General features: G+C 33.3%; 1 protein-coding gene and 1 pseudogene across 7 annotated transcripts; both read right to left on the reverse strand.

Annotated features, from left to right (window-relative positions):
* Nucleotides 1-2,920: 2,920 nt before the first annotated feature.
* Nucleotides 2,921-46,476, reverse strand: LOC111057434 (cyclin-dependent kinase 17). Of its 7 annotated transcripts, none has more exons than XM_039443072.1 (10): nt 45,917-46,476; nt 24,691-24,806; nt 22,535-22,705; nt 18,488-18,638; nt 13,948-14,063; nt 13,412-13,522; nt 11,122-11,255; nt 10,471-10,702; nt 10,164-10,254; nt 2,921-7,367 (listed from the first exon to the last, which is right to left on the reverse strand). In XM_039443072.1, the coding sequence occupies exons 1-10, from the start codon at nt 46,044-46,046 to the stop codon at nt 7,252-7,254; spliced, it is 1,368 nt and encodes a 455-aa protein (XP_039299006.1). In that variant the 5' UTR covers nt 46,047-46,476; the 3' UTR covers nt 2,921-7,251. The 7 variants fall into 7 exon arrangements, with proteins under 7 accessions (XP_039299006.1, XP_039299005.1, XP_039299012.1 ...); XM_039443071.1 differs by having other exon boundaries at nt 22,535-22,708; nt 45,917-46,475; XM_039443078.1 differs by lacking the exon at nt 45,917-46,476 and adding an exon at nt 28,575-28,973.
* A 13,552-nt stretch (nt 46,477-60,028) lies between these two features.
* On the reverse strand, nt 60,029-62,042 carry LOC111046496 (annotated as a pseudogene).
* Nucleotides 62,043-72,089: the final 10,047 nt, after the last annotated feature.

Raw genomic sequence — 72,089 nt, forward strand, 5'->3', positions numbered from 1 at the left:
AAATGAAGTATAAAGGAATATGGTCAACACTCAACACTCCTTTGTACATCAGAAACAATGACTTGCATAGAGATCCACGCATTCCAATTGTGGCCAGTCAGATAAGTGGATTTGCCATGCGCGCGGCATCAGTCGAGACTCCATCCTGAGACTCCATCCCGAGACTGTCAACCCTGAGGCATGAGGCAAGCCAGCTACTACAGAACGAACATCTTACCAGGAGGCTGAACAAGAGCAAGCCTTTTCAACTAGTTTAAAATCAATTTGTAATAGTATATGCAGACTATAATTATAAGAGGCCCATACACAGATCGTGCATTGCACATCCTGCCATTTTTTGTATTGGCACGACCAGTTTGGCATAGCACGATGAGCATCATCCACTGCAAATTCAGTTCGCTCCGTGCCGTGCTAGAAGTCGCTTGTGAAAGTGATATTTTTTGGTTCACTGGCTATGCCAGTAGTAACGAAGAAGAAAGCTTCAGCAGTATTGTTGATTGGTGCTATTGTTGTTCAGGGAGACAGGAAAGTAAAGAAGAGAAGAAGGCAAGTATGGACGAAAAATTGGTTGAAGGAGAGAGAAAAATATTCAGACAAAATTACGTGAGAATCATGAAAATGATTATAGGAACTACTTGCGGATGGATAACGATACATTTAGTTTATAAAGGAAAAGGTTTGGCCGCGCATCGAAAGACAGGACACTAATTTCAGAAAAGCTATAAAAGCTGAACAACGGCCAAACGCTTAGTTGCCACGCTTAGATATTTAGCCACTGAGAGGTCACTATACTCCAAACTGGCATGAGCGCTGAAACATTAAGCCGACACTCGATCAAGCTCCCCCATGCGCAGGCTCACACGCCCGGCCTACCCGCGCCATTGATATATACTATGCATACTACTTAGTATATAGATAGACCGTCCCTTCACTCACACACACAAAAGGAGACTGCGCTTGTGTGTGTGAGTAGTAGGAGGGTCGGCCTAATCCTTCAGAGCTCATGCCAATTTGGACAGAGTATAGAGGACATGAAGTTCTCAACTATAATTTCACCTCAAGCTCTTGGCCACATCATACCGGAAACTTGTAGAGCTCAAAAAAAGCAGGAGTTTATAGTACAACCACAGTTTAGGCACGTGTGGTGAGTCTGTGCCAGCTTCTGATCTCTCACTGTCAATTACCTTCCTGAGTTATTCTCTGCAAAAATTACCACGAATCAAATCTATTTTCTTCATCACAAACTCAATGTTGCAGTCAGGTATGACTATTCTACACAAACAGGGTCCAAATAGGCTACGCCTTTTGTTTTAATTTTCTATTAGACTATTCTTTGCACTTGACACGCCACAAGCAGTGATGATTTTTGTACCCATCGATAATATTGGTAAAAAGTTTGGACAGAGGAACACTTGTGCATCAGCACTTATGATGGAAAAAGAGAAAAGCCAACAAACGAAATATAACCTCAAAACACTGCACTCTCGGCACGTGGCACGAAAGTGACTAACACACTAGCAGGACAGCACAACGCCGACTGGCCTGGCGCGACAATAATCAAACCTTTCCGGATTGACATCTTGCTGTGTGCAATGCACGACGTGCTTAGCACACACTGACACAATTCTTACTTTTTTGGCCTGTCCTGCAAGCACGACATGCAATGCTGCACCAGTGTATGAGCCGCTTTACTGCTCTCATAATCTCAGACTACTTGGGTAGTCTGAGTTAGTCATTAGCTTGGAGCCAGCTTAGATTTCAATCATCTTTGTTATTTGTGATTCACTCCTAAAGATCACAAATCAATTGACCTCACCTGCCAAAGAATCTTATTGAAAATATTTTCAACAACTTATGTAAGAGTGTAATCTTAAGTCCACAGTTATTATGTCCACAAATGCCGAACCGAGCCTTATGTCACCGAACCGAGGTCATCTATGTTGCATAATTATGTTGCCATTTGCCGCATGCTGAAATGTTCAGGCAATCAGAGCCCTCGTTTGCAATTCGTCGTCGTACGACGCAGCACGCTCTTCCATTTTGGCTGTCCATCAAGTGGAAAACATGCTAGCACGTTCATAAACATAAATATAGAAGTATCAGCCACTTCTTATTCAATCCAAAATTAATTAATTATTCAATTAAGAAAAATTAATTCATAAATAGTAAATTCATGGAAACTGAAAAATGAATGTTGATTCTGTAGTATGAATAGGGATCTGTTTTCAAAATGTTACGTGAATTAACCTTTGTCAACTGATTCGTTATTGAATCAACTATTTATCTTATAAGCTTGTTTGAACATACAGGATTGGTAAGACTTATGGAAACAGCTTAATACTTCTTAAACAAGGATAATTTTACAGTAAGTTTGATTGGGGATCCTAAACAAATTAAAAAAAATACTCTGTGGCTTTAAAATGTGTAACAGCCATTTTGAATCCAAATTCAGTTTTTTTTAATGGGAAGGTGATCATGTGATACATGATTTCGATACAGAATTTTAAGAGAAAATGAATGACAAAACCCCACATCAATATCTCAAACCCTTTCCGAGATATTCACTTTTAAAAATACAGTACTAATAAATCATACTAAAATGGAATGAATGAGTACATTGAAAATCTGAAAATATCTTAGCTAGTGAGCCTCCCGAGACAAAAATGTTAAAACCACGTTTTTTCTTCAATTTGAATAGGATCTTTAATCAAACATACTATCAAATTTATCCTTGTAAAAGAAATATTATGCTGTTTCCATAATTTTCACCAACCCTTCATGTGAGGATGAAAGTATGATAAAAAATTACGAACTCAAATTTGAAACTGGATAATAAAAGAAAAGAAAATGAGAGGTTGTTAGGTTTGTAAGGTTGAGTTTATAATATTCTGAATAGAATTCATTGTTACAGACAACATAATGTAGCGAAACAATTTATTCCATTTGTGAATAAATCTCGTCAAGCTAATGAGTTGTTCTGCAAATGGAACTACGTCCAGCGTTCAGCATTGCAGCCATGTCTCAATAAAAGTTCTTGCTCAATAATATTTCTTCTAAGATCAATATTTAAGTTTTAAAACAGCTGGAATAAAAAGTAAAGTAAGTAGAACTTGTTTCTGATATAATATTTGAGCTTCGTAATAAAGGTGTGGACTGAAAATATTTGCTATATATAAACACAAATATTTGCAGTATATTTATAAATGAAAAATATTCGAATTCACCTTCAACAAAAACTAAATTATCTCTATTATTTAATTTTCCGAAATGTCGTCCAATGTACATACTGTGGTACACACAATATATACAGTGTATTATACATTATACAATATATTATGCGAATGCATGATTCGGATGTACAAAAAACTATATTGAGACAAGGCAACAACAAAAAAGATCAACTCATGAATAAAATTACAGAAAAAAACTACAAACAATAATTTGAACAATACAATAAAGAACAGATATTACAATTTTCACCAGAACATTTAAATTATAATATTGGAATAATTTTCATCACTAAATATTTAATCTTATACATGGTGGGACAATATTGTCAACTAAACTATCTGTATAATGAGCAGCTACATGTTAGCTACAGTTGAAAAATTCAGTGACAAAAAATAATCACCAGCTATAAAGCGGATGTGTTGACAATATCTATAATTGTTTATTAGACTGGAACAGCTCTCCTAAATTTTACTATATAACGCATTACATCTCCCGACTTTGTGCAAAAATCATCTATTTGGCGCACATTTCTAAATGTATTCATTCATTCGTCGTCGTATTGCAATATTTGTACACATAGAACATTATCTACCAATTTGCCATTAATTGGCGCACATATTAATTTATCCTACTTGAAAGTTACTAAAAATAATTAGTGTATATGTTGAGCGATCCAAAGTATGCTTTTTCAAAAATAAATCATTTTTCAAAACATCTACTACATACAGTTCAACAAATCAATATGACAAGACACAAACGCCAACAATACGCACTAAAACCTAAATCCAAAAATGATGAATCGTATTGTCAAAATTACCAAGTTCAAGTAATTCGCAGACTATCTACACGGGTGCACAGGATATTTCTTGAACAGACGGAATGTATCCAATTTTTCTCCAAACAACAAATTTATCATCATTCATACATACAATTTGATACATCACATTCGACTTATATGGATGTTGCATGGTGTTTCACAAAATACCTCCTGTAAATTTCATTACTTGAATGAATTTTTAATGGGTATAATAATGATTTGGTAATTATTACTTTACTCGTTCAGAGCACTGTATAAAGACTATTACAACTTATTACTAAATCAGTCGCATATTTAAATAAGGTTGAATGACTTATGGCAATTACAATGGATATTCAAATTAATTAAGCTGCCTTCACACTGAGACCTTCGCTGCTTTTCTCAATTATTTCCAATGCAATCTGACTTCACATTTATCACAGATATCAGGCAAAATATTAATAGGATTCTGTACGGTGAGGATGGTTAAATATCATATCTTTGATAAATAATTATTCGTTAACATGGATTCGTATAGCTGTATACCTTTGTACATTTTTCATGCAAATGTGAGGTGGGACTTTGAACACATTTGTCTACATATTGTCAAATCTCATAATAACCTTATAACAAACATAGTCTTCTTTATAAACTATTTTGCCCTCAAAATCGGATCAGTATCATCACCCTATCTCTAAGAATAATTTTATTTTTCTCAAAATCAAATCAACCAACATCATCCTATCACTGGTGCAATATATATTATTCTGTCCTTAGAACTGAGCTTTATAATTTACAAAGAGACAATTAGATTTTACTAACAGCTGCAGCATTACCTAGTGAAACAATAAACTAACAAAATAATAGAAGCAGTAGTGGATGGATACAAATTAGTTCAATTTTTGTGAGCATAGCCTTTCATTTAAGGCATTTAGAAGTGCATTGATTCAAGGAACTAAAAAGGATATTCATTTTAGTGAATAAGAAAATGATCAGCCTCATGAAAGACTCAGGCAGTCAAGAACTGCATTTATGTAATAAAGCTTACCCAGTACGTAACGAGAAATGTAAGTAGAAAAATTGGCTTTGAGAAAAAATAACTTTTTGGTTTTTAAATACTTGGGCGCTAAAGAGAGTTTTACGATCGAGAAATTTGACGTTCAAAGGTGAAAATTCCGGTTCAAACTTTATTAATAAAAGATACTATTAGTATAAGTTGTTATTCACGATTTGGACTGGACACTGACTCGGCAGTTGAAAAAGAATTCTTTCACTGAAACTTTGTACATTGATAAGACATTAAATTCAGCAAAACTAGCAATATTTAGTTACATTTAGTAAAATTTCATATTAACCTTATTATGTTGACCTTCATGTAAGAAATATGAATTATTTCTTCAGCAGGTTAAGTTACCGTGAGCCTAAATCAGTATTAAATGGAATTAAAGAAAGTATTCTAAAGTCAGAAAAATCTAGTTACTAGGAGATATTTGAGAAGTTTCGGTCATAAAAATATATTAAAATGGAAGCTGTAATATCATATTATCAATGCATCTAAATTTTACTCGAAAAATGGTCATTAAAAATTACATTTGTATCCGAAATCATCTGATGTTGAGTATATTCAACAGAAAGTACTATCACTACATCACAGTATACATATCTGATTAAAAAAAAAACATAATTCAAGTAGAATGCCATAAAATTTTAAATGGTTCGCAAATTGAAATGTTTGTAGCTAAAATGGAATATCTACGACAAGAAACTGATTCAACCGAAGCAAAAGTAGACAAAGCTAGCGACATTTGACAAAATGTTCAACATGTATAAAAATCTTGGTAACATGTAACAAAACTCAGACAACATGTTTACTATTTGTGACACATGCGTCACCTTCAAGTTTCATTGTATACACTTTCACTTTCAAAATGAACAAGTCCAATAAAAAAAAAACAATGAAAGATACAAAAATATACTATTTCCACTTTGTAGCTTGTATCAATTAGGCTTTTAATAGCATAAATCCACATGAATAAGAAAAAAATTGAAGTTTGGCTTTGAAAAAAAGAGTCAAGAATTGAATATATATGATAAATAGATATTAACTTATAGAAAATATTACAATAAAAATACTAAAATATAATAATGTAATACAAATTTATTTGATGATACGTTTGAGTATTGTATTGAATAACTAAATTCAATCCATCCTTATGGTATCATGGTATTATGGTATCATTCAAGAAACCAAACTTCTATAAATTATCAGGCAAACCATTTCAATTAACCATAAATTGATTTAGAATGATTGAATGAAAAAAAAATTTTAAGCTGAATTTTATCTTTTTTTAATTCTTTATTTTTTATATTTCTACCTGAAATTAGAAGTTATTCACTAAATACATGTATTTAAATACATGTGGATAGTACAAGTGGAGAATACAAGTGGATAAATATTATTTTAGAAACTTTTCAAAATTTAGAATTTTTCATTAAAAAATGAAAGACAGAATTGGTTCAATTTGAATCATGATGAATATTAATATTAAATATGATAATATAACATTATATAATATACATTATATACATTAATATACATTATATTATAATATTATATTATAATATAACATGATTAATATTAATATTATATAATATTCAATGAATATTATTTTAGAGTAGAGCTAATAAGCTGATTCATGGCTAGGATAATACCAGCTCATCTTGCTACTGATTTATTAGACATTATTCCAGAATTCTACATCACTAACAGCCAAATTTATAAACGATCTATGTTCTTATTGATGAACCAATCAGAACAACTCTAGTAGTTGGTTCTAAAACTCTTATTTGTTCCATGTTATTGGGTGCAGATACCAACACATACTTCACTATCACAGTTAAAATCGCTTATATATACGGCTCTAAATTATTAAGAGACAAATTAGAATACAACAAAAAATTTTTGCTAAGTAATTGAACAGAAGTTGCTTCAGTTGAATCGTTTTCAAGTTTCGTTCTGAGCTATTAATTACTAAGCTAGAAAATTACAGCACTAATAATTTAATCACCATCCTCATAACCACTAATTCATGATATTATTTCGCATACAATTCAATATTTTCATACAAAATAATAGTACTATTTACAATTCACGGTAATAGATGAGTAATAACTTTCATCAAAAAATAATGTGTTTGTAGACCCTCAACAAATACGAGCTAGGATCATAATAACATACTCTGGCGTCTGTCTCCGTAATAGATGACCCTGTTCTTCGAATAAACCTTGCGTCGCAAATCCTTGGCTAGCTTGATGCTTGGTATTGAGAAGATGGAAGCCACTGCAAACAAATTGAAACAGACTGTACAAATTGATAGATCAAAGCATATCAACAAATTATTAAACCCCAATAATTTAATTATTATAAACTTTATACTTATTAATACTTCAACAGTTCAATAATGTAATACATTTTGTCTATGTCAAAAATGGTGTTGAAACGAACTCACTGAAAATATAACATAATATCGTCAAACAGGGAAAGTGCAAAATAATAAATATTGATTATACATTATTGTTTACAAAACCATAAAATAAAATAGTTACATTTCGTAGATCAATTAAAAGGTAACCGACAGTAGTAGCGCGCTTATTTTGCACTAAGCATTAGAGTTTAAACTAGACTAAGCTTTGAAGAGAGGTAAAATTGAACTTAGGAAGGAACTTGTTGAAAAAGATGCGATATTGTTAAAAGCTGACTGTGCTGATATGAACACAGAACTCCTAAATTTTACTGGAATGCAAGACAGATTGAGAAGGGTTAGAAATTTAAAAATACAAATGTAAACTCGAGTAATAATTATTCTCTTCTCGACCATGTCAATAATGAAGATAGTTTTCCGCAGTTATCAGCTGAGTCTAATAATAAAATAAGAGTAAGTGCTAGGGTTCATAGATCTCACTTCTCCCCAAGCTATCAGGACAAGTTCACCAGTTTCACTTAAGAATGACATAATGAATCACAGTGAATCACAAACAACTCCAATTCCAGCTAGAAAACGGAGAGTTGTAGTTCTGACTGATAGTCAAGGAAGAAACCTATCTCAGCTTCTACAAAATCTTGACCTAAAATACTACAATTTTTTGTGTGCTCGAGAGCCGGAGCTAAGCTGAAACGAATAATTGAAGAAAGTGGATCGTTTTTGACAGGTTCAACTGAAGAAAATCTTGTCATCTTTTTTTTGGCAGGTTCGAATGATATGCATAGAAACGAACCTTATCAGATCTCAAGACAAGGTCATGTTTGTCTATATAAGCAAATTTGATATTCTACACCATTCCATACAGACACAATGAAACTGATTTGAATGATGATATATTTATTGCAAACAATCTGATCGAGGAACTATTGAGTACATCTAAATACCGCGGAGAGATGACAGTGACCATGACAGAACAATGTAGATAGTATTGAAAGTAGAATATGGACTCTTAAATAATTTATGAGAACAATAGTAGTAGTGATAATTATATAAATAGCGATAGTGATAACTTTAGAAATAATTTCAACAGAATATCTCAGTTAAGAAAATCAATTGAAAGAACAGGTATGGAATTTTTATTCTTAAATATCCAGGGGTTGAATATAAAGTCTTTTTTACTATTCGAAAATTTAGTCTCGGACTAGAGCGGAGATTCAGCTGCTCCTAGCTCATTCTTATGTTTAACAGAGCATTAACTGTGTAAGGATGAGCTGGTATATTCTCATCCTGAAGGGTTTCATAGCTCTGTTCAATTCTGTACAACAGAGCACATTAGAGGTGGTGCTGCTATTTAGGCTTTGTAGGCTCCGTCCTGGGCCCTGTTATTTTTAATTTGCATTAATGTCTTGCCTTACAATGTTGTGAATAGAATAGTTTTATATAAATTTTTAAATGTTTGAAATGACATGACTGATTTTCGAATATTGTGGACACTACATTGGATAAGGCAGGAGTTTGGTTCACAGCTAACGGTTATCTTTAAAAAAAAAAAAAAACAGAAAATATTATATTTAGTGTTAAGCTTTACAATTGATCTATGGTGGGAATAAAAGTAATTGTTAACATGCAAGAAAACTATTCGCTCTTGTGGTTCTACAAAAGTAAAGTGGTAATTACTGTTCAAATACGTTCTCATTATCCTACTTTTTTCATTTATTTATTTACATTTTTTTAAACCTCTTTTGGCAAAAACAATTGAAATTATTGAAACCCGAAGATTTTATAATGTAATAATATTAATGCATGGCTTAATTGGATTTATTGATTTGATTTTATCTATTTATTCATTTATTGTATAAAACACTAAAATCATGATATAGTCGTGAAATTGGAGGAAAAACTAGGCTGAGCCTGTACTATTTTTCTCCGAAAATTTGGATAAAATGTTAATGTTGTCCAAAGGTTAAGGTTATGAATTCACACACTGCTTAGTCACTTGATTTTCGGGCCATAAATAATGATTTGAGAATTTTGAAGGTTGACGTAATATTTCAAATGAATTGCAGAATGTATCACAATAAATTAAAAACTTGAGAAATATTACATTTTTTTGAAAAATTTGAATACAAAACCACAAAACTTCTCACTATTTAATAGATTGAATAGTTATAATTTAATATATACATTTAATTTATATTTTCATTAATATAGCGTCACACATTTGATTTAGAGTGCTTCAAGAGATCATACTGGATATAATAACTTCAATGTATGGCGTGAAATTGAATATTGCTATTCCAAGGGTTCATATAAAATTTATTGAACTGCACATGTTGTAAATATTAACAAGTCATACAAGTATGTAGGCCTATGGTGTGATAGAGGCATAGAGCAACTCCATTTTACGTTGTGCTGCTATCACCAGATTGCTTTCTGTATGTATACAGCCTTAGAGTTCTCAATATACTAGAGAAATTACATTGTAGTTCAAAAAACAGAGAAATGATATTATAGTTTAAAATAATGAAAGATTGTTGCTGCCAGTATTTCAAAACGTACATTGTCAAAATATTTATCTAATCTTGTACTTGAGTTTGAATGGAAAATAACATGACTAGGTATTTTCTCTACAAAAATAAACGAAGGTTACTCACCATCAGGTAGTTTGTGAACCTCCGGACCAAGTGATTTGAAGTAAGGATGCAACATGGCATCAGCTGCTGAAATTCGTTCTTTAGCTTCGTACTGCAATAGAGACACAAATCAGAATATAAGCTGACAAACACTAGACATACCTTGTCTATACTGTTGTTGTTTTTATTGTTATAACGACGATTTATTTCAATAATTAAGCTATTATTTCTACTTACATTAATATTTTTGTTTGCAATAAAATTTGAATTTTGAATTATTCAATCAATTTCAATTAATTCATAATTTCAAGGGTTTAAATATACTTACACATAGGAACTTTTTGAACAGGTCCATAGCATCAGGATCGAGACAATGAGCTCTGGATATGAGAGGATCCGGTAAGTAGTGGGGGAAGGTGTATGGAATCGAAATATTCGGCCAAATGTCGGGAGGAGGCGAACCCAGACCCTTGAAGATCAACTGAAGCTCTTCTCTAACCGTTGAACCAGGAAAAAGAGGTCTTCCTGTCACCATTTCGAAAAATATACAGCCGACCCCCCTGAAACAACACAATATTTTACAAAAACCTAAAAACTAGAAATAATTACATTTTTTTATATTCCTAACTCTTAGATATAGTTAAAAGTTATGGTACAATGTGAGAGTGGAACTTAGAGGAACGTTTCATTTCAACAAAATTACTTTTTCAACTTACTTGTTGAGTTTGGATACGTTTCAGGGCACTGAGCGTCATCTCCAGCAGGCTTGATACTGAGAATTATTCAAGTATTAAGGTACTCCTTAAATATAGGAAGATAGGGCCCAGTGCCCTGAAACGCGGCCAAACCTGACAAGTTGAAAAATTACTGTTGTTCAAGGGTAAATAATGATTTATTATTTCATTTTCAATTCAACAGTTTAAGTTATGATGAAAGTTAGAAAAAAAGAAATAGAATGACAAAAAGCAGAAATACTGACCACATATCGATTTCAGTAGAATAGTCGGTTGATCCAAGCAATACATCAGGCGGTCGATACCATAGCGTTACCACTTCATTCGAATAGGTTTTTGTAGGGACGGATTTTGCTCTTGCAAGCCCAAAATCTGCCAGCTGAAAAAATCAATGTATTGATTTTTATATTGAAAAAACAGTAAGGTAATTAATTGTATTCAAAATATAATAATAAGTATTCCATTATAAATAATGATTAATTGTGTAATATAGAAAAAAATAGCTAATGGTTTTGGCAATGTTTTAATTGGTAGCTGTAATGAACAAATTTAAAAGAAGAAAAAACTAAGCCATTCATTTTGAGTTACGTTGCTGACAAATGAGCATATTATGATACTTATAAATTTCAAAAACAAATGTTACAAAACTTTTATTATATTTGAACTTCTTAAATAAGCTTTGTTACTTCTTAATTAGTTCAAATATAATAAAAGTCTTGTAAAATTTGTTTTTGTAAATTTATAGCTACTAATATATATATATATATATATATATATATATATATATATATATATATATTATAATGTTTAATTGGACTGTTAATTCGGCTATTGTCAGTGGTCGCTCAAGAAATCGTAATTGGAAATTGAGGTAAGCTAAAATAAATCTCATTTTCTAAAATTGTAATTATGGAGGGAGATTCTTGGTCCCTTGGTCAGCACCCAGGTCTCGAATGGTAATCAGTCCCGACGTTAAGAAAAAATAAAACTTTTCAGGACGATGTGCTTAGAAACACTAACTTCCTTTAAAAGACACCAATCCTCAAAATACAGTTATGTAGGTTAAACTGCCCGGACTCAGACAGCCTTGATTGATGTCCAAGACAAGACTCTTTCAGGTAAGTTATGCCTCAAACAATCACTTGCTAACGACAAACGGAAATGGGCCTCGAGATAAAAATTCAAAAAGTATTCATGTGATTCCAAAAAAGGCCTTGATTTGCAGTAAAAATTACCAACTCATTATAGTGTGTATGGAAGCATGGAGTAGAATCGTAACAATGCCTTTATTACTCAGTTAATAAACGTGATAAATCACACGTTCATAACTTACACATTGGAAATATGTAATTTACGAGGAGCAATAATTTATTCCACGGCTCAACTTCCAACTCACAAAAAACAGATAGATCAATGTCATGTATGACAATTGTAATCTATATAATAAGAGAGAGTAGAGTTGTGTTTGTTCGTTTGTTCGTGTGTTCGTTTGTTCGCATCAAAACATGTCAACTTGTGGATTGCATACCGGAAAAACGGGAATGATTTAGATCTCCAAATTTTGCACATAGATTCTGAAAATATCAATCTCGCACCTGGAAGCCCAAATTTCAATTTTCCTTCTAGATTTTTCAGAATTAATGTTCAAATTTCATTAATGGTACATACGATTTCATGAAAAATTGAAAAATCATCAAATCATATGGTCGAAATTAAAAAAGGAACATCTGTATCTATTATTGCTCTCTACCTGATACCACTTAACCTCAAAAATATTGTTTTGATAATTGATAAATATTTTTAATAATAATGATAATATTTTTATTATAAATAATATAATAATAGTATTGTTTTGATAAATAATATTTTCATTTTCACAAATTCTGTATAATAATATGGTGAATGTGAAACAGCTGCATAAAAGAAATTATCTCAAAAACATTTGTTTAGAAAAAACATCGTTTTGAAACTCGTATTCCTGATGCAATGTTTAGGCTTACACGTGGCATGGATTATTAATTTTTCAGCTAGAACAGTTTTTTGAGACGAAGTGCTAAATAACCGTCTACAGTTTCATCAATGCTGTATCGGCAATATGAAAACGCATGCAGTTAATATGTCTTTGAATAAAGGTGTTGATATTTACATAAATAAATTATTCTCTTTCATTTTCATTTAATTAAAATTCCAAAATTATTCGAGCCCTGATAGAATGACTGACTCACTGTACAGTCAGTCGAAAATTTTAATATTGGAATGAGGGGTATTTTGGCAAGCTGAGCAAAAAAATAAGGACATATGTACCTTTTCGTTATATCTATAAATGAAAAATGAGTTTTGTGGGTTGTCAAAACTGCCTCTGAAAGTGAAACTACTCAACTTATTCTATATTTTAGTAAAATAACAATGATCATCCATCCATCCGTCTTCTTCTATACTATAATAAAGGAAAGAACTTGATAAGATCATACGTATTACAATCTATTTTTCAACTGTTGTAGCCAAAGAATATTCAATTGATGATTAAGTGCATACCTTGAGTTCACCCTTATCGCTGATGAGTAAGTTTTGAGGTTTCAAATCTCTGTGAAGGATTTGTCGCTTGTGGCAGTAGTCCAAGCCTCTGAGGAGTTGAAAGAGGAAGAGCTGAAATTAAAAAGGCTCTAATCAATTTATGAGATATTGGTAAGAAAGGAGCAGATGGAAATCATCATTCTATTACTTTTTATGACGCCATTACTAGATTCACAAATAATACACTATTGTGTGTCAACAAAATACTTATAAGAAGGAAATAATATGTCTTAATCACCTATTCTTCTATATGAGTAAAAATATTATCTGTGATAGAAAAAACAAAAAAAAAAACATTTTTACGAGAACATTTGCTTTGGTTGAAATGATCGAAAGGCCAAATTCTTTTACTTCAAATAGATTTTAATTTTTGTTCTTAATATTATTTCATAAAACTGCATGTTGCTACAACCACATTTAATGCAACAAAGAGAAACTTTCTGTTGTTACAACATTTCAGTTACAATATTTTCTAAAAAAAATAGAAATCACTTTACCTTGACATTTTTTAAATTCGGTACCCAAAGATCCATGTACTGCTTTAAATCTTTTTCCAAATACTCGAAGACTAGAGTCAAGGATTTGTCTGTGTGCACAATATCGTGTAGGGTCACTGAAACATACAAATAAGACATTATTACTTGAGCTAACTTTTCTTATTGCTAAACCTACCAAAAAACTTACTTTATAGTAAAAAACAAATGGGGATGTGTTTACTTGAAAAAAAAATGTTATGGAGGATGAATATAATAGTGCATAAGATTATTAACATATTTATGAGCAGTATTTCACATTATTTCTCAGAAAAACCAGAAAAATGCTATATTTTCTATTTATTGAAATACATTATTTATTGAAATATGCGACTGTGATTATAAAAACCGATTGAATATTTTGATAATATTGAATACAGTAAAAAAGGTCTTAGGTGTGAGAGATGAAAGAAAGAAAGAAAAGTTATGAGAGAGAAATCTAAAATACCACATTTCAATTTTCTATGTTTCTATGCAACAAATTATTAATTAATGTTTACTTTTGTCAAGTTTCCAAAACGATTTGCGAAATTTCAAATTCAAAAATGAATGAGATGATAACAGGCGATCAATATTTTTTTTCAATATGATCTACGTGCATGTATAAGTATAAAATATTGATAATGAAGCTGAGTACTCTATTTTTTAATCGTAAGGAGGAAAAGTTCATCATTAAATTACGAATTTTCACTAATTATCACCATAAACTGAAAAAGAAACAACAATGAGATATTAGATTCCAATGTATTAGTGTTGGCCAAGTCAGGGCCAAGGTCATATTATAATTATGATTGAAATAAAAATTAATTAATCTTTCCTGTTGATAACTGGCAGGGCACTGCACTTTATGAGTGTATCATAAATGGAAAATAGAGGAATGACCAGTAGTGGAGGAGGATAAAATGAAGAGAGAGAAAAGTTTATTCATATGACATGTGACTTCACTAATTTGCATTTGACAAACATGTTGTTATTGACATAACAATGGCAATTAATGTAACTGCAATTGGAAAACATAAATACACAACAAAATAAAGAGTTTCAATCAAATTTTCCCATTTCAAATGGTATGTCTAACAAACGAAAACATTACAGTCATATAGATAAATATAATATCAATAAAATATCATGTTTCTGTTTGTAAATAAATGAATAGAAATATTCTAGAGTTACCAATATTCACTGATATATCAGTATGCTATATTTACTGACAGAAGTTATTTGGTTACTCTATAAGTTACCGCTATTTCTATACTTGAAGGATGTGCGTTGAACGGTCAGCGCTCAGAGCGGTCTTAGGAGGATATGAATATCTATTATAAACTATAGGCCCTACCCTTCTACTGGAACTCGGAACGCCTGACCACTCTCTGTGTGCACACTGCACACACCTAAACTTACCAATAGTATTCTACGAGAGTCATTTTATTAACTTCCGATTGCACATAAATAAAAGACGAATGTATATGAAAGAGTAAATTTTCCCCCCAAAAGTTACTTACACTTATGATTATTCTACAACATTCAGTAGCTGCCGTTAAAGTTGAGGAAATTTTCATATTAGTAAACCAGCCTACCAAAACCCACTTCATAAAATCATACCGCCAAATGAATTTAAGTAGGCTATGACGTTGTTTCGCTGCTCCTCATTATTATGGAAGCTCTGTTCTCAAAGTCAGGACTTGAGTTTTGGGAGAAGGTAAAACTTATTAGTGGTCAAATCACGTTTGTATAGTGGGTGATGGAAATTATTGCATTTGATTTGCTGGAGAAGCCGTTTGGTTGCTTTGGTTGGACTGGTGAGTCCGTGTTGTAATGGATGCACATGACGATTCACGCACAACATCAACACTCATAAGTAAACGTAAATCATTGCTCGTTTGACTTATACTAAGCTATTGCATTTTGCTTCCAAAGCCGAATAAAGCAACGTAACTAACACTTGGCAGGAGACTCGATTGACGAGGCTATGCTTCGAGTCTATAACTTGACAGCAATTGACGATCTGGTCGCACCGATCACAGGGCGTTTGGTGGGGATGATAAGCTGTTCAGCTCTGTGAAAGTCGCCCCCTACCGCTTGTCTGTGTCTTTATCATATGAGATTGATTGATTGATTAGCTGCCTTTATTAAAAACCTGGGAGGGCGGAGATAGGGCTCAGCCGGCCCTCTCTTACAATTAACCCTCCAATGCAATTCTAAGTTAAACTAAACAAAACATCGTACAACCAAAAACGATAAAAATTAAGAACAAAATAATAAAAAGAATAAAAATCTCAAATAGGGAATGAAAAATAAATTACAATTCAAATTTCTCAAGTTGAAAGAGAAAAGTGGAAAGTTAATACAGTAGTTCAAATCCATAGACAATTATGATAAGAGTAGGAAAGAATAAAGAAAATTAAGGAAGAAAGAAAGTCATGTCAAGAGTCATAATGTCACAGTAGATGAAGATTGGGGAAATCAGAGTCTTGGCCAGCATAACCTTTGTTGAAAAGAAAATGAAGTAGGATTCCTCTTCAATGTCATGATCCTCCTAATGACCCTGTTACAGGTCTGAGTCACGTGGCTGGTCCAGACAAGGGTTCTTGTCATAGTAAGTCCCAAATTTTTTACGTCAGAACTTTATTGTAATTGTACGTTATTCAAATTACAATAAGGACCATTTATATATAATAATAAATTTATTCTTCAGTATAGAAAGTGACCAAAAGTACAAACAAAAAAGAAAACATAGCTTCTATAAAATTAGAAAAATGATGTACTTACAAAAATATATATTCTAAATATAATCTCTAAATTTACTGAGAAAGACACTCCCGAGAAATTTCTATGTGGGAGATGCCATCAAAGAGCAATATCTTCAATTATTTTTGTTTTAAACAAAATACGTAAGATGAGTAAAAATGAGTAAACACTATGCTAGCAACAGAACTTAGGGTAGGGTTTCAATTGATTAAAAAGAGAAACAAATATCTAAAACTAAACTTCGATGCAAAAGTTCAAGAAAACTAAGAGCAAATATATTAAAATATACTCTGGAAGTGAAATTATAGTGAGAAATAATGTAATATGATGAAAGTACTTAATGATATGTCCAATGAGAAAACAAAATGCTACAATAATGAAGAGATAGATGATGAAATAATGGAGAGATGAGAAAATGCAAATAATTATGAAGTATGGATGATATGAGCTAATAACAAAACTTAACCTGAAAGAAAAGAGTTCGTTCCGTACCTTTTACGTTATCACTTTAACATTTTGATTGTGATTCTGACCGTTATGTCAGTATATGGTCCGTTAATGTCAAGTGTGTTTGAAAGTCTTGAGTAACCTATCACTATTGCTTTTGATTTAATCTCGTTTATTTTCAGTCCGTTATTCTCAGTCCATCGTACCAAACGAGTCAAGTCAGCATTGACCTCATCAACTGTGACGTCGAATTAATTTTTCTAGCAGTTTCGATATAATTGTAAATCGTCTGCATACAGGTGATGTCTGGTCGTGAGTAAAGTAGTAGTCACGTCATTTATGTAGATGCTGAACAGCACAGGACCCAATATCGAACCCTTAGTTCACTTGACGCCACCGTGAAGATGCATCCCCAACTTTCACACTCTGACACCGACCCTGAAGATAGCACCTCACCCATGCCACAGTGCAGTTGGAATAAGAGGATAAGAGGGAGGATGATTTTAATAAACTTGATTGGGATACCGTCTGCACCAACAGCATTACTTTTAACTCTATGAATAGCCAAGAAGACCTCTTGCTCCGTGACATTAGAGAAGAACAAGTCCTCATTTATTCATTCAGAATTACACAACTTACAGAAAAGTACCACAGGCTAAAACCCAAAACGGTTCCAATTCTAATTTATACAACAGTCCAAATGTAGCTAGGTTATGTGTCACTTAACATTCTTCAATTACACACTCAATTTACAATTCAAAACACACAAGAATCATTTTTAAATTAAAAAAATACTTCTAAATTGAATTAAATCAATCGCAATTAATTAGAAAATTCCAAACTTCAATAGGTTGACAATAAGGCAGGGAGTTAAAGTGGACACGAGCTTGGTCCTAACTTACACGGATATCAGTGAAGAAATCATTGAGATCATCCACCGAGTGAGCAACAGCCGGTACCTGCCTCTCCTTGCCGGCCCCAAATCTCCCTCAGAGCACGCCATAAAGATGGAGTTGATGATCGCTTGGATGAGATCAATTTCCGGTAGAATGTAGCTTTTAGCATTTCTAATCGTTTGCTTGCAAGAGTTTCTCAAACGCTTATAATGATTGAAATCATTTGGGCTTTTGGACGCTCTTGCTTTTGGACGAACGGAGGTTGAAAAAATAAACCTCGTATGAGTAACTGAAAAGCTATTCTATAAGCTACCAGAAATAGTACCTATTCTAAAAAGTACCCAATTTAATTCACAAAGAATATACAAAATAAATAAAAATCTGAACAGAAAATTAAAAAACAATTAATTTACCAATATTGGCGTGCCTGAGCTCTCTAAGAAGTGACACCTCCCTGATAGCGGTGCATGGCGCACCCTCTTCATGCTCCAAGCGGATTTCTTTCAGAGCAACCAAGCTGTCGGTCAATCGTGATTTGCCTTTGAATACTGTTGCGTATGTTCCCTGCAACAAATCATCATTTTGTCACAATTTATTGTCAAACTTTAACATAGATAAACCACAACGTTTATTTATTCGTCATAGTTATTCAACAATATCTATTTGCTCAAAGTGACACTTTCCTGCATCGAAAGAAACGTTGAAAAATAAAAAGAAACGTCATATTCTTTGAACCATTATACAGATCGAGTTTGTTGAACAATAAGATTGACCTTATACTTTTACCTTTGACCCTTTATCCTTTTATAAGGTGAGAAAGGATACGTGCTCAACATCACTATATATATATTATACATATATATATTATATATATATATATATATATATATATATATATATATATATATATATATATATATAACATATTTAAATTTGGATGGATAAATAAAAATCCCTAGTTGGAAGATTTATAGGTCTAAGTGAAATAATAGGCTAATATCGCCAAAGATGATAACGTTAAAGATTAGATAATATCAGACATCCTGCCTAAATTGTACAACAGCCTAAGAGGAATGGAAATAATTTTTGCTACTATATAATATTATATAAAATATTGAAAATTTGAGGTTAGGCATAAAACATTTACTGATCGGCGACCTAACGATCGACCGAGTCACACAACGTATAATCTGACCAAACACCTTGGCAGAAATTTATTGTGGCAAAACAGTATGCAACTTGAGGAACTAAACGTCTCACGTGGCTAATTATTGTAATATACGAAACAACTAATAATCTGTAAAAAACTACTTTGCGTGTAAAAAGCATATTTAAAAACCCCAACAAAAATAATTAAATGTATTAAGGAAGTAGGAGGTTACTAGGCGCATGAATACTGTAATAATTTTCATGCACCAATCAAATAGTGGCAATTGATAGGCGGCAATAGTGAGCCAGTTCAAATATATTTGTATATATTTCTACAAATGATAAGAATTTGTAAATTATTGTTGTATAGTTTATATTTTGTATACGGCCCGAAGGCAAAGAAATTATTAAAGATGTAACACAAGTAATAATTCAATATTTTGGTACGGTCTATTTGAGCCTTGAATGGCGGAGGAACAGAATATTCAAATTTTATGTAAATTTAGAAATCGGAAATGAAAATTGTAAGAATGAGAAACGAGAACCACACTCGCCTGCCAACTACCACCATGAGAGGTCACCAAAAATTATAGAGCGCAATACCTTACTGTAGCTTTTAATAATTTAAAGTTAAATTGAAGTACTAAATTTTCTCATAAGACTTTGTGATGCTAATATAAAGCGAAAGTCATTTTTGAATAACTTTATAACCCCTTGGAAGAGACGACTCCGGCTACAATAATCCAGGACCACCAGCAGTTGGATCGACATCAGCAGCTTATAGAAAATTCCCGCACGTAAGTGAAAAATATTGAAATAGTGATAGGGCGCCCTCAGTGCTTCGAAATTAAATAAGAATCAAAGCTAGCTCGTCGAAAGGGTTTCTTATAAATTAAGAATTTGGTAAAAATACTTGCGCAAGTAAAGATAGTATAAAAGGTATTTTATTGGATAATAACGAATCAATCCATATATCAAATGATCCATCAACCAAAGAAGACTAAGATCTAGGCTGTTAATACATTATTTATATGATCATTAATTTCTACAATGTAATTTGCAATAATTTAATATAGCTCTGATTCACTAGATGAATTGCTCTATTTATTCCTTCAGGTGCCGAATCTCGCACCCTGAGATAAAAAATATATTTATTACAAAGAAATCTATTAGAAACTATAGAATTTAATATATATATTTGGATTACTAGTTTGTCAATTTATCATGCTGACTTAAAAATTTATTCGGAATAGAATTGTCCAAGTCGACAAGTATTAGCAAGCTGATATCGCAGCTACATGCAAATAAATGCATATGATCATAAAAATGAAAGCACATGGTAGCGTTTCGTGCTATAAAATTTAAAGAATAGTATTAGCCTGTGATATTTTATTGATTTCGATTATTGTTTTGTCTTATATTATATATTTCTGTCGCTCTATATATTTTTGCTCTGATTTATTTTTTGAGATATTTGTTAATATATGTATCAAATTGTTTATGGTGTACGATTTATTTTTATTCCTCAATACTATAGGATAAGTTTTATATATATATTTTTTAATAAATTATCAATATTACTGTGGAAGCTCATATCTGGGCCTATAAAGATTTTTATGAGACTGTATCCTATTAAAAACCACGACCTGATTTTTATAATTATTAAAATATTTTCATGCTCTACCGATTGATGCCAAGCAGGAGGCTAATCGTTATTTAATTATAAAAAATAACGTGACAATATATAGCACTTGACAGAAAACCCTTTAAATTTTTATAATATAAATATAAAAAGGATACACACGACACGGATAGATTAAAAACACTTAAAAACTTACATTTACCATTGATTGACAAAGGGGGCCCAGCACCCTTGTTTTTAAGTTTTTAATTTATCCGTGTCGTGTGTATCCTGTTTATATTTATATTATAAAACGTTAAAGGGTTTTCTGTTAAGTGCTATATATATATATATATATATATATGTATATATATATATATATATATATATATAATATATATATATATATATATATATATATATATTTGTAACCGCCCCCTAAATACCCCATAATGCCCCCTGAATCTGTACCCTTTTTCTCTCCATCCATCTGCACCGCGTAATCTGTGGTCTCTGCTGCTACAATTGAGTCTCCGTGCGTACTCTGTGGTCACACGACCGTTGGATTCAAAACTGCAGTCTGCTCGGTTGAGGAAGGGAACTCAGATCCCGAAAAGTGTTTTCAATCTATATCTTGTGTCTCCTGTTTTAATATATATATATATATATATATATATATATATATATATATATATATATATATATATATATATATATAATATATCGTGCGGTGTCAATAATTACAAAAGGAAAAAATCATGTAATAGACATATGGAATATTGCAAATCGATCCAAACAGAAATTTCAATAGAACAGCTGAGAGAATAGAATAGTAGTTGGTCAGTCTTATTGTCCAACAAACTCGATCTGTATAATGGTTCAAAGGATATGTTGTGTTGAAACTTTATAGTTGATTTAACATTTGAAAATTATTGTATAATATACAAACACACCCACAATATTATTATCATTGATCATTCACACCGAATAAATAATTAATTGATTCAACAAAGTTTATGAAATGCAATACATACGAACATCCAAGTTAATGGATTTGATTATTGGCTTCGCCAATGGCCGTTTTCACACTTATCGTTTGTCGACTGACACTCAGATTGTCCTCTGATTGGCTGAGACAGCTGTTTGTGAAAATTAGTTCAATATTCCGAGTGTCGGCCGACAAACAGTAAGTGTGAAAACGGCCATTGGCGAAGCCAATAATCGAAACCATCGACTTGAATGTTTGTAGGTCCTATGTATTGTATTCCATAAACCTTGTTTAATCAATTATTTGCATATGCTGTGTGAATGTGAGCTGTTTTTCAAGTTTTTTTTCTGATGCTCTATTAACTGTGTTGAGTTTGAAGATCAATTATCAAATTGCTATTAAATGCATAACAAATTCATCAAACGAAATTATAAAAAATAGTTTTCCTTTCTAGTTATTCTCCTTGCTGTCAATATTTGTAATTACGGAAGTCTGAAACTGATTGTATATTATTAAAAATTCGTTTGGGTTTGTTGATTTTTCATTCATACTGAATCTATAAAGTCAATAGAACTGTTTTTGAAGATTTTTTGTGATCCAATCTCAAAATTTTGATTATAGTATGTAGTTTCAAAATTACAATTGTAGTAATTCCGAAGTAATTTAATTATATTTTTTATAATTTTATGTAACTTGTTTTACTTGTCCAAGTTTGTCGAGCTTTGTGTAGGTCTCAGTGCGGCCGAATCCAATCTCTGAAAGAGACTGTCTTCTCGAAGACCGTGACAAAGGACCCGAACTAAGATTCTGCTTGGCAAGAAACGATTCTGGTAAATGCAGATCAGCCGGCAGGGATAATCTCTTGGTAATATCCTGCTGCAAAAAGTACAAAAAAACATTTATTAAAAAAAACATATATTATTCGAATTATTTATGAAGTACACAATCATATTGAATATAACATTCATTGGGCTACAAACAAAACATATCATTCTAAATCTGGGCTCAAAACTAGCAACAATAACTTAAAAAACAAAAATGAAGTACCATGTTTCGACGTTATTTCATAATTCCGGTTATTCCGTAATTTCACGTTCAAAATTAAGATCACTAACTGGATAACGAAATTTACAAATGTAGCAAACTCATTCCGTTCTGCCATAGAAGTTTTTACCTTTATTTTTAATAAGATGGTGGAAGAGATTCATTGCTAATTAGTTGGTCTTCGATTAGTTCATTGAATCAAATCAAATACTGAGATTACACTGAAATATGATACCCCTTTCAGTACGATGAATAGTCAATTTCGAACAATGGAACATAGATTTTAATCGAATAAAGTTTCATGGTAAATACTTATATTCAATAGAATCGTTAATCGCAAACTGAGCAATATTTGTATCTTGAGATTTGAGATGATGCGTATATGATGACACATGTAGAGAGATCTCATTGCGAGTAATTGGATATGAAATGCAATCAGACTGCGAATTCCTCATCAGATAATGGAAATGCAAGTATATTTAGATCAGGAGTTTAGTATGATGGTTAAATGATAGAGTGGACTTGACAATCCGTACTTCGCCACGTCCACAAATTGACTTGATGATAAGACCTTCACAATATTTGAATTTTACTAATGGCCTAAGTGACCACTATATCAAGTAATTTAATTATATCTTAACAACAACATACTTAAAATTCGAACTAATTTCGTCCATGAACTTGTTGTTTAATTTGCTCTTGCATTTTGAATTCAAATTCATGCATTCATACTACTTTTGAGTAGATTCATATGATAAACATGTCATTATTTAAATGTTGAATCAGAATACTTCTACTGTATAACCAACAGAAGAAAAGAGCAAAGAAATTGGAAAAATTGACATGTCAAAATAAGATGAAGAATACAGTTGAATACGTGAACGTGAGGAATACGTAATAATTTATATGAATCACTAGTAAACGTGTGTTACTGGTGAACATGAGTTCCTAGTAAACATAAGTTACTATTAGATATGATTCACTACTATTTGATTTAAATTCCGACTTGGTGTAACTTGTATAAGACAGGAAAAAACTATGTGCTCCATGACGGAAGTTAACATCAATTAACGGACCTTAGACAACGTTGATGTAAATGATCAACTATTAGAGTATAGTAAACATGGTTTTATAGTAAATAAATAAATATTCATGAAGATTTCCATGTAATGAGTAAGTATTGAACGTAATAGTATAGTTCCAAGTGTATTAGGAAGAAAAACGTACAACTCAAACTTAACAACTATGATATGTATCTTCAGTAAATTTTATGACGAATAAGAAGACCAAGATCCGGTTTCTATTATAACACTTATTTAATATAATAGACCATAATACCTATAGATTTAATGGTTCATTAGATTTAATAAGTATCCTAGAAACCGGGCCTTAGACAACGTTGTTGTAAACTTATAAAAATAAAGACGAACTATTTTCGGTTTGACACCTTATAAAAATATCTTATAAATTGTATCCAAAGCAGATTTTTAAATTTCTCATTTCTGAACTGTGTATGATCATGTAGTAAACGGTAAGCTTAAAGATAACTGTTTTCAAAGTCGAAGTTATTACTCTAAGTAGAATAGTTGACTAGTTGACTTTGAGTAAAATAATGGCAAAAGTGAATATTGTAGGTAGATTGCCAAGTTTACACGCACACCGACATGATACCCAAAATGTTATCCGATAGGCCGATCTACCCATTTTGCTAATTCTGGTTATCGTGTAGACGAGAAATCGGTGTTTGAAGAAGGCCATTGGTACCAGTTATAAGGTTTTTTAATAGTACCTCATAGGTTGAAATATATCAGTACCTCACTGAGTCGTCTGTTTTTTGGTCTCATTTTAACAGGTGATGATGCTGTGACATCGTCAGATACTTCTTCGGACTCTCCATCCGAGCCAATGTGTCCATTTTCGGGAACAACGCCTGAAAATTGAACAAAAATCTTGGAGTTTTAAGTTTTTCAATAAGTTGAACCATAGAGAGAACATAGGTACTATCAAAAATCTATTATCAAAGATAATAGTTTGTATTATCCATCTATCTTATTCTTATCCTCTTTGGTACTAATATTAGCAGGATAAGTACCTACTTTATCCATTCATATTCGACGGTTGGACTTATTCAATGTTTTCCGTGACTAGTGAATTTATTGACTGATTCCAGACAAATAAAAATTTAATGACAAAAGTATCCGATTGAAAGTGATATCACATTGCACTCATGAATGAAAAACATCAAAATCTTATCACAATAGAAATAGGAATAGCAAAAAAATAAACAAACCATATTTAGCCTATATTGACAATGAATAAATAATTTAAACAATGGTGATTCCAGCTGGTGATAAATAATTCATGAATCTAAATATAAATGTAACATCAAAATTATTTATTTGATTTATTCCTACATTCAAATAAACACCATGCTATTAAACTTCAGTACTGTTTAACGATTTTGAAGTTAAAATTAAATAGAAGCGACGCCGCACACCAGTATATTATGAATAATATAAACTCGAGAAAGAGTTGATGATTCAAATGACATCATTGTTGAAAATTGATTGTATAATAGATAAAATATATCAAAAGATATCACATATCACTTATGTTATCTTTTCTCTATGACGGTAGGTACCATGCAATTTTCTGAACAGCTGATGTATTGAATATTAATAGCTGATTCATTCAAGAAGGTCCATCAGCATTTTTTTAATGCCATTGGAATCAATACTAAATCACTTTGTGATTATAGAATATACTATATTCTCACTAGAGGTATGAATCAGGCATGGTAGAAAATATGAGTGAATTTATATAAAAATGTGAGTCAAGTTGAAACAAATATTAATAACCATAACAGCATTGTTGATAATATTGTTGTTAAGACAAGATTGGGACTAAAATATTAATTTCTGCGATAGCTATTTGATAATTGAACATTTCTAAAATCACTTTTCACAAAGTCCTAACTAGAATTCTGGATATGGAGTGGAAAATTGCTAGCCCCAAATTCATATATCATAGATGAATTACAAATGAAAAATAGATGGAAAATATGTTTAAAAGGATTGAAAAATCACGCCCATAAACTAGAAATTTAATTGAATGTAAATGAGAAACTATAAAAGATACAACACGAAATTTCACATGCATACCTTTTACAAAACTCATGATGTTATAGGAACAAATGAATAATATATGAGAAATATTTCAATAAACTTACAAGTAAGTGGAGTATTTTCTAATAATGGCACAAGAATCATGTTGTACTGTTATTCTAAAACCGGAGTCAACGAAGTATTGCTCTGAAAGCAATATGTTCAACTGAGATAACATTCAACTTGCAGTCCATAAAACATTATCTGCGAGACATTATTCCTATCAGCTACTGGGATTAACATTCTAGCATCACATTTTCAACAGGAAAATCACCTTACACTGACAGAAGCATTCGATAAATAACGTGCACGAATAACTCTTTTCATATCAGAGGCAGATAGGACAGGAGGTGCTGCTATTTCTGGCATAATTTATACATTAGAGATACGTAAGTGCGAAAATAATTAAACCCTGTTTAAAAAACTCGAGATCAGGCCATTCAGGTCAAAGTGGCAGGCTCCAATAATGCTCTTTCACTGCACGAGTTTGATAAGATATTAGTTGCGAACGCTTCAAAGAAAATCACTGAGAAATACTAATTTTGCACCAGAATTATCTTCGGAAATGTAAAAAAGCTGACAGAAATAATAAAATAATCATTACACAAGATCATCATCGATAACTTAATTAAAACTGAAATTTTGATAGTTTAATTAGATTGATTATGTGGTTTTGTATCGATGAGGTTTAATTAATTCCCCTACTTCGATTTATATTAGACGAAGTTTACAATAATTGATACGTAAAAACGATTCTACTTTGAATTGCGTACTTATTTGGCATAACATAGATATTATTCAATTATCTCCAAGAGGTAATAGATAACAGTATTTAGTTAAGAGATGAATACAATGAATTATTGACAAAATTAACGTTTCAATATTTCAATTTCAACTTTACTGCAATATTCAAGGGAAGGAATATTTTTTTTAGTAGCTCGAACAAGGTTGACAGGAATTGGAATCAAATCGGTTCTACTAAAAAATTCAACATCGTCAGTGCAAACACACTTTTCTTCATGAAACACTATTCTTGAAAAAACATTTAGAAGAAAACAGTAATGAAATATTTATTCTATAAATTAATATCGTTATAACATGACAAATAATATTGATTTAGAATAAAAACAATATAACATAACATGTTTTTGCATATCATTCCCTTTATCATATATATTGTCCTATTGATGTTTTAATATTTTTGATTAAAAAAATCATTGACTATCAATTTAAAAATAAGTTGTGAAATTGAATTATTATCGAGCCAAAAGAAGCAAACAAGCTCTAATTGTAGAACAAAATATTAAAGGTATTAGTACTAATTCGTATTCTTCACTGATATCAGTTTTATAATTTTTAAGAAAGATTTGTAAGTTGTTATGAAACCTGTTATCTGTATTTTGACTAGACTTTAACAGTTTGATATTACAGTATCTTAGCAGAGATTTCTATAAAAACTGTTCCCATTTTTCTTTTAAACAGTCAAGTATTCCACTTATCTGAATACCATTACCAATTAGCTGAATAAATTGAATTACAAATTAAGCGAGTTAAACAAAATTGGTTTGGAACAAGAAACGTGGTGATTCAATGTTTCAAAAGATTAATTTCCTTTCAGCTGAATTGAACGTTTTCTTCTATTTTGTCACGCGGAACGCAATTTGTAGATCCATTAGAAATTCAAGTGACATTGAACCCAGCAAGATTATTTTTGCTCACTTTTCTGTCAGGATTGGGTGTTTCATCATAATGGATTTTTTTTCAATTTTACACCTTGAAATACTGAAAAAAGTGCTAAAACAGCAAACTCGTAAAATCACTATTCATTTCATTCACAGAATTTTTAAGAGTATATTTATCAACAGCCTAAATTTATGTCTACATATTTAAATTGATCAAAACTCTGTACTCAAATGAAGTTAAAAATAAAGTATTGTGACCAGTGAGTAAAGAATGTAACATACATAAATAGTACATTATACAAATGGTACATTCTATACTCACTGATTGTGACTTATAAACACGACGTGAATTCGATCAATGATTTATTAAACATTTCAGAGAGAAGAAAGTATCTTGCATAAGTCACGCAAACAATTCTAAATAGTGAAGAGATAATTGTAATCACACACTTTTTTCAACAATAGCTATAATTTAAATTGGCATTATTATTTTTTTAAAAAACTTCAATTTACAAAATGCTGACATTTGAATGTGAACCTCACTATAGCCAGTGCACAGTTGGAACAGAATTCGTACCGTATCAAGTTACAGATATGCATTTATTCAAAAATATTGATAGAATCGCACGAAGTCGGTGTCATATTATTCAGTGATACAAAAAACTGAATGCCGATTGGGTCAACATTCTACAATGCAAAATCAAATCATGAAAACAATCAAGTCTAGTAAATAGAGATATACATATATAACAGTAGAATATAGAAAGAAATTCACTAACCAGTGCATTCAATCAATTAATGGAGGCTGGTGGAAGAATAATAATAAAAAGAAACCCTAGAAGGATGACAAACCTTTGACATCAGATGCATCGGGAGTGGAAAACCAATGTTATTGTTATTGAACCGGATAAAATTATATGGATTTCATGCATAGGCGACCATGGATTGAACAATAAATTCATTTCTATGGATTGAAATAAAACTAACGACCGGAAATAGGGAAATAGCACTTTAAACAGCGAAAATTACAAGAATGTAATTTATCCTCTGTACAAAATAACTTTTGACTTGGGATGGACATGCGCAGTAGAGAAGGCATAGAGCCGTAGGGATACAACGGCGGCGATGTTCCCGTCTTGAACAGGCCAGCGTTCTCTCATTTCTAGTGAGTATTCAAGCGCTCATGTTGAACTTACGAAGTGTTCTCTCTGCGAGCACTGACTAGACTGACTCTTAAGCGACAAATTGGCAACTGCACATCCACCTATGACTCTATCCATCACTGTAATTGGCTGATCTCCCTCCATTTCTCTGCGCCGCATATTCCTCCAAGTCAGAAAGTTATTTTGTACGGAGTATAGAATGATTGAAAAAATCATTACTAAAACTGTTCATCCTTCAAGTTGAATTACTCTCAGAATAAGTTATTCTCGATTATGTTGTTAAGTTTGATTGCTTAAAATTTTGTTTGAGATTATAATAAATTCAGATCGTATACTTATCAACTATGGTTTAATATGCGATTTTAGCATAAATGCAAGAAACATATACAATGGTGTGATTTTGGGTTAGCATTTACATTAACAATACTAATATACTATCAATCATAGAGATAGCAATGACAGTGGTTATGATGATGTGTCCTTTTTAGACCATGAATAACCAGAACTATGTATAACATGGTTATCTTATGTAGATAATCATAAGAGAAAATTAATAAACGAATATTTTTCGAGTACTTTCCGATAATTTGACATTGACTTCAAACGCTTCCTCTAGCCTACTTGAGATTTGGATAAACGTCACAAAACCCTATTGAAGCTGGTCACCTATCCCACAGTGTCCAGGTCCATCTCCATGAGTTCTAATGGGACTATTCCCACTCAGTACACTGAGCGAGTAGGCCTATACATAGTCCCATTATAGCTCATGGAAAGAATTTTTTTATTGATCCGGACTCTTAAACTGATATAATTATAGGATGTCACCAATACTATCCTGCGTGAGGAAGGCTTCATTTTCTTTACATTGCATTGCCTTACATTGCCCCAGTCCGCCGCCAGAGCAAAACCCGCTGCATACAGACCAATGTGATTGTTCTGGCCAGAGAACTCGAATTGTAGCGCCAGAATGCCAGACTGTAGTTCTGCCAATAGCAGGCTTGTGTTTGCGCCGGCGCAGACCGTCCTGCTGCTTTGGCATTGTGGATGAATTTGTAAGTCTTGTCTGTCTTGTTTCATCGGCCCATTCTTTTGCAGAACAAATTGGTGTTTGTCTGTCATGTAATTTTCAATCGGAAATTTCTTGTAAATTGTTTGAGTGTTGTGTGTGTGAATTATGAATATAACAGCATAAATAGTATTGAATTGAATTAATTTGAATCGGATTTGAATTTATGAAGAATCCAGTTTGAGCTTTGTTCAAAACACAGTGCATAGCCTGCAAGTTGAACGCAAAAAAGGCAGCCCAGAAGCCAGAACCTATCTTTTCCCAGATTTCATCCCACCCTGAATCTGACCAAAACACCTAATAAAGGCTTCGAAGGGCAAGTATTCAAGATTGGAATAAATTTGGTGAGTTTTTTCTCTTTTTTATTGTTCATTAATGCAGAGTTTAACTGTACAAATAACCTGGCTCAAATTGAAGATTAAATATTGCCCCTTGTTTGTATTTGATTATTTAAATAGTAAATTACAGTCCTCTGGTAGCTCTAGCCTGAGCTTTGTTCAGAACATTTTATGATTCTGCCGAGCCGGGATAAATTTAAATTTGTAATTTGTTGATTAATTCACACACATTGGATTTAAGCAATTTCGTATTTGTCCAATGTTGGCATGTTGAGAATGGTCTGATCCATGCTCAACTTGAGTTTGTTGTAGCCTTGTTCTAAGATCAAGGTTTCTTGTCAACTTTTATTTGTCTGAAATTAAATTTATTTCAGTTAAAATTATAATTTCCTAAAACTAGGCTCATTGTGCTCTTTTCAGGAATTTGTTTGTTTGTTGGATCTTGTATTGTCCATTTTTTATACATGTTAGTGGAGGTTAATCACCAGCATGATTTTGTTTGTTCAATTCAACAAGTTATCATTTGTTTGTGAGTTGTTGCAAGAACATTATCTAATCATATAGTTTTGTTTTCAGCAAACTTATCTTGTGAATTGATAATCAAAGTTTAACTTTGATAACTTACTAACTCGTGATTCTTCCTTTCATCTAATTTCGAACTCATTCTTGTTTTATTGTCTGTTGTATGTATTGTCGCGGGGCTGAATTGTTTTGAGTATGAGTTCAAGATGGAGGAAAAATTACAGAAACAAATCAGGGTGCATCGCGCTAAACTGGAACAATTGTATGCCAGATTGCAAAGAATTTATGACCTGTCTAAAAATGTCTCTGATCCAAAAGTTGCTGAGCAATTTTCAATCTTGTATCCTCGGGTGTCTTAGACCATTTCGGATTATGAAAAGACAGAATTAGTGGTTAATGAGTTGGAACTTGAGTTGAATAAAGATCATGTTGTAGCATTCAACGACTCACACCTAGATCTGTTTCAGTATATTGAAGTAGCGGCTAACACTCTCAAACAGAAAGAGGCGACTGTCGCTATTGCTCAATCTTCGGCAGCTACAGCAGCTAGTTCACAGCCGGTCGTGTCTGAGTCGGTACTGCCTAAAATCGACCTTCCAAAATTTGATGGGAACCAGACTCGATGGTCGGTGTTTTATGAACTATTTAAGGCATTGGTACATGACAACAAGAATTTGAACGATCAGCAGAAGGTCCAATATCTTGTAAGTAGACTTACTGGACAAGCAGCAAATATTTGTCGTCATTTAGCCACCATTGGCGACAATTATCAAATAATTTGGCAGGCATTATTGACCCGCTATAACGATCCACAGGCGCAAGTCGATGCCTATTTCAAACAAATTTTTGAATTTCGTCCAATAAAATCAGAATCAAAGGCAGGTTGTATTGCGATTTTGGATGGGTTTTGCAGTTCAATCAATGCATTGAAGAGATTGTGACTCACTGATTTGTCAGACTTGATATTCCTCTATCATGGCTTGAGATTGCTGGATCCAAGTTCTCGTAGAAATTTTGAATCGGCCGTCCGTGACAAGGCTATGCCAACTTATACCGATTATGTAAAATTCATTGAAAAGCAAATTAAGATTCTTCCTTCTGATGAGAAACAGACTGAATCATTTAATATGAAGCACAAAAAGGATAATAAATCAAAGGTGTTTGTGGTTCAATCTAATGATTCATCTAACGATGCATCTAGTAAAAATCCCAATTGTCTGAAGTGCTCAAAACCGGGTCATCAGTTAGTAGATTGTGTAAGTTTCTTGAAAATGACTCCTTGGGATCATTATTGTTTGATTAAAGAAAAGTTTTGTTGTTTTCGTTGTCTTGATGTGGATCATTTGAGTAGAAATTGTCATAGTAAAACTCAGTGTGCTCAATGTCGAGAATCTCATCATTCTTTATTGCCCTTTTCCAGATCAAGTTCCAATGAAGGTGTTGTGTCCTCATCGAACTCCAGGGCAGGTGGCACATCACCTATTAGTTGTTGTTCTACATCCAACGATGTAGAAAATTCGACCGTTGTGTTGTCGACCATCACTGCACATGTTCGAGATTGTAATGATCAGCTTTGTGATGTTCGTTTCTTGGTTGACACCGGGAGTCAGTGTCATTTTGTTACAGCCAAATTGTGTTGGCATTTGAGACTACCATTCCAGCCCATGAAAACCGTTGTTCATGGATTCGGTGGTGGTACTAGTGAAGTTCGAGGTCGTACTTGTGTGTCGATTCAGTCGAAGTTGGATCCTACCATCAAGTTTTCAATGGATGCCACAGTGGTAGATAAAATCATCGACAAGTTGCCTTCTTGTGAAATCGACAGATCCAAACTTCATCATTTTGAAAATCTCACACTGGCTGACGACAAATTCTACCTTCCTTGTAGAATAGATGGCATCATTGGTGCAGAGTTAGTTCCTCACTTGCTACATGGGAGTCCTAGTACAGGTGAATCGCACGAATTGATGACTGTTAATAGTGTCTTTGGTCACATTCTGATGGGGAGAGCGCCAATTCTCACTTCAACAATGAATGTGTCGAATTGTTTTACAGCCATCTGTAGTCCATTCGTTAGTAGTCCATCGTTGGATAGTTTTGTGGAACGTTTTTGGGAGTTGGAATCGTGCCCTGCACCAAGCTGTCAACTGAAACTGGAAGAGTTGGAGTGTGAGGTAAATTTTCGGAAGTCTGTACATTGTGTGAATTCTGGTCGTTTTGTTGTTGCCTTGTCATTTGCGGAGCCTCCCAGCAGCTTGGGAGATTTGTATGCTGTTGCCAAACGCAGACTGCTGACTTTGGAGAGACGACTAGAGCTTGACAGCAATATTCATATTTCATATCATGAAATATTGATCAATTACCTACATCAGGGTCACATGTCATTTGTAGCAGATCAGACAGACCGAGGTGGTTACTACATACCACATCACGCCATCGTGAAAGCAAGCAGCACTACCACGCCCATCCGAATTGTATTTGATGCTGGTTCCAGAACATCATCTGGTTTGTCATTGAACCAGGTTCTTCATGCTGGTCCCAAATTGCAGACTGACATTTTTGTTTTGTTAGTTAATTTTCGTTTGTTCCCAATCGCACTAACTGCTGACATTAAACAAATGTATTGACAGATACTAGTGGAGGATTCCTGCCGTCGTTATCAGCGTGTATTGTGGAGATTTTCGCCGGAGGATCCAATCAAAATTTATCAGCTCAATTGTGTTGTTTTTGGTGTTTCAAGCTCACCATATTTGGCACTTCGCACCGTCCACCAGCTTGTAGAGGAGGATGGAAATCATTTTCCAGCAGCCAAGGTGAGAATACCAGGAGACATGTTCATGGACGACTTAGTCACATCTGTCGCCACAGATTCAGAGGCCACAGAGCTGTATCGTCAGTCCAAGCAGCTGTTTGAGGGAGGAGGTTTCTCGCTCACAAAGTGGACTTCAAATTCACCATCAATGTTGGAGAAATTCTCGGAGGAAGAGAAATCGTTTTCATACAAGGATTTCGAAGCAGACAACTCCTTGGCTATCTTGGGATTGAATTGGCAACCTAGTACTGATCTGTTTCATTTTTCAGTCAAGAGTGGAGAGGTCATCGCTACTAAGCATTCTATTCTGTCAGTGATGGCTCATATCTATGATCCATTTGGTCTCTTGTCACCGTTTACATTATTTCTAAAGTTTCTTGTCCAGAAACTGTGGAAATTAGGAGTGGATTGGGACGAGAAGCCGCCTGAGTCTATATGCACTCTTTGGGAGAATTGTCAAAAAGAGTTGCCTCTATTGTTGAAATTTGCTGTTCCACGTCACATTGGTTTGTTTCAGGCTTCTCACATCAGTTTGATTGGTTTTTGTGACGCATCATTGTCTGGTTTTGGTGCAGTTATCTATGTGAAGTCGCAGAATGAGAGCAAGGAGCCAAGAGTTGTATTATTGTGTTCAAAGTCCAAGGTAGCACCATCTAAAGTTGTTTCATTACCTCGTTTGGAGTTGTGTGTGGCACTCTTGTTGGCAGAACTCATGAATTCAGTAGTCACTATTATTAGTGGAAGTTGTCATGTGTCTCCTATTGTTGCACTCTCTGATTCTACAGTCACCTTGTGTTGGATTAATGCTCAATCCGCGAAATGGCAAACTTTTGTTGGTAATCAAGTCGCAAAAATACAGGATTCTTTTATACAGGGGTGGATGCATGTTGCCGGAATTGAAAATCCCGCTGACTGTTTGTCTAGAGGTTTATCACCAGTTGAGCTTGTGAACTTTCCGTTGTGGCTCTCAGGTTCATCATGGATAGCAGAGGACGAATGTGATTGGCCCGTCCAAACTCAAATGGAAGAGATAGTGGATCCATCGGAGGCGAAAAAACCATCATTGTTGACAGTCACAAAATCTCCTGATTGTAACAGCAATGCAATATATTCATTGATTGGTCGTTGTTCGGATTATAGTCGCCTTTTAAGAATTGTAATTCTTGTTCTCAAATTCTTATGAATCTTACCCCAATCAGAAGAATCAGATTTCGATGTTGCTGAGAGGTATCTATGTAGAGTGGTACAGAAGATACATTTTTCATCTGAATTTGTGCAATTAGAGAAGGGAGAAGATTGTTCTATGCACCTACGTCGCCTGTCTCCATTCATTGATGGAGGTGTGATTCGCGTCGGCGGTCGTTTGTCTCATGCTGGACTTGAATTTGAGACATGTCATCAGATGATCTTACCAAAATCTGTTGCTTTCGTATCGATGTTAATTGATTATCATCACAAGAAGAATTGTCATGTCTGGATTTTTCCCTTCCTTGGTTTTTTCAGTTTTGTAACTTGGCTGAAAAATAGTTTTTCAGAGGCGTCTATGGTCTGGCCAGAGAATTCAAATTTTAGCGCCAGAATGCCAGACTATAGTTCTGCCAATAGCAGGCTTGTGTTTGCACCGGCGCAGACCGTCCTGCCGCTTGGCATTATGGATTTTTTTGAAAGGCTTCAGTCTTGTCTCATCAGCCCGTTGTCTTGTTGCAAGACCAAAATTGTGTTTGTCATGTAATTTCGATCGGAAATTTCTTGTAAATAATTGTTTGAGTGTCGTGTGTGTGAATTATGAATATAACAGCGTAAATAGTATTGAATTGAATTAATTTGAATCAGATTTGAATTCATAAAGAATCCAGTTTGAGCTTTGTTCGAAACACAGTGTATGACCTGCAAGTTGAACACAGAATCAACGAGAAGGCAGCCCGTAAGCAAATAACCTGTCTATTCCCCAATTTCGTCCCACCCTGAACCTGACCAGAACACCTAATAAAGGCTTCAAAGGGCAAGTAGTCAAGATTGGAATAAATCTGGTGAGTTTTTGCTCTTTTTTTTTATTGTTCATTAATGCAGAGTTTAACTGTACAAATAACCTGGCTCAAATTGAAGATTAAATTTTGCCCCTTGTTTGTATTCGATTATTTAAATAGTAAATTACAGTCCTCTGGTAGCTCTAGCCTGAGCTTTGTTCAGAACAAGTCGGTTTGTTAATGTAGGATTTAAATCCATTAAGATGTACAGTGCTTAAATATTCATAAAAGTTACAATTTTTCAAAATATTCAGATTCATATCTCCTGTTAACAGAATTGTATCATCTCTATTGGTATTTTGAAGTAACACATCTAAGCTGTTGATAAAATCAATAGCATTTAAAGAAGGAGAATGATAAATAGATATGAGAGTATATTTCTTGTTTTCTATTGTAAACTGAACTGAAACTGAGTTAGCACTATCAATCTCCAGTTCAACCAATTCAAAGTCAATATCGGTATCAAAAAACAAGCAGATACCATCACTTTTGGTATACTTATTATTTTTACAGTCACAAAATCTCCTGATTGTAACAGCAATGCAATATATTCATTGATTGGTCGTTGTTCGGATTATGGTCACCTTTTGAGAATTGTAATTCTTGTTCTCAAATTCTTATGAATCTTACCCCAATCAGAAGAATCAGATTTCGATGTTGCTGAGAGGTATCTATGTAAAGTGGTACAGAAGATACATTTTTCATCTGAATTTGTGCTATTAGAGAAGGGAGAAGATTGTTCTATGCGCCTACATTGCCTGTCTCCATTCATTGATAAAGGTGTGATTCGCGTTGGTGGTCGTTTGTCTCATGCTGGACCTGAACTTGAGACTTGTCATCAGATGATCTTACCAAAATCCGATGCTTTCGTATTGATGTTAATTGATTATCATCACAAGAAGAATTGTCATGCTGGACCTTCGTTATTGTTGTCCTTGATCAGACAGAAATTCTGGATACTGTCTGCTCGCTCTATTATTCGTATTTGTGTCTTTAAGTGTAATCGTTGTTTCCGTATTCGACCTAGTAACAAAATTATATCCACTCCCAACTTAATAGTTGTTGTGATTGTTGCATTTTTTCTTTTGTGTTGTTTTTTGGTGTTGGTGATTTGTTCTTTTTGGCATGTCTGGATTTTTCCTTTCCTTGGTTTTTCAGTTTTGTAACTTGGCTGAAAAATAGTTTTTCAGAGGTGGGGGTATGTTCTGGCCAGAGAACTCGAATTGTAGCGCCAGAATGCCAGACTGTAGTTCTGCCAATAGCAGGCTTGTGTTTGCGCTGGCGCAGACCGTCCTGCTGCTTTGGCATTGTGGATGTTTTTGTAAGTCTTGTCTGTCTTGTTTTGTCGGCCTGTTCTTTTGCAAGAACAAATTGGTGTTTGTCTGTCATGTAGTTTTTGATCGGAAATTTCTTGTAAATTGAGTGTCATGTGTGTGAATTATAAATATAACAGCGTAAATAGTATTGAATTGAATTAATTTGAATCAGATTTGAATTTATAAAGAATCCAGTTTGAGCTTTGTTCGAAACACAGTGCATAACCTGCAAGTTGAATGCAGAATCAACAAAAAGGCAGCCCGTAAGCAAATAACCTGTCTATTCCCAGATTTCGTCCCACCCTGAACCTGACCAAAACACCCAATAAAGGCTTCGAAGGGCAAGTAGTAGAGATTGGAATAAATTTGGTGAGTTTTTGCTCTTTTTTATTGTTCATTAATGCAGAGTTTAAATGTACAAATAACCTGGCTCAAATTGAAGATTAAATTTTGCCCCTTGTTTGTATTTGATTATTTAAATAGTAAATTACAGTCCTCTGGTAGCTCTAGCCTGAGCTTTGTTCAGAACAGTGATCTTTATTTTTTGTGATTTTTGAAATGCATCAGCAATGTTTAACAATAAAATAGATTTAATGATGTTATTTCAGCCAGAATACACATAAAATACACTAGCTAACAAAGGGTATTCTTACAAAGCCTAGTGTACTTCAGATACTGTTGCTGGTGAGATGATATTGTGATATCCATCCATAATGAAAACACTGGAATTTTGTCAAGAATATTACTTATTTATTGAAAATAACAATCATATTTCGACACCAATGTTGTCATCATCAGTGTGAAAAATTCAAAACATTGAAATTGTAGGTTAGGATACAAAATACACAATAGGGTTGTGAAAAAAGGTTGGAGACAACTTAATTATTAGAATTAGCATACTGGTTGAAGTGGAATATTAAAAGAGTAAAATATAAGTGGGTGATAAAATTATGAAAAAATAATTATAAAGATTAGACATAAACTACGCACAAATTTTGTATCAACCGCCAAACCACTACCAACCTATCATAGCCTAATTATTTTGTACATAGTTTAGTCTAATCTTTATATTTAATTTTTCATAATTTTATCGACCACTTACATTATACTCTTTTGATATTTCACTTCAACCAGTATGCTAGTTCTAATAATTCAATTTGTCTCCACCTTTTTTCACAACCCTATTGTGCATTGTGTATCCTAACCTACAATTTCAATGTTTTGAATTTTTCACACTGATGATGACACCATTGATGTCGAAACATGTTTGTTATTTTCAATAAATAAGTAATATTTTTGACAAAATCCCAGTGTTTTCATCCTAGTGTATTATATAGGTTTACAAATCGTAGTGTGTTTCACTTATATTTTTTTAATGTTTGAGATGGCCCTAAGTTGTATACTTTAATTATTCATTTTAGTTTTTGAGACGAGATAAGATTCAACTCATGTGAAAATGATTCTACCCACAGTAACCAAACGAATATTCAATACAGCTGCTCCAAAATGCCTGAAGCAGTGTAATCAAAATAATGTCATGGATGCGCAAAAAAGACTGAAATCTACTATGCATAGAAAGAATTGCATCGATTCTAATGGGAGTGTTCAAGTATTTTCATCCTGCTAATGTGTGAATATAAAGGTGATCAGAAACAACCCAGGAGGGAGAAGGCTGAGAGGGCGTCCGAGAAAGCGTTGGCTGGAGGATGTGGAGGACGATATTAGGAAACTGGGTGTCAGGGGATGAAGACGTAAGGCTACCGATAGAGATGAATGGAGAGGCTTTTGGAAGGAGGTCAAGGCTCTGAATGAGCTGTAGCGCTAAGAAGTAGTAGTAGTTATGTGCGAATATTCTCTTAACAACCAACGGTACCATTTTCTGCGTAGCAGAGTAGAAAAATCCTTTGAAAGAAGGGCTTTAGTTATGGAGTTGTTCACTTATAGTGTACTAGTTGATCTAGTTATAGTTCATTAGAAGACAATAGTTCTTGAGATAGTCTTGCGATTACAGTAATAGTAGGCTACTAGTCTATCAGGTTATAAATTGATAAGATTAACTCGTCATTATGACATAGAAAAATCAAATAATTTGAGCATAATCTATATGTACTATAAGTGGAAGTGATTTGGGAGGTTTGACTAGATAACATCATGCTTAAAAATGTGTAAATTTTCTCAACAATACCAGGTTTGAAAATAAAATGGCACATATGTATCAGTCGTATGAGATGAGGTGTCAATTTAATTTAAGTATAAATGATCAAAACTAGAATGTGTACATTTTCTTAACAATACCAGGTTTGAAAATAAAATGGCACATAATATATGTATCAGTCGTATGAGATGAGGAGTCAATTTAAATTCAATATAAATGATCGAAACTATCTCATAGCTTAGCAGTCGATTACTCAATCCCAAGGAAGCCATAGAGTAATTTACGCAACCTCTATAATACAATTACTAATCCAGAATTCAATTTATCACTTACTAAGCTCATTTCAACCCGGTAATTGTACCATAAAAAGTATTGACGTTTATAAGTTTAAATCTTAGATATAGCCTACTTCCAAATTTTAAGTAGGCCTAAGTACGTAAGTTTCAACTGTATTGAACTTAATACAGGGACAACATTCAATTTAACTTCATGCGAAAAACCTCAGCTTCTGTGAGATTTGAAAGTAGCGTATTCCTGTTCTTCCATTATATATATTCACTGAATCAAAAACGATTAAAAATTCCAACTGAGGATAATCAGCTGAACAATTTCAAATCAACCTGGCTTTAATGACCTAATTTTCCAAAACTTGAACACAAAACGTAGTATGTTTTGTGTTCAAGTTTTGACTAGGAGGTAATTTTTTAATTTCGGTAACAACATTTGAAATAGATTTTGATTTATTCACAACACTTTTAATTACATTGCGAGGATTTTTTGAAAAATCTTGAAGGTGCACGCTTAAACTGGCAGTATACAACTTGTTTGATGAAGGTTTCGATGTTGCAAATTGTAAACTTTCTACATTTCTAACCCTATCACTTAAATTAACATAATTCTCACTAATTTTGTTTAATTTATCTAAAATTTTAATAAACTGAGAATCTTTTTCATTATCACTGTCGGTTTTTCCATGCTTTGAAATCAAGTTCTTAACCTTAAAATTGCACACGTTACAATACCAAGAGATTTTTTCACCTAGGTCGTGAATTTCACGATAATTTTTTATGGATGATTTTGCACATTTCATATGGTACCAATTACAACAAAAACCTTCACATTCTAGCGCATTCTAATTATTTTCAACAATTTTTGAGCACACACCACACAAAAACTCGCGATCACTTGTCACTGCCATCTTAATCCATTCTCACTTTTGATTGTTTTCATGAACCAACTCTATAGATTGAGTTCGTTGACCAACAAAATTGACTCACTCCTTGCATAAGAAGAAGAAGAATATCATTAAATATCGCAAGTGAGCTGTGAGCTGTATCAGGGGTGCCCACAAGGGGGGGGGGGGCATGGCGCAATTTGCGCCATCAACATTTTTGGGGGGGGGGCATGATTTTTTTTATATTTTATGTCAACATTTTGAATCATGGCTAAAAAATCAAGGTATTAACTTAACTAGAGATATCCTAATGTAGTTAATTTAAATACTTTTTCTCACCTTCACAATGTTCCTATTTTGCCAAGTGTAACTTAATATAAAGCATAAAAAATATTTTGTAAGCAGGAATTTTAGTAATTTTAAGTCTATGAGTTTGAAGGTAAATCTTTGACAAAAATAAATTATAACTTCATCATCTACTATTATTCTGATTTCCTTTGCTTAATTCTAATTTTTAATGGTCCTGTGTTTGAGTTCCCTTGCAACCTAATTTTCTTAAAAAAACAATGATAAGTTGAATTGTAATGTACATTTTAATCTAATAATTATTTTAATTTCGAAGGCGTTTCATGATGATATTAATGTCTCTGAAATGGGAATGCAATTATAAACAACATCGCAAACTCTAGTGAATTTGACAGAAGAAAAAACTTCTCTTGTCAAAAATTTGTGAAAAATATCAAATGAAGCCAATTTTAATCTTTCAAATTTACACCCTATTTACCGCACAGTAATCAAGTAGGCTAATTATTGTAATGCTTCATTAATTTTTACTGTTTTGTATAATAGTCCAGTCAAATGGTCGTTTTTCAGGAAACAGCCCGAAAGATTCTTTCGCGACGGTTCTATATGTATTTTGGGCGCTGAATTCTAATCTGAAATTTTCTGACTCGCCAGAGGGCGGCTTCACCCCCAAAACTCCCAAAATTTCGGACATTTTTCAAGTTTTCCATTTAATCTTGAGAACCTTTAACTTTTCGAGATAAAGCATTCTCTAAAATATTGAAGATAATAAAATTTCCAATAAATTGAGTGGTCGCGCAGAACTCTACGATTTTTTATTCCGGAGCTAAGAGTTTTCAAAAATGGGGTATTTTTTAAGGGTTTTCAAAATTATGCAAACCTACCACTTCTACCCTATGCTACTAGGATCTTTTTCTAGTAATGATAGAAAGCCACACATCACGTGAATTAACAATATCAATTCTGAACAGAATTCGTTAGGTATTTTTGAATTTAGTAGTTGTGGCAGGGGGATTACACCCAGAAATAGAAAATCATGTCCTACTGCCAAAATTCAAATTCTCATTATAATACCTTATCATGGCCTTCCTAGAAAAAAGAAACATATTTCGGCTGAAATCACCTTACGAAGGTTATGTTCTATGAGAATCACTCGTTAGATTTCAGTATTTCCTAGTGGGGGGCACACATAAGGATACGTCCAGGATCAAAACTTTAATCACTTATAACTTTTGACTGAATGATCACATCTCCTCGTACTACAGTTCGTTCATATCAGCTCGTCAAGGCGGTTGAAAATCATGTATCATAACACTAAAATTTGTAAAAAAAATAGGAAATTCCTCCTTTAGTGTATTTCCATGCACATATTTCAATACATAGAAAAATTACCAATTTCTATATTCAAAACTGTGTGTCTCGGTAACTCAAAATGATACTTGGTCTTGATTTGAAGAAAAGAATCTCCTATTTGGTGAGGTGAATGATTTTTGTAAAAATATAATCGTGAAATAAGATACGTTTGTTTCAAAAAATCAAGAAATTTGCGATATTTTTTTCATTTTCACAGTCTCGACAGTTTTTCGATATAAACAGTAATGCAAGATCAATTTAAGGCAACTCAACTTATAGAGCATGAAATTTTCTCTCATTTAAGACCAATCGCAAGTTTCTATCATGTATTGTACTCAATTTAGAGACTCTTTAATAACAGTAAAATCATAAGAAAAATGAGAAAATAAAGATCATCATTCAATTGGCTGTAACTTTTGAACGGTATTGGAAACAGAAGTATAATTAATGGGAGTAAGAAGAGGAGAAAATTCATCACAACCTCGACTACTTTTTGGATTTTTTATCTGAAGTGTTCCATAAGATACGCAACGTTGCATATGCGAGACTGTGAAAATGGGGGAAATATCACAAATTTTAGATAAAAAATCCAAAAAGTAGTCCTGCGCGACCACTCAATTCATTGGAAATTTTATTATCTTCAAAATTATATGGAGAATGCTTTTCTCGAAAAATTCAAGGTTCTCGAGATTAAATGGAAAACTTAAAAAAAGTCCAGAATTTTGATGGTGAAGTCGCCCTTTGGCGTGTCAGCAAATTTCAGATTAGAATTCAGCGCCCCAAAATACATATAGAATCATAAAAAATTCTTTCGGGGCTGTTTCCTGAAAAAATATCAGTCAAATGGACTATAAGTTGTTATCCTATTATATTAAGCGAGCAATTTCTGTATATCTGTTCATATTTTTCTATTTTAAAATCTGGTTATATGGTTATTTATGTTCAACGGATCTCGGAAACGGCTCTAACGATTTTCACGAAATTCGGAATATAGTAGGTTTATGATATCAAAATTCGATTGGACTAGGTTTCATCCCTGAGAAAACTCCCTGAATGACATAAAAAGGATGATTCATCCTTGGAAAAACAGATGATGATTTCATCGTCTGTCGATAACAGAAGATGCGTGTGCCTGTGTGGATCAGCTGTGTAATCAATTAGCTTACCGTATCTCGCGAGAAATCTAGAAATTTTAATTGACTCGATCAAAATACAGTGATATGATTTGTTGACATGAGATGGTATAACTTATATCATAATATTCAAAGTTAATCATTATTTTACAGCTCTAAGTGATTGGTGAGTGTTATTTTGTTATTAGTGTATAAATCAAAATTCGGGGAAGAAACAGTTTTGGGCTATGCCTGTTAGTACTTCCCCAATCATTTCAAAGAATTGAGTTCTGCTTATCAATGAATAAATAACGAGCAAAGCTCGGGGCCCCGATATTTGGTATTAATAGATAGAATTTACAAAATGTACTTGTTCAGATGATATCTTTATTCCAAAAACCAAACCATTTAAAGATACATTTTGTTCGACTTGTGTTATTTACTCCTGTAATGTTAAAAAGTGAATACTACCAACAACACAACATCAGTGACAACCTGTTCCAATTTATGATAAATATCAGGACACCGAGCTCCGCTCTGGAGTACCTACAAAAGCATATAAAAATTATTACGAAAGAAGAAATTATACAAAAATATTCATAGTTCATACAGAAAGGTTCTATCTAATCACAGTGGATTGATATTAATTCGCAGAGGAATGCAAAAATTTCTCTCACAAAAGCATGTTAAATTTTAATCCTGATTAATTTCACGTGAACTAAATCACAGAAGACCATCTCAAGAAGATAGCTTATCTGATTGGTTCTACTGGAATTAATCAGCATTAAAATTTAACCGGCTTTTGTACAACTGCCACTAAGTACCTGATTGAATTAGGTACCTACAAAAGTTCAACAGCTGAGTCATTATTTTGTCTCAGTCCCACACTCATGCACTCGCTCACTCACTTCCATCATCAACAGACGACGAAATTATCAGCTGTTTTTCCAAGGATGGATAAATTCTTTTAATGTCCTTCAGCGAGTTTCCCCAGGGATGAGACCTAGTGCAATCGAATTTTTATATTATAAACCTACTATGTTCTGAATTTCGTGAGAATCGTTAGAGCCGTTTTCGAGATCCGGTGGAATACAAACATCTAAACATTTAAACATCAAAATATGTAAACATCAAAATATGTAAACATCTAAACAGAAATTGCTCGTTTAATATTAAAGGATTAAGAATACCTAAACTTGCCGACATTATAATATTGTATGAATAAAATCGTTCCAAATTTTTATGAATGTTTAGGTACCAAAATTGCTATGCAATATTCTTTTGCAATAAAGAATTATCAATGATATTATTATTCAACTTTTTATAAGTAACCTCAACATTTAAAAAGCAAAGCCTTCCTTACTTATCTTTTAATATCCTATTAAAATATTTGCCATGTAGTTTTTCTTGATGTAATGTAGTACTTTCTAGTCCTCCCGAACAAGAACGGGTGCACTGCTAGTCTCAAAAATAATATCAAAAGATACTTTATTTCTATTTTAAACGAGATAAGAAACGATGGTATATATTTTTACAATATTATGAAAACAGAAAGAATTCCTCACAAGACCAAAGGTAAATAATGTCCTTTGGAAGATTAGAATGTAAGATGTGAATTTTATTGTCATATACTGACTAATGTTAAAAACCAAAGGGTTGGGAATTGGGGTACTTTGGGGGGGGGCATTACTCTTGGATTGGGGGGGGGGGCATTACTCTTGGATTGGGGGGGCATGCGCCATTGCCCTTGGGGGGGGCTGGGCACCCCTGAGCTGTATTATCAATTGCATGCAATTAATATAACCAAATTTTTAATAACTAAAATAATTTCTTGACTTTTTCAATAGAACAACAGACAGAATATCAGAGGCTTTTAGAGTGAGTTCTCCAGCTGAGGACTCACTAGTTTAACGAGCAATTCTGATAACAGTGTTCATTTATCAAATGGTGTGAACAATTTAAATTGTGAGAACACTGGAAAATATGGTCGAATTCCGAAAAAACCAGAGGGGCTAACTTGATGACCTAAAATAGTTAAGCTAGCCAAAAATAAAATATGATTCCCAATCTGTTACAGTCATTGCATCCTTGACACTATAATAATGATGATATGTGGATTTAAGAGGCTATTTATTTCTCAAAAAAAACGAAATAAATATAATCAAAATCACGAAGTAATTGGCTAATAACTCAAGGATTTTCTGAAGATATTGAAAGCTTAAAGATTACAATACACAATAATTAAGGTTTTAATTCAATTGATCCAAGAATCTATATAGTATACTAAATGTATAAACATAAATGAGCGGCAAGCTTTTACCTCAAGCTTGAGAGCTGAATGTAAAGGATAAATTTGATTGGTGGTGCACCCTGGTGGCGAATACTGGATAGGTACGGTACTTTCATCTATTTATGTCTCAAGCCATTTTAATACATGCATTACATTCAACATTCTTTTCGCCGCTCCACTATGTTTGCACCCTCAGTTGATGATGTGGGTTACATAGAGGATTAGAATGTCGAAAAAAAAATATGTATTGTTGATCATGCTACAGGCTCAATTCTTGGTTATAAATATTCAAAGATTGGTTCAAGTAACATGAAATCATCAGTGTTGGATACCATAAAATAAACCTCCAAATGCATCATGAACTTAAAGAGAATATGCTCAACATAATCGCATTTATTGATATTATATACCTTCAAATACTAGCAGCAAACAAGGAGCTATACGTTTGTATACTGATTGTTTTGAATAGGAAACTGCACTGCACTGGATATCCAACAGAATTCTTGAATTTGAAAACCATTAGTAGTCATTTAGACTGATTTGAAAAAAGAAATTGTACTCACCTAGAGTAATACTTTTGGATGTTTTTTTAGATCGGATGCTCAATGCAGCAAACCAAGCTCCAATTTTGTGAGTGCTTCCTGTAGTAAATGAATTGAATGTCGAGCTCTTGGTCAATGATCTTATATCCATAACTCTCAAAAGTATCTAGCGTCTCAGAGATTCACCTTATGAATCATGTAAATTGATTTCTTACACTCAAAAGTATGTATATTTTGAAATTGTAAATATTATTTATATTTTGAAGTATGAAAATAAGCGTTGACTAGGCCTTTAGAAATCAGAGCTAAGGCAACATTTTGCAGACAACAGTGAAGAGGTTATCAAGAACTAGGCTCAACGTAGCACAGCAGTCAGAATCGAAGTAGTGAAGATTAGGACAGTAATGGGAATTAGTGACTGGTCCTAAGATATTAAATACCTGAATGACCATTTTTTCCTTTTCAATGGCATAACTTGAATCACTATGCACTTTAGCTGAAAATTCTATAAACTAAAAACGAAACTTCACCATTCAAGATATCTGTCAAAGTGTCAATTCGCCAAAATGTACAGAGTAGACAGAAGATAGTAGACTGCTCCACGAGTTTATGCTCCACGAGTATCGATGTGCGCATGTTCACTATATTACTGAGGTCCACGTTATAATGGCAGTAGAAAGATATAATGAGGTCCACGGTATAATGACAGTATTTGATAAACTTTGGTTTTGCTATACTTGTCTATCATTCGACAAAGCCGGTGGTACTATCCTTTTCTAGGTTCACAACGATGCCAATTATGTTTTTGACAGTGTAGAAATATGATTAATTGATGCAGAGAATCGGCATCGCTATTCTCCTATCTTTATCCACTGCCATTATAAAGTGGACCTCACTATCGGAGAAAAACGTTGCCAAGTCTCTTCTTCATTATGCCACTGACTGTACACAGCTGTTACATTCATCCCATTAAATTTAATATAAGAATAATTATCATTTCCTTGAAAAAAATAGTCAATTTAATGTCTAATTTATCGAGAGAGTATATTATTTTTTCATAATTTAATTCAAAAATTTGCTTTCATGACTGAGATCAGATTTTTATTTTTATAAAGATTTTTAATTATAACAGGCAGCGATCATCTTGCCCACTGCAAGCCCATCTTTGCTCGCCTTGGTGTACTGTCTGTCTTCAGCCATTACATCCTCCTGTGCTTGGTGTATGTCAAGAAGATACAGCATACTCTAGCTGCCCGTAGTGACATCCACCGCCACAACACCAGGCGCAGTGAGCTGTTGGATATCCCCAGGAGACGCCTCCACCGATCACAGGCCAGTTACAAGATTTCAGCCCTGAAATTCTACAACAAGCTGCCTAATAGTGTGAAGCAATTGGATGAGGCCGCCTTCAGGAGAACCGTCCGGAAGCAACTGTGTGCAAAGGCATACTACAGTGTGAACGAATTTATGGGTGATAATTTGAATTTTAATTGAGAGCGTGAGCACTGGATCACTGCCATCTGAACTGTTACAGTTTTTTTTCATGTGTTTGTACGTGTTTTGATTTTTTGACGCCATCGATCCCACAATTGTGGGTAATGGATGAAGCTGAAGGTATTAAGGTATTAAGGTATAGGTATACAATCCTGAAATGGCGGCTAATTTAAAAAGCTAATGTTTAAAAATTATTTCATTGTTTCAAAAATACATTTTAAATCAATTATACGACTTGTGTACTCAAGTATTTTGATAGAATGAAGAAAAAAATGGCGGCTAAGAATATGGTTTGTTCAGTTTTGTACAGTCACTGTCAAAAGTAAATAAAAATATTCTGGCAAATAGATAATATTGCAAAGCAAGAGAGAGATAGTGCTATCTGTTTTGTTGTATGACAGAGAAGAACACAAACCACTCTCGGTCTCAGTCAGCACCGTATCGCACATGTGTTAGTAACGGTTTTATCCCGTTCCATTTAGTCAGTTCTTTGAATGTAACGTTCTTTGTGATGATGGTTACCGAGCACTGTAACTGGAGCCGATCGTCATTCTATTTGATGAAGATATTATTATCCAATGATGATTTTTCATTGAATCCAATATAATAATCATTATATTATCATTTTATTTAATAATAGAATGAGTACGTTTGAAAAATATAATTAATAAAATATAACGGTTGTTATTTAACTGCTGTTAAAAACACCATAACTAAGTCAGCATATTGTCATTTCAAAGCAAAAACCTAACCCCCAACCGCCCCTTTTACATTTAAAACATGAATGAACATAACTTTTGGTAAAGACCTCTAATTCCTTCCAGCATAATGCAATTTCAAAGCAAAATCCTAACCCCCTGACCTATCTATCTTTCCACCTTTTAAATATCAAAAAGCATAATCCTACCTGGACCCTAGCCCTTTCTAGCATATTGCAATTTCAAAGCAGAGACCTAAACTAACCTTACAGAACATTATTAAATATAAGCCAAAAAACCTAACCACTAACCCTTTCACATTTAATAATTTAGATTTCAAAGTAAAATTCTAACCCCCTAACCTATCCTTTCACCTTTGAAACATCAAAAAACATAACTCTACCTGAACCTTAGCCCCTTCTGGCATATTGCAATTTCAAAGCAAAAACCTAACCTATCCTAATAACACATTATTAAATATAACCTGAATAAAACCTAACCTCTAACCCATTCACATTTAATACTTTGGATTTGTTCGTCATCTTTAGAACAAAACATAAACATTTGGTTCATTTCATGAACATGTTCACAAAAATGTGGTTCATTTCATGAACATGTTCACAAAAATGTGGTTCATTTCATGAACATGTTCACAAAAATGTGGTTCATTTCATGAACATGTTCACAAAAATGTGGTTCATTTCATGAACATGTTCACAAAAATGTGGTTCATTTCATGAACATGTTCACAAAAATGTGGTTCATTCCATGAACATGTTCACAAAAATGTGGTTCATTTCATGAACATGTTCACAAACATGTGGTTCAGAGCAAAATCCTAACCCCCTAACCTAGCCTTTTACCTTTGAAACATCAAAAAACATAACTCTACCTGGACCCTAGCCCCTTCTAGCATATTGCAATTTTTAAGCAAAAACCTAACCTATCCTGAAAAAACATTATTAAATATAACCTAAATAAAACCTAACCCCTAACTCTTTCACATTTGCAAATCGTACACTACCATTATAACGTGGACCTCACTATAGATACTCAAAGAATACTTTTCAATAACTATGTTATAACTGTGACTGTTGCTGGCCGTTACTCTGTTACAAAGACCTTAAAGAGATCTTTGCTCTGTTAAGAGCTCCTCTTCTCTTTGTCCCAGAAACAGAGTAACGGCCAGCAACAGTCACAGTTATAACATGGTTATTCAAAAGTATTCTTTGAGTATCTATAGTGAGGTCCACATTATATTAGTAGTGTACGATTTGCAATGGTGTTGCTATCCTCGTCGATCGTTCAACAAATGTGAAAGAGTTAAGGGTTAGTTTTTATTTAGGTTATATTTAATAATGTTTCATTAGGATAGGTTAGGTTTTTGCTTTAAAATTGCAATATGCTAGAAGGGGCTAGGGTCTAGGTAGAGTTATGTTTTTTGATGTTTCAAAGGTAAAAGGATAGGTTAGGGGGTTAGGATTTTGCTTTGAACCACATGTTTGTGAACATGTTCATGAAACGAACCACATGTTTGTGAACATGTTCATGAAATGAACTACATGTTTATGTTTTCTTCTAAAGATGACGAATAAATCTAAAGTATTAAATGTGAAAGGGTTGGAGGTTAGGTTATATTTAATAATGTGTTATAAGGATAGGTTAGGTTTTTGCTTTAAAATTGCAATATGCTAGAAGGGGCTAGGGTGCAGTTAGAGTTATGTTTTTTGATGTTTCAAATGTGAAAGGATAGGTTAGGGGGTTAGGATTTTGCTTTGAAATCTAAATTATTAAATGTGAAGGGGTTAGGGGTTAGTGGTTAGGTTTTTTTTATTATATTTAATAATGTTCCATAAGGTTAGGTTAGGTTTTTGCTTTAAAATTGCAATATGCTAGAAAGGGCTAGGGTCCAGGTAGAATTATGCTTTTTGATATTTCAAAGTTGGAAAGATAGGTTAGGATTTTGCTTTGAAATTGCAAAATGCTGGAAAGGATTAGAGGTTTTTCAAATAGTTATGTTTATTGAGGTTTTAAATGTAAAAGGGGAGGTTGAGGGTTCGGTTTTTGTTTTGAAATGACAATAATGCTGACTTAGTTATAGTGTTTTTTAACATCAGTTAAATAACAACTTTTATATTTCATTAATTATATTTTTCAAAAGTACTCTTCCTTTTATTAAATAAAATTATAATATATTGATTATTATATTGAATTTAATGATAAATCATCATTGGATAGTAATTTCTTCATCAAATAGAATGACGATTGGCTCCAGTTACAGTGCTCGGTAACCATCATCACAAAGAACGTCACAAAGAACCTTCAATGATTGTGTTCATGGGAGGTTGCGGTACATGTACGATTTCGACCAAGGACACGAAAATGCGATCGGTGGGAGCTTTTGACAGTTCAGGTACCGGTCGCCATCTTGGAACAGAGTGGAGTGGTGCATGCTCACTTGCACCACGTACATGCTCACTTGCACCGCTCGAAAAGTATGTTCCACAAAACCGGTGTACCGAAATATTCTTAGTACGAAATAGTCTTAGTACGTTACGTCACAGGGCAACGTACGCACGCGCATACACATGCAGTGATATTCTTAGTCACTATGACGTCACCAGAATATTCTTAGGAACTATGACGTCGCACAGAATGCCGAGTATCCATAACCAACAGTAAGATAACCTAAAAGGGAACGTTTATTGCTCGAAGATCCTCTTTTACCCAGAATGGTAGTGCATAACGGAATGCCATTTGCAGCCATTTGAAAATATAATGACAACAGGGTCCATCTTGCTATTCGCTACCTATGAAGTATATTAATGTATGCAAATAAAAGCTCCAAATCAATTTCTCTAATAAAACCAAAAGCATTGCTCAATACATCATATCAAGTGATTATTATGTTTTAACAGTGTTAAGAGAGTTATGACATTATATTGAGAGTTATAACACATTTAAAACTCAATTATCAATCTAATTGAAGAGAAGCTTCAAAATCAGATGAATTTGAAAAGCTAGACCTTGTTGCACAGAAGCGTGATTAACTTTATGAGAACCAATCAGAGAAAGCCTCTTATAAAAGAAGGCTTCTCTGATAGGTTCTCGTGAAATTAATTACGTTTAAAATGAAAAAATTAAATGAAATTAATAGATTCCTTTTCACAAAAGCATAGCAAATTACTGTTTAAAAATAGGAACTAAGTTGATCACTCTAAACAGTATTCGTGGTAAACTTACAGAAAAAATAAAATAATCATCATTACTAAAAAAATTACATAAATGGTTATAACTTGATTTTAAATTATACAAAATAAAATCCATTGATTTTTGAGTCCAGAATTAATTAAAAATCTCTTGCACTCCGTGACGTCTGCAAACCAATGTGAACAAAAATATACAACCAATACAATTTATCTGGAATATTCAAAAAATGTAGGCTCTCATTATTATTTTTTATATGAATGTTTTAAAAACCATTACTTTAACTAAAGAATTAATTAAAAATCTCTTGCACTCCGTGACGTCTGCAAACCAATGTGAACAAAAATGTACAACCAATACAATTTATCTGGAATATTCAAAAAATGTAGGCTATCATTATTATTTTTTATATGAATGTTTTAAAAACCAAACTTTATATCTCTCACATGTGGTATTCACGATTCTAATTATCGAAAAGAGAAAAAATGTATATGTATATAATGCTGAATCTATATATTATTATGTATCTGCTTCTTTATAAACATATTTATACTCATGTCAGTGTTGCATCAAGAAAAAACTAATTCTTGGAAAGACACCAGCCAAGCTATTAAAAGTTTTAAAAAATCTGGTGTGGCGCACTCACACAACTTATTCCTTGCCGTTATGAAAATTGATCAACTGACGCTAGTGTTTACGCGCATCTCAAGTCTACTATTCCAAGATCTGAGCCAGCTGGTGACAGGACAATAACGCTGGAGACACACGAAGTCTGCTATTTCTTTATAGTGAATGTTTTTAAAGAATCAACAGTTTGCAATTGAATAATAACATATCCTCGAATACCGAGCTTATTTTCAATTTTAGGTGAAAATGTTACTGAACATTAATTGTGCAGTTCTTCATGCTCAATCTTTCCGCTAGAAATGTTTTGTTTAGAATGTATCTGAAGCCTGATAATTGGGAATCTGAAATCGAACTTTGCATAGATGGGGCGGAGCTCCTGAAATTTTTACAGATATGGGACTTATGGCAGTTGATAGAGCTTATCAATGAATATATTAGGTATTAATTTGATCGAAATCGTTTGAGCCGTTTTTGAGAAAATCGCGAAAAACCCTGTTTTTGACAACATTTTCGCCATTTTAGCCGCCATTTTGTATTGCATTTGATCGAAATTGTTCGTGTCGGATCATTATAGTGTAAGGAACTTAAGTTCCAAGTTTCAAGCTACTCCGTTAATTGGGAGATGAGATATCTAATGACATATTTTTAAAATGGCAGATGAAAAATTTCAGAATTATAAGCTGATTAAAAAAATATTCAATCAACTCAATTAATTAGCCATTAGCCCACACTGTAATCATTATCTTTCTCTCCCTTGATTCTTGATGTATGAATTAAATATAGAATATACAAATTATTGAGAGTTTATGCATGCAAAACTACGAATAATAGAGGTCGAAGATAAGCCAGGGCTTGATTTTACTATTAATCATCAAGGCCAGTTTGAAGTTGGAAGAGTATTTTCCAGAAGTACATCGAAAATTGACTGTTCTGGATGTAAAATCAATAGTTCTACAGTTCCTGATGAGTTATGACATTAGTTCCATGAAAATATTCAGAATAACAGAATTCAAAAAATAATGCTCTTCCAAGCTTCACAAGATAAGTGTATTTTGGTCAGATGAGCACAAAAATATGCTTATAGATCATCGATTATGAAAGTTCCATGAAGAGGAGGTCATCGTAGATTCAGAACCAGTAAGTTCTAATGGAAAAAATTGAATACGGAAGTATTTATGGCTTGATTAAACTCGTCAATCGAGATAATTCACGTTTTCACCAAAAGAATACTGAATTTGAATATTTGAGAGGTGAGAACCCCAGTCCTAGGCAGGGGGAATCACCCTGATTACATAACTGTTGAGTTCCAATCGATAGATTCCACAAAAAGTTATTCATGGCCATTTTTTAAACTCGGAAATCGAGATAATTAACATTTTTTAACATAGATTTAACAGGAAAGATCTATTTCAACTTTGCGAATGAATATTATTATAAGAGGAAGTAATATGATTGTAATTCTCTTCTCCATCCTTATTATTAGCAAATCATATATGGACAATATTGTATTATCATCTTGAAATATTCACTCAACTTCTTTGAAAAGGAAAGAAGTTCCTTGTATCCATGTGTGTATTGCTGTTTGGCTTTGAAAGCTGCATTCTTGTTCGAATTACATAAATGAGTCGAAAGTGACCTGCTAAGAGGGAAATGGGTCGCCAAAAACATAGGGTAATGTTATCGGAGGTTCAAACGTATTCCATAACAAAACCTTTTCTAGCTGAAACTCTTTTTGGAAGGAACATGAGCTTTTCTCACAAGGGCTTATTGTCTGTCCAGTCTACAATCTGGAAGGTTTCGAAGGAAAGTGTCGAATATTCATAACAATAAGAATATCTACAACAATAGCTGACCCTCACACTATAGTATAGTTTCTTCGGATTCTGAGAGTAGACAGATGGGACTATTGTTTCCCTAGCCAATTTGCAAACATTTTCTTCAACTGTTCCATTGAGAGGGTAGTATTTATTTGTAAGAAGAGGCAACATCAAAGTCGCAGTGATATCAATACATTGAATACTAGAATGGTCTTTTGTAATGAACCGGTGGAGGTATTTATAAACCAATTTACCTCACACCAGATATCAATCTGTAACCGGTGGAGGTGTTCTATAAACCTCTTCACCTCACACCGGATATCAAATTATGTCGCCGAGAATTTCTTCATACCATGACTTAGTTAATCTTCATGGCACAACGTGGAATATTAATTACAAAGAACTAAAATAAAGTTTAGGTCTTCAAGAACTAAGAACTAACTAAAGTTCTTACTTCTTATCCTTACTTCTTTCTTATCTTACTTCTTAGACATGAGGTTCAAAAGACACTCTTGCTTAGAAAGACACTCAGGTTTAGACCTGATACACAAAAAACAACTGCAATAATACCCACTCAATTTCACACTATCACAATTAATTGGCTTCTCATTATATATAATTCATTTATTAGATTGGCTTCTTAACACTAATTCTATTTCCTATTCAAAGAGCAAAGCGAAGTTCTAGTTTATGGTAGTTTTAAATAATTGTGAATGTCATTCTCGTGGATGTCGATTCCAGAGAGCTATAGTGTATTATCTTGAGTCATGTATAGATGGCCCAATACATCCTATACATTGTCGAAATTTAAATCACCACACTTATGATTGCCATCTGTCATGGATCAGTAGCCTCTCCACCATAATTTTGTGTATTGCTAAGTATAATAAAGTATTATTGAGTATTATCAAGTGTAGGCTATTAAAGTTTTATAAAGTGTTCTAAATGATAAGATACTGAAGTATTGAAGTAATGATTTTCACAATACATCAATATCATTATCAAACTTGCTTTACTCGGTTGACCCCTTACCCCTCAACAACAATTAATTCAGAAAAAAATAGCTTCTACACACACTCCCCCCCCATCTATACAAATTTTCGTCAGTCATACTACATCACTAGCTTTTTTGGGACCCCCACACGAGAATTTTATTGATTTAGAGAGAACCCAAGAATTTCAAGAACGCATAGACGGGGGAGGGGTGTTAGTAACCCAACGAAATTTCAATTGGAGTGAAACCTAAGTATCTCATAGGCCCTATCCAAAACGATTTCAAGTACAAGCTTGGTCAAAAGTATAAACTTCAGTGAATCATCTTGAATGGAAATCGGTATTCAAAAGTCTGTATTCAATACTCTGTATATTGAAAGTCTTAAAATTTTTCTGTATCTTTAAAAGTCTTACTCTCTCATTTAAAAATTGAAGAAAACTTGAAAAGACAAAGATATCAAAATATTGATATTTTAATCTATTGCAGCAGTCATCATAATATGATTATGAATATGAATTTTAATATTATGGGTATGCTCTTATTATTAATGATAATATTAAAAATCTCTCATATAATTATATTTTAATTAATTATTAACTGAAGAGTTATTGGAGAATTTGGAATAACAAAAGAAATGCAATTGCGAATATTTAATTGCAGAATCATCATGGAACTTCGTGGAGCATAACCTTGGATTATTGTCATAATAATAGATTGCAACATGTGTTTCATTCTATATCATTGAAAGTCTTCTTCCTCTTGATTTTGAGTAAACATTCCAAATCAATAGAATATCATTCAAAGGGACATTGAAAATACTGATGATGATGTAATCTAAGTCGAAATTATGTTCTATCATGTTAGTCTATAATATCTATAGTATCTATTCACATTCCACATATTGGTTGGTATTTACAATAGCCAAACAACTCAATGTGAAGCATTGAAGCTATTGAAAGGAACAAATTAAAAGATTGAAATTATTGTTATGATAACACGGGTGAATGCACCCTCCCCCCACTGAATTAAGAAACTCTCCCTCCCATGTAATATGCATCCCCTGGGCACCCTTGAAAATAATAATCATCCATTGTAAAAGAATGGTGTGAATTCAAATACAGTCGCTTCACATTGATTTGAAAGGTTAAAGTGAGGAATTAAAAATTAAGTTGGTTGAGACCCTCAACATGACCCTTAATTTGAAATGAAATATGAAACTAATAATTGCTAATGTGATCAATAAACTAATTAATCAATCTCCAAATAGAAATGTTATATTGTTTAAATTTCACCAGATGATATCAAGTAGAAAAATTGAACTCAACTTCCTATGCATTATTGTATCAACTCGAAATAAGTTGATATTTTCCTTAAAAAAAATTATTTAGCCTTAAAAATCGATTTGATGAATGGTAAGGTGGGAAGAAATGCCATAGTAATCTATTAGTTCATCAAATGAATATTGATTGTTTATAGTTCACTTCTAATAGATAATTCCCCTAGAGTAGAAACATAAGAGCTTTTTCAGTACAGCTTTTTTGAGTTACTACAGTAATGATCTGATGTTGAGCCAAGCTATTGCTAGGGAAGAAATCTTGCTGTAGGAATCCATAGGGAAATTATAGTTTAGAGTTTCTATTGTTGGTAACACTGATCACGCGGACTCGCGTGCGTGAGCATTAACTTGTTACTGTGATGGTGTAGAGCTGTACAGCACATGCGCAATGACGTCATTGATGACGTCATTATACTAAGAATATTTCGTCCAGTGCGCATGACTACTATTTCTATTTCGGCCTTCTGCGCATGCCCGGTGACGTCAAAATGGTTTTTCAAGGCGGCATCTTGTTCTGCTTCTGGAGCTAAAAGACAGGGGCTCAATTACGACCCAATGCGTTATTTTCGGTTTTAATTTTTTTATTTTAATAGAGACAATCTATGTAATAATTGACCGAACGCAGTAAGATCTATGTTTTAACTCGGATTTTCCTTCTTTTGTATGTATGCCAAATATTTACTGCCATATGCGTTGATAGAATTTAATGAGATTTGGTAGGAATATTCCTTTTTTACTGCACATCAATGTATACACAAGGATTTTTGAAATTTTGCATTTTAAGGATACTATGAAAGGAAAAGGAATTTCCTCCATACTCTGATATCACTATAAATTATCATGTACTCTGTAGATAAGATTGATCAGACTATAGAATTATTCATAATCAATTAGTTGACAAGTGGATTATTCATTGCATTTATTACCTAGAATAATTTTATGTGCTATGCATGACATGTGAATTTAATAAGTTTGATTTTAGTTTATACAGTATACAGCACAAAACAAAATATACCGTATGTTTATTTCTTATTTTTCAGGCAGCATAGACTACTTCAAGACCTACCTCAATCAAAATATGAGTCACATAGAGATGGTTGGTTTTACAGAAACAGGTAGGCTACTTAGACAAATTCTTTAATAATATTATATAAAATGTATGAATTCAGGGTTATTTTATTGTATTTATAAAATAGATTTATAGTACCCTTCAAAATTAATAAAACAAGAATACAAATTGTTACGTAACTACTAGCTTCAGTGATCACACCATTGTCAGGTTTTAAAACTTTTTATACAATTTTAACAATTTGTATTCTTGTTTTATCATTTTATTAATATTAAATGGTACTATAAATCTATTTTATAAATATGTTGGAACAAGCAAATGTAAAGCTGCATTTACACCGGAGTTAATAACACAAGTTTTTATCATTTTTGTTATCAACTGATGTTAATTACAAAATCTAATAATGCTGATAAAGCTAATGTAAACTGTGATCAGCTGACAAACTTTACCTTCTATCTATCTAGGCTTGTAAACCAGGCAATGGATGCTCAAATAAAGGTACAAGAGGACAAGTTTGGAACTACATTTTTGACCCCACAGTTCTGTTAAGGAAAGTTGGGAGACAGATTGTATGAGAAAGGTTTTTCCCCAAAATTTTTACACTTTCAAATATATCTCGAAAACTGTAAGAGAAATGAGAAATGTTTTACAGAGACATTGTTAGCTTTAATTTTGTTTAAGAACATTATTTTACCTTTGAATCACCCCACCCCTTTAACACTGAGGGGTGTCACCATTGTTAACACTTGGGGTGGAAACTCTTGATATGTTAATCCCCCCCCCAACCTTCCTTAACAGTGCTGCGGGGTCGAAAATTGTGTTGCAAACTTTTCCTTCTATAACTGTTTGATGACTGGACTATGTTGCTTGTTGCTCAGATGGGGAGTCACCGATAAACTGCAAGTAAGACTAGCACTAGTAATGTTAACTTAATGTATAGTTGGTTACTGAACAATACTAATTATTACTTCCATACTTTCAATTTGTTTACATTCTTTATTGTGAACCCTTCTCTTCTATTTTTTGTTACAGAAACAGAAGCCATCAGCGAGATGCCAGTGGAAACAACACATGAAGGAGCAGATGCTCATTGTTGGACCAACGAGTCCATCAAGCTCCTCCTCGAGAATTATAGGGAGAGGGAGGAATTATTTAGAAACAGCAAAATAAAAAAATAGATCTTTGGAGGGAGATTTTGAAAGAGTTTGAAAGTCATGGCCATTTTGGCCTTACTGCAAAAATATTGGATGATAAGAATAGAAATTTGAAGAAAACATACAAACGAATACTTTCAAATAACAATGTAAGAAAAAATACTGGTAGGGGGGCTGTAAAGAAATGGCCATATTATGATATAATGGAAGAAATCCTTCGCAACGATGCCACTGTAAATCTTGAAAAAGCTGCTATTTTAACCACCTCGGCATTTTCCAATATTCACATTCCATCTGCTGCTTCCCACACATCGACATCTTGTGATCAACATCAACTCCCTCCAACATCCACTGTCCCTTCCCCATCATCAGCATCCTGTTTGCATCGACTCCCTTCAACATCCACTGTCCCTTCCCTCCCATCAGCATCATGTTCACAACTCCCTTCAACATCAACTGTCCCTTCCCCCCCATCGGCATCCTGTTCGCTCCCTCCAACATCCGCTTCCCCTCTCCTTCCATCAACCTCAACTACCCCAAAAGAAGGGCCAACCCCCACCAAAAGAAAGCTTCATCAAATCGATGAAGACCCTTCTCCCCGCAAAAGGATGCAAGGAAATCCCAGTAAGAGATGGCAAAAATTGGAACAACAGAGAAGGGAGAGTTTACAGCTGGAGAGAGAGAGGGTAAAAGCTCTAAAAAATATAGAGGAAGCAGTAAAGGAATCTAATAAGTTTCAAAAAGGAAAATTGGAGGCTTTCATTGCTATCAATAAAGAAAAAAATGAGTTGCTAAAAAAGGCAATAGGAAAAATGCAATCGAATCTTCTATAAGCAAAAGTGGCAACTGTTCCAAAGCCCGTCATCTTTTTTTTCAATTTTCATTAGGCCTATATCATTATTCTGTGGCTTGGTGCAAAAACTACCAATGTCAATTTTTTCTCAAAAATGAGTTTAATACATCACTAATATCGATCATTTTCAATTCCAGAAGTGCCAATGTCCTATCTCAAAGCAATAAAAAGTTATAAAATTTATACTACCAATGTTTGACATCTTTCTCATTTTTCATGCTTGACAGTTTTCTCAGAGTGCGAAAACTACCAATGAAGACATATGTTTTTTAAATTGTCATTCATATTCCATGCCAGAACTACCAATGTCGACTTCAGCACTTCTAACACTTGAAATGCTGTAGTTCAAAAATACAAGGTGAACTTTCAAGCTGATTTGTGAGAAAGTTGATATTTTGACATAGGTAGTTCATGCACCAAGCTACAGTATTATATTATTATTATTTGAATTTTTATATTAATATTATTGCATATAATGTTTCTTTTGTTGTTTCTATTATGAAACTCTGCCTACAAGTTTTGATAATGATAGTTATTTCACACTAGTGTTTTGACTTATTGATTTAATAGAAAATGATGAACTTCTGAAAACAAACTATTTCCTTCTTTGAATTTTTTATATTATTAGGTATTGCATATACTTTTTGCTTTGTCGTTTCTATTATGAGACTCTTCCTACTTTTTTCACGAATTTTGATAATGATTGTTAATTTACGCCTTGATATTCGAATATTACTTATATCTGAATATTACTACAATATTACATTTATCTGATTGTTTCTCATACTACATTTTTACTTATTCTTGAAGAAAAAAGTAAATATTAATTATTCTTAATTGAACTTAATATCATTGAGTTATTCATGAAAATGAAATAAACATTTATTACGCTGAATAAATAATTTGTAGCTCATGATTTTGGTACCTGATCTGATTTCCCTGCTGACTTGCTGTCCAAATTACAGTTCCAAAATTAATCAAGTCCAAATCATTTTTCTATTTTCTGAAAAAAACTAATGTCACTTGATTTTCTATAAAAGTGTTATAAATAATATGATTTTTTACAAATTTTTAGCAACTTGTTTGAACTAGTTCCCTTTTGTAGGGAATGAATTATTTGTTTTTTCTTGTTCCTGAAAAATTAAATTTTTTAACATAACGACTTTTGGAGTTGGACAATATCAATTCTCTTCAACTTTACTTTTTTTCACAGCTTATTCCTTGAGAGTAACTTCAAAACTAATTTGTCATTTAATATTTATTTCAAAATACCATAAGAAAATATTAGAACAAAACACCATCTGGAATTGCAATGAAAAATAAATAATATTCTTATCAATATCAATGACATGAAATATACTAATACTTTTACAGAATGTTATATGATGCTCCTTTATCAATTGTAGTGTTCCAATCAGAACATCAACAATCATAAAATTGTACATTTTTGGTAAATGTTGTTTATTATTTGGCGGGGATGCCATAATCACGGGTGAGGAGTGTAAGTAGGTATATATAGTTAGTGTTTCATCCAAAGCAGCTTCTGGGATAAAAATATTCAAACAATGTAACATGTAAAATAAATATATTGAGTAAAAATGAATACTATTACTATTTACAAGGGCAATGTAGCAGCTATATGGTTTCTTTTTTCATCAGCACGATCATTGAACTGCTGTTGAAATTCGTGTTGCGGAGGATTATCCTCCTCATCAGAGTATTCTTCATCGCTGCTCAAACCTTCATTTTCTATTATAAAATTATGCAGTACGCATGATGCCATTATCGTTTTAGAAATGAGTTGTAGGCTGGTAAGCTCCAACAACTTCAACCTGCGGAACTTACCCTTGAGCCTTCCAAAACATCTTTCAATGACAGATCGAACAGAAGACAACTTTCTATTATAATTTGTTTGTCTCTCTGTTAAGTGACCTGTATCACGGAATGGCGTGAGTACCTATGGTGTGAGTTTATAGGCAGCATCACCTATAAGGTGATGCTCAGGAGATATTAATCTTTCGTGGTTCTCCTGCAATTCTTGCCCAATAGAACTGACGCTAAACACTCTGGCATCGTGCATTCTTCCTGGGTATCCCGTGGAAACATTAATAAATTTGCAATTTTCATCACAAATTCCTTGCAGAATCACTGAGTGAACTTGTTTCCTGTTGTAATAATCATGGTCATTACCCGCCGGTTTTTTTATTTGGATATGGTACCCATCGATTGCTGCAATAATACCACTGAACCCTCTTGAACGAGCTTTGAAGATCTGAAAAAGATCATTTCATTTGTTGTTTTTTTTTCTATTTCTTTTAGGTATAAGTTATATAAATAACATTCGCTTTAATTGTGTAGATTGGAATAGCACAGGTAGATAGCATGGACTAAGACTTACTTTTTTCAATATCTACAATTTTTATGTTCTTATAGTGATCTTTCATGTGCAGTATTAGTTTAAAAATAAGTGCTTCATCCTTCTAAGTTTCTAGTATCTTCAAATTAGACATGAGATTGGTCTGAAATTCTTAGGAAATTGTTGCTCTCGCCCAGTCATATCTATATATTATGATTTTTAATTGATTGATGATTAAATGAATAAAAAAATGTTCCTTCTATCTGCCCGAATTTTATTTAAATAGCATATGTACTCAATTACCTCAGATGAGTGTTGTTGTTGAAGAGGTGTAGGCCATTTAATATAATCATCCATTGCAATGACAATAGCATTCACCACCTCATAGAATATGTTGTGAGCAGTACTTTTTGATAGGTTGAACCTATCACCTGCAGCTAGAAATGTTTCAGGTTTGGACAACATCTATATTGTGAAAAGAACTTTCTTCTCAATTTCCATATTTTCAGGTAGATCCTCCTTGCTATGTCCTCACAGAGCATCTAAAAAATTACCATTATTTTCAAATCATTTCTATTTTATCAAAATTAAATTATCAACTATCATGAACCAATCATACACATCAATGCATTCTCTGTCTTATTTCAGCTCGTTTTAGCTTGTTATGCACATGAATCAATATTGCGCGCCTATAAGCGATTGATGTGGCCTATGTGCATAATTTTGCGCTAAACAAGCAAAAATAAGACCACGGAAATCACTAATAGATGAATTAGCATTTAGTCCTTTATAATCTTGAATAAAGATAAGCTGAGAAGATAGGTACCTAGTTATTCACACTGTAAGTAGAATATAAATTGTACCTAGATGTGTATCTTATCAGCTTGACCAAACAAAACCTATGATCATTGGATATTCTATTTACTACATGCGCTGGACTACCTAGCCTAATTCTATATTTTTCTATAATTATTAGTTTTTCTATAAACATAAATGTCTTACCGTACCAATTATATATAGTTTAGTCCACGTTATAATGGCAGTGGATGAAGATAGAAAAATAGCAATGCCGATTCTCTGCATTATTTAATTATATTTCTACACTGTCAAAAATATATTGTCATCGTTGTGAACCTAGAAAAGGATAGTGCCACCGGCTTTGTCGAATGATAGACAAGGATAGCAAAACCAAAGTTGATCAAATACTATCATTATAACGTGGACCTCACTATAGATAGTAATAATATACTGAGCTCTAGTGTAGCCTAAAATGAAGTTGGAGAGTATATGGTTTATAAGAAAAACAAACTATAGGTTACAGTGTAGGCCTATCATATTATTAATTTAGTCTGCGTGCGCCGCTGTGAATAAAATTAATAAGCCAACTTTTTGCCCTTGAAAAGAGTTTAGAACTCACTTAGAAAATCTAAACAGAAGAAGACTGGCTAAAATAATCGTTGAAATTTGGGGCTGGCATAATTTTATTTTATTAAAATAGACTATTATACTTGGGTAACCAACCAACCAACCAAGATATTTCATTCACACAGCAAGAAACACACGCGTGCTGGTTATAGAAGCCTCGTTTCTTATGAATCCTCTAGAAGGATTAAATATTCACACTTTTTCTATGTATTTGAACACGACATGCAGTCGAGTAAATATTAAAAACTTTTACTTACTGACTGGAGTACTTTCAATCGTCTGGCGATCATTTTCAACAGTGTAGACCGGAAATGTTTTGATGGTTAGGAAGATTTGTGGTGTTTATTATGTGATCAAAAAGTTTGTTGGATTTGAAATTCAGCTGTTCATTTAGTATGTTGTTACTGTCTAGGATGGTGGCTTTATGAATTTCAAACTGTTCTGTTGTATTTAATTCATGTCCATTTCTTTTTACTTTCAATATTGTAAGGTTGGTATCTATGTTTGTGTAGGTGTGCCCGGTTTCATTTAAATGTGTTGCAAAAGCTGATTCCGTTTTGGTTTTAAGTGCGTTGATATGTTCTTTAAATCTAAGTTTGAATGATCGTCCACTTCTGCCAATATAGAATTTTTCACAATCGCTACATTTTATCTTATATACCCCAAGGAGGTTGTGTTTGTCGGTGGTTTTGGGGGTGAGGGTGGCCATCAGCTTATTTTTGGTTTTGAAAGCCACCTTGTAGCCTGCTTTTTTAAAAATTCTGGCAATTTTATTAGATTGACTATTGATATATGTTAGTGCTATGAAGTGTTTTCTCTCATTTGTTGGATTGGTTTCTTGCTTATATGATTTTGCTTTTGTTTTTTTGTTTAGTTTATCTATTATGTTTGGGTCATATCCATTACTCTGTGCTAGGTATTTTATTGTGTTGAGCTCATTTTTGTAGTTTTCTGGTGATAAGGGTATTTTGTTGAGTCTATAGAGCATGGATCTGAATGCTGCATGTTTGTGCTGTGTTGGGTGGTTGGAGGAGTTGTGGATTAGTGTGTCTGTTGTGGTTGGTTTCCTGCAAATGTTGAAGCTGAGTTTTTGGTCTGGATTTTTTGTGATTGATAGGTCGAGGAAGTTTATAGAGTTGTTTTGTTCATATTCAGAAGTGAATTGTATTTTGTTGTTGAACTTGTTGATGTGTTTACGGAGAACTTCACATTGTCTCTGGTTTCCCTTAAAGAGAATTAAGACATCATCTATGTATCTATACCAGAAAACTATCTTCTTTGATATTTCACTATTGAGGATGTGTTTGTTTTCAAAGTTTTGAATGTATATTTCTGCAAGTAAGCTACTAATTGGTGACCCCATGGGTAAACCTTCATCTTGTAGATAGAACTTATTGTCATAAGTGAAATAGTTTTGTTTGGTTATTGTCTGTAGGATTTCAATAATTTCATCAGTTTTTTCTACTGGTAAGTTACTTTTTGTAAGGAGGTCTCTGATTATGGATATAGTTTCATGGAATGTTGGTGTACATGTTTGTTATATCAAAGGTTGCTAGGGTTGAGTTGAACGGAATGTGAGTGTCTTTCAGTTTGAGATAAGCTCATCACTGTTTTTGAGGTGTGTATTGTTGTTTAGATCAATTACTTTTCTAAGTGTATGGTCTAGGTGTTTTGAAAGTTTGTAGGCTGGTGCTTCGCGGTAGTTTACTATGGGTCAGATGGGAATGTTGGGTTTGTGTAATTTTGGGAGTGTTTGTAGGGTCGGTGCTGATGGGTGGATTTGTTTGAGTGTCCTTTTTTCTGTTGCTGATATTATATGTTTTGCATTGTTGATTGTTTTCTTTATGGTTATGTGGTATTCGTTTGTTGGGTCTGATTTGAGTTGTTTTATGTTGTTTTTAGTAATGAAATCCATGGTTTTTTGGTCAAGGTCTTTTTTGTTTATGATTACTGTGGTGTTCCCCTTATCTGCTTTGACGAATTTCAAGTTGTTATCATTTGCTTTATTCTGTAAATCTCTTATTATTTGGGCTTCATTGTTGAGGGAGTTTTTGGTTTGTGTTTTGTTGCTTTTGATTATTTTTAATGTTTCATGTCTTAGTTCATCTTGAATATGTGATTCAGTATGATGTATGGATGTCTCTGTTTCAATAACTATCTGTTTCAATGTGCCATTATTGCATTTGTAGGATAGGTTGTGTTTGAGGCCTTTGTCAAGAATATCAAGTTCTTTCTTTGTGAATTCTGTATTTGTTAGGTTTACAGTTCTTTTGTAGAATTCATGGTTGGATTCAATGGCTGTGTGTGGAGGGGTTAGGTTAGCAATTTTCTTATTGTTTGTCTCTTCTATTTTTTTGGTTTGTTGTTTAATCCAGTGATGGGTTGTGATGGCTAATTCTTGAAAGAAGTCATGTCCATAAGTGTTAGAGATTTCTAGGTGTAGTTTCAAAAGTTTGGAGTTGAGCAGTTCTTTTTGTTTGTATAGGTATTTGATGTTTTCTTTGATTATTATCTTTTCAGCTTTGGTTTTGGCAATTTTAGCAGGTCTGGAATCATTTTTAATTTTGATTTTGGCATACTTTGGAGTGAGATTTGAGTTGAGACATGTTTTGTTAAATTTAATGTGGAGTTGTTTCTTCCTAACCTTAAACATTGTTGATCTGTAGTTGAGGATCATTGCTTGTCTGGCAGAATTAAAGGTGATGATTTCTTGATCCATTCTGAGCTGCTTTGTATAAACACACTTTTTCTATGTATTTTAACATGACATGCAGTCGATTATTAAGTAAATATTAAAAACTTTTACTTACTCACTGGAGTACTTTCAATCGTCTGGCGATCATTTTCAACAGTGTAGACCGGAAATGTTTTGATGGTTAGGAAGATTTGTGGTGTTTATTATGTGATCAAAAAGTTTGTTGGATTTGAAATTCAGCTGTTCATTTAGTATGTTGTTACTGTCTAGGATGGTGGTGTAAAATCTGACAAAGCATTTATTGGAACGGTTCCACTTGTTATTCGTTCCGCTACTACGTAGACATCATGTCTGTCTGTCTGCGCGCTGTGTCTTTTGTCTGTCTGCGCTGACCAGTGACGTCACAGTCGGTTCTTCGACACTGCTTTAGTCAAGCTGGTTTTCTATACTTTTATTCGTATTTTTTCGTCGGATTATTTGCCGTTGCAATTTTAATATTTTTACTATTCGATTTTTTGGAATTTAATCTTGTCTTTAGGCATCTTTCTTTCTAGATATTTGTTACTTTTTCACTATGCGGTTACGGGCGCTTTGCCTACGTTTCAAACACATCCGGCAGCTTGCTTCTTTCATTGTAGCTTGCAGCGTCTCCGTGTCTTTCAATGGTGGATAGTCAGGTGTGCGTACCTTGCGCCCGGTCTAAACTTTTCATCTGAATTCATTGGACCTACAGAACGTTTTTAAAGTGTGAATTATTCTACAAATTAATTCATTTATTCTATTCTTTAGTTGTGATTCAGTTATTCATCAATTGCTTCGCATATTTGTCTTTTGCAATGGTTACTAGTCGGTGTGTGCATCCTGCGCCCGGTCTAAACCTTTCATCTGAATTCATCGGACCTATGAAACGTTTTTAAAGTGTGAATTATTCTTCAAATTAATTCGTTTGTTGTATTCTTCAAGTGTGATTCAATTATTCATCGATTGCTTCGCATTTTTGCTCTGATAAACTTTGCTAAGTTCACGACCTCGTGTGAGCGTTCATCGCTAGTCATTGGATCTACAGAACGTTTTTTAAAGTGTGAATTATTATTCAAATTAATCCGTTTGTTCTATTCTTCAAGTGTGATTCAATTATTCATCGATTGCTTCGCATTTTTGCTCTGATAAACTTTGCTAAGTTCACGACCTCGTGTGAGCGTTCATTGCTAGTCATTGGATCTACAGAACGTTTTTTTAAAGTGTGAATTATTCTACAAATTAATTCATTTATTCTATTCTTCAATTGTGATTAAATTATTCATCGATTGCTTTGCATATTGCTTTGATAAACTTTGTCAAAAATTACAACCTTGTGTAGGCTTCAATTGCCATTTTTCTACAATTGGCTTCACCTCGTGAAACTCAAACTTTCAAGTTCATCATCTCTACCGTTTGGAAATCAATCCAAAAATTCCACAACTTGAAGATCGGATTATTTGTTTGGAATTCTACTTACTCCTGCCTACATTTCCACTGGGGGATTCACCTGCTGTGGTAGACGGTTCCATGCTTGTCATCGCATGGCCAGATCACTTCATTGCTTGCTGATGTCCTGTTCCTGTGGGTATTGCGGAGTCATTGCCTGTCTGCCTGGCCACATCTCCTCTTCAAAATTTTATTCAGGTTATGTAAATCGTTATATTCAATTTTCATTTACGTATATACTTATTGATTTATTAATGTCTATCTTGACATTCAATTCTGAGGCCACTGACGCCTACTTATTATTTGATTAATGTCTATCTTGACGTTCAATTCACTGAGGCCACCGACGCCTACTTATTGTTTGGTTAATGTCTATCTTGACATTCATTTCACTGAGGCCACCGACACCTACTTATTGTTTGGTTAATGTCTATCTTGACATTCAATTCACTGAGGCCACCGACGCCTACTAATTCATTGGATTTGACAGCTACCCTTGGCTTTACAAGTGATTTTCTGAGGCCACTGACGCCTATATAATTGTATTTAATAGTAGCAACTATTAATTTATTGGATTTGACAGCTACCCTTGGCTTTACAAGTGATTTTCTGAGGCCACTGTCGCCTATTAATCGTTCTAATTGATGTCTATCTTGACACTCAATTCATTGAAGGCCCATGTCGCCTATATTCAACCTGGACTATCTTCACATTGTATTTATTAGCTACTCTTAGCTCTTAAGTGATATTTTAAGGCCAGTGACGCCTATTAATTGTTTGGTCGAAGTCTATCTTGACATTCAAATCACTGAAGGCCTATGCCGCATATATTTTTATATATGTTACTTGCTGAGCATTTTTTACAGCTTATTGTCATTTTTTAATCATTAGGAAGATTTGTGGTGTTTATTATGTGATCAAAAAGTTTGTTGGATTTGAAATTCAGCTGTTCATTTAGTATGTTGTTATTGTCTAGGATGGTGGCTTTATAAATTTCAAACTGTTCTGTTGTATTTAATTCATGTCCATTTCTTTTTACTTTCAATATTGTAAGGTTGGTATCTATGTTTGTGTAGGTGTGCCCGGTTTCATTTAAATGTGTTGCAAAAGCTGATTCCGTTTTGGTTTTAAGTGCGTTGATATGTTCTTTAAATCTAAGTTTGAATGATCGTCCACTTCTGCCAATATAGAATTTTTCACAATCGTTACATTTTATCTTATATACCCCAGGGAGGTTGTGTTTGTCGGTGTTGTCGTTGGTTTTGGGGGTGAGGGTGGCCATCAGCTTATTTTTGGTTTTGAAAGCCACCTTGTAGCCTGCTTTTTTAAAAATTCTGGCAATTTTGTTAGATTGACTATTGATATATGTTAGTGCTATGAAGTGTTTTCTCTCATTTGTTGGATTGGTTTCTTGCTTATATGATTTTGCTTTTGTTTTTTTGTTTAGTTTATCTATTATGTTTGGGTCATATCCATTACTCTGTGCTAGGTATTTTATTGTGTTGAGCTCATTTTTGTAGTTTTCTGGTGATAAGGGTATTTTGTTGAGTCTATAGAGCATGGATCTGAATGCTGCATGTTTGTGCTGTGTTGGGTGGTTGGAGGAGTTGTGGATTAGTGTGTCTGTTGTGGTTGGTTTCCTGTAGATGTTAAAGCTGAGTTTTTGGTCTGGATTTTTTGTGATTGATAGGTCGAGGAAGTTTATAGAGTTGTTTTGTTCATATTCAGAAGTGAATTGTATTTTGTTGTTGAACTTGTTGATGTGTTTACGGAGAACTTCACATTGTCTCTGGTTTCCCTTAAAGAGAATTAAGACATCATCTACGTATCTATACCAGAAAACTATCTTCTTTGATATTTCACTATTGAGGATGTGTTTGTTTTCAAAGTTTTGAATGTATATTTCTGCAAGTAAGCTACTAATTGGTGACCCCATGGGTAAACCTTCATCTTGTAGATAGAACTTATTGTCATAAGTGAAATAGTTTTGTTTGGTTATTGTCTGTAGGATTTCAATAATTTCATCAGTTTTTTCTACTGGTAAGTTACTTTTTGTAAGGAGGTCTCTGATTATGGATATAGTTTCATCGATTGGAATGTTGGTGTACATGTTTGTTATATCAAAGGATGCTAGGGTTGAGTTGAACGGAATGTGAGTGTCTTTCAGTTTTGAGATAAGCTCATCACTGTTTTTGAGGTGTGTATTGTTGTTTAGATCAATTACTTTTCTAAGTGTATGGTCTAGGTGTTTTGCAAGTTTGTAGGCTGGTGCTTCGCGGTAGTTTACTATGGGTCAGATGGGAATGTTGGGTTTGTGTAATTTTGGGAGTGTTTGTAGGGTTGGTGCTGATGGGTGGATTTGTTTGAGTGTCCTTTTTTCTGTTGCTGATATTATATGTTTTGCATTGTTGATTGTTTTCTTTATGGTTATGTGGTATTCGTTTGTTGGGTCTGATTTGAGTTGTTTTATGTTGTTTTTAGTAATGAAATCCATGGTTTTTTGGTCAAGGTCTTTTTTGTTTATGATTACGGTGGTGTTCCCCTTATCTGCTTTGACGAATTTCAAGTTGTTATCATTTGCTTTATTCTGTAAATCTCTTATTATTTGGGCTTCATTGTTGAGGGAGTTTTTGGTTTGTGTTTTGTTGCTTTTGATTATTTTTAATGTTTCATGTCTTAGTTCATCTTGAATATGTGATTCAGTATGATGTATGGATGTCTCTGTTTCAATAACTATCTGTTTCAATGTGCCATTATTGCATTTGTAGGATAGGTTGTGTTTGAGGCCTTTGTCAAGAATATCAAGTTCTTTCTTTGTGAATTCTGTATTTGTTAGGTTTACAGTTCTTTTGTAGAATTCATGGTTGGATTCAATGGCTGTGTGTGGAGGGGTTAGGTTAACAATTTTCTTATTGTGTGTCTCTTCTATTTTTTTGGTTTTTTGTTTAATCCAGTGATGGGTTGTGATGGCTAATTCTTGAAAGAAGTCATGTCCATAAGTGTTAGAGATTTCTAGGTGTAGTTTCAAAAGTTTGGAGTTGAGCAGTTCTTTTTGTTTGTATAGGTATTTGATGTTTTCTTTGATTATTATCTTTTCAGCTTTGGTTTTGGCAATTTTAGCAGGTCTGGAATCATTTTTAATTTTGATTTTGGCATACTTTGGAGTGAGATTTGAGTTGAGACATGTTTTGTTAAATTTAATGTGGAGTTGTTTCTTCCTAACCTTAAACATTGTTGATCTGTAGTTGAGGATCATTGCTTGTCTGGCAGAATTAAAGGTGATGATTTCTTGATCCATTCTGAGCTGCTTTGTATAAACACACTTTTTCTATGTATTTGAACATGACATGCAGTCGATTATTAAGTAAATATTAAAAACCTTTACTTACTCACTGGAGTACTTTCAATTGTCTGGCGATCATTTTCAACAGTGTAGACCGGAAATGTTTTGATGGTTAGGAAGATTTGTGGTGTTTATTATGTGATCAAAAAGTTTGTTGGATTTGAAATTCAGCTGTTCATTTAGTATATTGTTACTGTCTAGGATGGTGGCTTTATAAATTTCAAACTGTTCTGTTGTATTTAATTCATGTCCATTTCTTTTTACTTTCAATATTGTAAGGTTGGTATCTATGTTTGTGTAGGTGTGCCCGGTTTCATTTAAATGTGTTGCAAAAGCTGATTCCGTTTTGGTTTTAAGTGCGTTGATATGTTCTTTAAATCTAAGTTTGAATGATTGTCCACTTCTGCCAATATAGAATTTTTCACAATTGCTACATTTTATCTTATATACCACAAGGAGGTTGTGTTTGTCGGTGGTTTTGAGGGTGGCCATCAGCTTATTTTTGGTTTTGAAAGTCACCTTGTAGCCTGCTTTTTTAAAAATTCTGGCAATTTTATTAGATTGACTATTGATATATGTTAGTGCTATGAAGTGTTTTCTCTCATTTGTTGGATTGGTTTCTTGCTTATATGATTTTGCTTTTGTTTTTTTGTTTAGTTTATCTATTATGTTTGGGTCATATCCATTACTCTGTGCTAGGTATTTTATTGTGTTGAGCTCATTTTTGTAGTTTTCTGGTGATAAGGGTATTTTGTTGAGTCTATAGAGCATGGATCTGAATGCTGCATGTTTGTGCTGTGTTGGGTGGTTGGAGGAGTTGTGGATTAGTGTGTCTGTTGTGGTTGGTTTCCTGCAAATGTTGAAGCTGAGTTTTTGGTCTGGATTTTTTGTGATTGATAGGTCGAGGAAGTTTATAGAGTTGTTTTGTTCATATTCAGAAGTGAATTGTATTTTGTTGTTGAACTTGTTGATGTGTTTACGGAGAACTTCACATTGTCTCTGGTTTCCCTTAAAGAGAATTAAGACATCATCTACGTATCTATACCAGAAAACTATCTTCTTTGATATTTCACTATTGAGGATGTGTTTGTTTTCAAAGTTTTGAATGTATATTTCTGCAAGTAAGCTACTAATTGGTGACCCCATGGGTAAACCTTCATCTTGTAGATAGAACTTGTTGTCATAAGTGAAATAGTTTTGTTTGGTTATTGTCTGTAGGATTTCAATAATTTCATCAGTTTTTTCTACTGGTAAGTTACTTTTTGTAAGGAGGTCTCTGATTATGGATATAGTTTCATCGATTGGAATGTTGGTGTACATGTTTGTTATATCAAAGGATGCTAGGGTTGAGTTGAACGGAATGTGAGTGTCTTTCAGTTTTGAGATAAGCTCATCACTGTTTTTGAGGTGTGTATTGTTGTTTAGATCAATTACTTTTCTAAGTGTATGGTCTAGGTGTTTTGCAAGTTTGTAGGCTGGTGCTTCGCGGTAGTTTACTATGGGTCAGATGGGAATGTTGGGTTTGTGTAATTTTGGGAGTGTTTGTAGGGTCGGTGCTGATGGGTGGATTTGTTTGAGTGTCCTTTTTTCTGTTGCTGATATTATATGTTTTGCATTGTTGATTGTTTTCTTTATGGTTATGTGGTATTCGTTTGTTGG

The sequence above is a fragment of the Nilaparvata lugens genome, chromosome X, assembly GCF_014356525.2.
Source record: "Nilaparvata lugens isolate BPH chromosome X, ASM1435652v1, whole genome shotgun sequence".
Taxonomy (NCBI): Eukaryota; Metazoa; Arthropoda; class Insecta; order Hemiptera; family Delphacidae; genus Nilaparvata; species Nilaparvata lugens.

Coding starts and splice junctions, on each gene's coding strand:
- LOC111057434 (XM_039443071.1), bottom strand. CDS start 46,046: ATGGATATAAGATCATTGACCAAGAGCTCGACATTCAATTCATTTACT. Junction 18,639..22,534: donor AGCTCGACAAACTTGGACAA/GTAAAACAAGTT, acceptor GATTTGTTGCAG/GGAACATACGCAACAGTATT. Junction 14,064..18,487: donor GCTCAGGCACGCCAATATTG/GTAAATTAATTG, acceptor TGTATGTTTCAG/TGACCCTACACGATATTGTG.